Genomic DNA, 72,089 nt, shown 5'->3' with positions numbered 1-72,089 from the left:
GATATGTGTTCCAGAGGAGGAGCAAATGAGTATTCTTGATGCTTGCCGTTCCTCGCCCTACAATGGTCATCATGGTGGGGCAAGAACTGCTTCAAAGGTTCTTAGATGTGAATTTTATTAGCCTACTCTATATAAGGATGCCGGTGAGCTTGTTAACAGATATGATGAGTGTTAGAGAGCTGGTGTAATTTCCAAGAAGGATGAAATGCCTCTCACCACTAATCTTGAGGTTGACATTTTTGACGTGAGGAATAAACACATGGGGCCTTTTGTGAGTTCGTGTCGAAACACTTACATTCTGGTGGCCGTTGATTATGTTTCCAAGTGGGTTGAGGCCATGGATTTTCCCAAAAACAAAGCCCAGAGTGTGGTGGCATTTCTTAAGAAGAATATCTTCACACAGTTTGTCACTCCTCGGGCAATCATCAGTGATGGAGGTTCTCATTTCTGCAATAGGGCATTTGACACGTTGCTTGCAAAAGTATGGTATTAATCATAAGGTATCAAGCCCTTATCATCCTCAGGCTAGTGGACAAGTTGATGTCTCTAACAGGGAGATAAAAAGCATATTGTCAAAAACTGTCAATGCAAATAGGACTGATTGGTCAAGGAAACTGGATGATGCTATGTGGGCTTACAGGACTGCTTACAAGACTCCAATTGGTATGTCTTCGTTCCGGTTGGTTTTTGGGAAAGCATGCCATCTTCTGGTTGAGTTAGAGCATAAGGCCATGTGGGCTTTGAAGCGGTTAAATCTTGAGTCGGATATTGTAGCAAATCTCCGGGTAGAGAAACTCAATGAACTTGATGAGTTTAGGTTTCATGCCTATTCCTGCTCGTCCTTGTATAGGGACAAGATGAAGTACTTACATGACAAATATGCTCGGAGCAAGGAATTCAAAGAGGGTGACTTGGTTCACTTATTCAACTCTCGGTTACGACTGTTTTCGGTAAAGCTCAAGTCAAAATGGAGTGGCCCTTTTGAAGTGGTGCATGTAACTCCATTTGGTGCTCTTGATTTGAAAAATAAAAATGGTGAAATATTCCGAGTTAATGGGCACCAAGTCAAACACTATCTGGAAAATTTGATGACAGCCTCATGGTGGCCTTGATCAATTTCAAATGGTGATGGTAACATGCGTCTTGCCGCGACGTTAAATCAGGCGCTTTTTGGGAGGCAACCCATGTATTTTTTTCTTTTTTGATTTTCTTCTTACTGTAGGATTTGTTTTGGACTAACAGGTTGTGTAGTTTGTATAGGAATTGTTGTGCAGTGCAGGACTATTGCTGGAAAAGTTGCCCAAGTGTGAGAATTACGCTGACCGCACTCAAAATTTCGTGGTCAGCGGAAGCTTTTTCGCGGGGGTGTGATTATGTAGTGGACGCGGATTTGGAAAGTCCAAATTGTGACCTCTCTGAAGTTTCCACCGCATCCGCAGTGGCAATTTAGTGGTTAAAGAACCTTATTCCATGGCCGCGTCCACTTTTTCGCTATCAGCGGGGTTATGGAACATGCAGCTCTTCAAATCAGCTAAAAACGCGGACCGCGGTGCAATTTTGCGGCCGTTCTAGGTAGGTCGGTGTGGGCCCTCAGGGTTTCACTATAAATAGGAGGGCCCTCCTCCTTTTACCCTTTTTACACTTTTCACTCTCGCAAGAAGTAGCCTACTTTTTATCCTTCTCTAATCTGATCCCAACATCTAGCCCTAATCTGAAATTAGTTTCCAACACACATCAAACAACTGGTATGTTCAAATCATCATATTTCTTTTCTTTTCTCTTAGTTTTAACTTCTTCTTTTTAATTAGGATTTGATTAATCACCATAACATAGGCATTGATGTAAAAATTCATGAGGGTACTTGTTGTGCATGCCTAATAAGGGATAGGGTTATTCATTTTACCACCTAATTGCCTAAGTTGTATGCTAGTAGAAACCCTAGGTTGCTCGTTTCTCTTTTGAATTCCGCGGTCGTGTCTTTAATTTATATAATGTCCTGAGTTAAAAATGGTTTGTTTTTTGCGGTCAGCGCTGGAAATTTCGCGGTCAGTGGCCTGCTTTACGTGGTCGTGCTTCTTTTTTCACGGACCACAAATTTTAAGTTCAGAGATTTGCTCAATTGGGTCCGCGGCCGTGTTCGTTTTTCTATGGACAACATTGCAACTTTCGCGTCTGCGCCCAAAATTCCGCTCTCAGAGGTGGTCAAACTTCAGAGACTAGGTAGTTTGAACCCCAGTCTTTTGCGGCCACGTTCCTTTTTACGCGGACTGCGATGCCCATTCTGTGGGTGCACCCCTTTTTCTGCTGTCAGCGGACACTTGCTGTTAGAAACACTGTCAATTTTTCATCTGCTTTCCTTTGATGATTCTTTTAACAACAATACTAATGAGCTTTCACTGATTATTTATGCAACAATGGTTCGATCTAGTGGTACAAGTGATAAACAAAAAGGGAGGGCTGAATCCTCCCGAGGCAGGGGAAAATGAGGACAAGGACGGACCAAGTTACCACTAGCGATCCAGAAATCTATATGGAAGCTGCAAAAAACCATCAAAGCTGCAGACAAAGCCGCATCCCATTTTGAGGGTAGTGAATATATCCCTTCCCCAGAAGTTTTGGAAGGAGACTTGGTGCCAACCCATATTCCCGAAGACTTTCAAGGGAAATTCCAGTTGCAGGACGAGCCTACACCCTCTGCTTCTTTTGAGTCTTCTGATGGCTCAAAGGAAAGTAGTGAGGCTTCAGCATCAACTTCTCCACTTGCTACACCTTTGGCTTCACCAGCGGATCCTATTGATGTTGATGCTGAGATCTCTGACGATGGGAGGGGTGGTGACACCCAGATAGGGGAGTTGGAGAGATTAAGGAACCCCGTGTTATAGCAAGAATGGTTTGTGAGTGAAAAAGCCTACCACAAGTTAAGGAAGTGGTGGCCTCAAAGGTCACTTACACTTGAGAGGGTCTTAATTGAGCGAGATCTGCTACCTCACAACCCTAATGTCAAGAGGCACTTCAATGAGAGAGGGGTAGAAGTTCTTCACCAGCAACTTACCAGATTCCAGTGAACACTTGGTCAAGGAATTCTACGCTAATATCACCCACATAAAAAAGGGCACATTTTTGACCAAAGTCCGCAACAGGAAAATTAAGTTTGATGGCAAGAATCTAAATGATTATGTTGGGTTCAATGACGAGGATGAGTCCCTGTATTTGGAGAAGGTGGCTATGGATGAGTTAGCCCGCTTTTGGCTTGCATCGATGATCTCTCTTCCTGGGACTACTCTAGCTTGGCTGACACCTGAGGTCCCGATCTATAGTAACACTCTAAGCTTCGAAGCAAAGGAGTGGGAATCTTATGTATGCAACTGGTTAGACCCCACTACACATGACAGTGATATGCCGGTCTCCCAGGCTATTATTGTGGGGGCTATCAGGGAGGGGTACCCGATCAACTTCGGGAATATTATGGCCAAGGTATGGTTGGTAAGGATGAGAGCTCATATCCTTTCCCGAACTTCCTCACCATGTACCTAGAGGACCAGGAAGTAGAAGGAAGGGATTATGAAAGCAAAGTGAAACCAAAGAGGCCATTTTCCTGGTACAACCTTTAGGGTCCGGACAACCCCAAGTCCAAGGGAAAAGCCACCACTTCCTTTGTCCAGTCTGAAGAGCCGGGGGTGGTGTGAGCCTTCCACTACCATGCCACATCCTCCCTCTAGGCGATCTACTTCTATGACTTCTTTAGTGTCTTCTTTATCAGCATACCCTTTGACTGCACTGAGGGTTAATCAGTTTCTTTCCAGCATCAATAATTGGATACAAACAACTACATCTAAGTTGTCTGTCCTATCCAGTACTGTGGCAGCTCAGTCGGTTCCAGCACGGCCTCAGGTGCCTGTTTCAGTGGAGGAATCGCTAAATGAGCTTCCGGAAAACTAGAAGAAGCTCCTGGACAACTGGAAGCTTATCATGGCCACTTTGGATGCACATGAAAAAAAAATCAAGGACTTGGGCAAACAAACAAAGAAAATGAAGAAGACTCGGGCCTCAGAGGAGTCAGTCAAGCTGCTGAGAAAAGAGGTTGAGAAGATTAGATCAGCTGGAGACATCCCATTGGACTTACTCTTGGAGAAGCTAGTTCCAGCAGCTCAGGCAGCACAAGCACCAGAGTAGGAAGCTGACAGAGAGCCCATGAGAAGAGTGATGACCCCCAGACTAAGGATTTGGAGATTGTGCTGGAGGACCCCGAGGGAGGTTACTCGGGCCAGCCACAGGACCCAGCCAGTGACCCCATGCAGACAGAGGCACCATAAAGAGTTCTTCTTTACTCTCTATCCTTCCCCTATTCTACTTTTGCTGATAGCATTGAGGACAACACTACTTTTTATTTGTGTGTGTGGGGGGGGGGGCTGGCCTTATTTTGATGATGATTTGGATATTTGGTCTGTAATAACCTTGATACTATTTCTTTTCTTTATTTCCTACTTATCGTACTTTATTTTCTTTATTTACTTTTTGTATGTATATAAAGTTACCTTTCCATGTATATATTCATTCCCCTTTTATGTATATTCGTCTTAATCCCCTATTGTACATATTCTGTTTACTTTCCGTATTTTACTTTATAACTTTTTTTGCAATTTTTCTTAATAGCATCGCTTTTTATTTCATTTAGTAGTTTCTTTTTCAATTTGTAGCTTCTTGCTTTTACAAGTTTTCGTGATCAATAAGCCTTTGGTTTTCTTAATGCCACGGTTCTTCCAAAGGTGGAATTTGTATGAACCGGGTGGCTCTTCTCGATGATGGATGGCATGACAACCTTCTTAAGGGTTTGAGTCCATTTCTTTATATTTTTGTGTAAATAGTAGTAAAAAATAAAAGTGTCTCAGGCAAAGCTTTACTTGGGCCTAGCAAATTTACCTTTGACCTTATGGTTAGAAACAAGTTGATTTGCAAAGAATGTTGCTACTTGTGACCTTTAGACTCTTGTATTGACTAAACAATCATCGACTGATTTTTCGGAGCCATTTGTGTTGCTCAATCTTAACTAGGAATGTTGTGGACCCTCGACTCTATTCTCTTTAGCAATCCAACAACTTGTGAGGTGAGGTGTTGATTTGCAAGTCCAAGTCCCATGCCAATAGGTTTAGAACTTGCCCTGAATGTTTGACTAGGCAAAATTCTAAGTGTAGCTTGACTTGAGAAATGATTATAGGCTCTCCTTGATCCAAATTGAAACTTGAAAGCATCCATAGCCCACCAAATATGATATCCCTAGTCAACCCCGTTGAGCCGAATCCCTTGTTCTTTCAATAACCTTGATACAAGACTTTATCCGTTCTAAAATGACCCTCTCTTGGCACCTTATCTTTCCTTAGAACAATTGGCAAAACCATAAGTTTGGGGGGAGAGACGAGGAATGTAAAAGTGATAAAAGGTATAAAATGGAGAAAAAGGGAAGGCAAAAGAAAAAGAAAGAAAAGCCAAAAAGTGATCAGCTCCAACCCTACACCACTATATAATGGTAAGGAGTGGTCGATACAGCTTTTACCCGAAAGGCCGGGATCGATTTCCATAGGGAGTTAATATTGGATGGGAGTTGGGTTTCTATCTAATCTAGCTACGCGTGTTACTTTTAATTACACTTCTGACCATGCTTGGATTTGTTTCTATTCTACTTTTAATGCTATAGATTGCTGAAAATAATCTATGTACGCTGTTTTTGTAAGAGTTTTCTCAATTGATAAAAAGTACTAGGGAAGTGGCTTACACCCAGGCGAGTATCTAATGAGATCTAAAATTTAGGACAAGCTTGTTATATTTGAGGTCGTGATATAACCTTTGCACATAATTACTCACTCTATACCTCTCAGAAGTTTGAGTGACTTTTCCCTAATTGGTTTTCTCAAGCCTAATTGGGTGTTCAAACAATGCAACTAAAATTGTCTCAAGTCGGGTATTACTATCTCGAAGTTTAACCCTTTAATTGGGGCTATCAATCTCTTGAATGCACCCCAATTCCTTGTTAGCCTAAATTGCCTAGACATAGTCCCTCTTTATCAAGAAGAGTCTAAGTCATAAAGGCACGAATCAGTATTTGCAACCACCAATTCTACAATTAAAGCATCAAGCTAAATATCACTAACACATAAACAATTAAGCCCTAAAATTGAAGACCCATTAAATACCCACACTAGGGTTGGGTCACAACCCTAGCTAATGGGTTTAGCTACTCATAATCAAGGTAGAAATCAAAGATAAAGATGAAATATAAGCCATAAAAGTTGATTACAATAATAAAATATAAGAATATAAGCTAAAGCTGCTCTAAAATTACTCTAAATGGTAAAGTACGGCTGTTCACGAGCTCCCTGATATAAAAGATAACCTAAAAATATGAAAAAGATCTATTTATATGCAGCTAAAATTACTAGACAAAAATACCCCTACGGAGGTTTTGCTGTCAGCGAAATACTGGGTGCCTCAGCGCATGGACTTTCGCGGTCTCGCAAAAGTAGGCGCGAACCGCGCTTCTTCTCTTTTGTGCTTGTTTGGACTTGATTTCACGGGAAACGTAAAAGTTATCGCCTCCACGTTAGCATCAACCACGGTCGTGCAATTTGGATGCGGACCGTGCTCTTCAGTCAGGCTCACTTTGCAGGGTCTCTGAACTTTGATCGACGCTCTCAGTAGAAATACCACCACGGCTGCGTCAGGTATTCTACGGGCGCACTTTTTCATCGCGGTCAGCGATCTCTGTTTTACCCAAAACACCTTCTCTGAATCTCAATTCCGCGGACCCCGTAATTGTGGCCGCTTCAGTAGTGGACCTTCCGCGACCGCTCTTTTCCTTCACGGTCAGTGCTTTTATCTCAGTTTCAACTTGTGCAAATTTAACTCCTTCATGAGTTGATTATGGCTTTCTTGCCTCATTTTGACCAAACCCAGCAGGCAAGCACAATAAGTTAGTTTTTGAGAATACTTTTAAACATTTTTTATCCAAAACCTACGCAAAATAAAGCATCAGATAGGCTAGAATCCATAGTTATCAACTATATAAAGTTACCTTTCCATGTATATATTCATTCCTCTTTTATGTATATTCGTCTCAATCCCCTATTGTATATATTTAGTTTACTTTTCGTATTTTACTTTATAACTTCTTTTGCAATTTTCCTTAATAGCATAGGTTCTTATTTCATTTAGTAGTTTCTTTTTCAATTTGTAGCTTCTTGCTTTTACAAGTTTTCGTGATCAATAAGCCTATGATTTTCTTAATGCTACGGTTCTTTCCAAAGGTGGAATTTGTGTAAACCAGGTGGCTCTTCCCGATGATGAATGGCATGAAAAGCTTCTTAAGGGTTTGAGTTCGTTGTCTTTATGTTTTTGTGTAAATAGTAGTAAAGAATAAAAGTTTCTCAGGAAAAACTTCACTTGGGCCTAGCACATTTATCTTTGACCTTATGGTTAGTAACAAGTTGATTTGCAAAGAATGTTGCTAGTTGTGACCTTTAGACTCTTGTGTTGAAACAATCATCGAGTAGTTTTTTGGGGCCATTTGTTCGCTCAATCTTAGCTGGGGTTGTTGTGGGCCCTCGACTCTGTTCTCTTTAGCAATCCCAACAACTTGTGAGGTGAGGTATTGATTTGCAAGTCCAAGTCCCGTGCCAATAAGCCTAGAACTTGCCCTGAATATTTGTCTAGGCGAAATTCTAAGTGTAACTCGATTTGAGAAATGATTATAGGCTCTCCTTGATCAAAATTGAAACTTGAAATCATCCATAGCCCACCAAATATGATATCCCTAGTCAACCCCGTTGAGCCGAAGCCCTTGTTCTTTAAATAACCTTGATACAAGCCTTTATCCATTCTAAAATGATCATCTCTTGGCACCCGATCTTTCCTTAGCACAATTGGCAAAAGCATAAGTTTTGGTGGAGAGACGAGGAAGGCAACAGAAAAAAGAAGAAGCAAAAAAGTCGAAAAGAAAGTGAATAATATAGAAAAATAAAGGGATTCAATAAAAGCAATGATGAAGGCTTGGAATGATTAGAAAGGAGAAAAATGATTGTCATGAATAAGAAAGAGTGACAATGTGTCCCTCTAGTCCCCTAAGGAAGAAGAAAATGACTCAAAGAGTCCAGAAAGTGTGAGCCGAAATGAGAAAATGAAGTGCTTAAGGAAAGATAAAACCTTCATAGACCGATATATCCTACCTTGAGTCAAAAGCCTTCATTACATTTCCGCAAAAGCCCTATATGATTTCGAGTTGAGTGAGCTTACATTAGTGGTGATTCACATAAAGGGCAGACTTATGGTACTTAAAGCCGGACTTGTGACCTTCCTTTGAGAGAGATAAGTGTACTTTTCCACAATCTTTGTTTTGAGTACTTTAATCTAAAGTGAGATTTGCTTATAGAGAGTAGAGGAGAAAGAGTTTGGGTTCCACAATGACCTACATTGTAGAGCGAGCTTCCTTGATGAGTTAAGTCAACTCTTGATGCTCTTGTATTGCACTAGAGCCATGGTGCTAAAAAGGTTATGTGTTGTTGATAATATATTTATGTTGAGGGTAATTGTTAGTCCCAATTGATGCCTGATGAAGTCACCTTAGAACATCTGAAATTTTCCTTTCTTTTAACTTGTGGAGGTAATAATTACTTTGTTTGCTTGAGGACAAGCAAAAACTTAAGTTTGGGGGAGTTGATAACTATAGATTCTAGCCTATCTTATGATCCCTTTTGCTTAGGTTTTGGATCAGGCATGTGTAAAAGTATTCTCGAAAACTGACTTATTGTGCTTGTCTGCAGGGTTTGGTCAAAATGAGGCAAGAAAGTCATAATCAATTCATGAAGGAGTTAAATTTGCACAAGTTGAAGTTGAGATAAAAGCGCTGATTGCGAAGGAAAAAAGCGGCCGCGGAAGGTCCACCGCTGAAGCGGCCACAGTTACGCGGTCCGTGGAATTGAGATTCAGAGAAGGTGTTTTGGGTGCAATAGAGACCGCTGACCGCGATGAAAAAGTGCGGCCGCGGAATACCTGACACAGCGCAGTGGTATTTCCGCTGAGAGCGTCGATCAAAGTTACGAGACCCTGCAAAGTAAGCCTGACTGAGGAGTGAGGTCCGCGTCCAAATTGTGCAGTCATAGTTGATGCTAACATGGAGGCAGTAACTTTTACGCTTCCCGCGAAATCAAGTCCAAACCAAGCACAAAAGAGAAGAAACGCGGTCCGTGCCTGCTTTTGCGCAGCCGCAAAAGTCCATGCACTGACGCGCCCAGTATTTCTATCTAGTAATTTTAGCTGTGTATAAATAGATCTTTTTCACATTTTTAGGTTATCTTTTGTATCAGGGAGCTCGTGAACAATCGTACTTTACCGTTTAGAGTAATTTTAGAGCAGCTTTAGCTTATATTCTTAGATTTTATTCTTGTAATCAACTTTTATGGCTTATATTTTATCTTCATCTTTGATTTCTACCTTGATTATAAGTAGCTAAACCCATTAGCTAGGGTTGTGACCCAACCCTAGTGTGGGTATTTAATGGGTCTTCAATTTTAGGGCTTAATTGTTTATGTGTTAGTGATATTTAACTTGATTTATGCTTTAATTGTAGAATTTATGGTTGCAAACACTGATTCGTGCCTTTATGACTTAGACTCTTCTTGATAAAGAGGGACTAAGTCTAGGAAAATTAGGCTAACAAGGAATTGGGGTGCATTCAAGAGATTAATAGCCCCAATTAAAGGGTTAAACCTAGAGATAGTAATACCCGACTTGAGCCAATTTACTTGCATTGTTTGGATACCCAATTAGGCTTGAGAAAGCCAATTAGGGCAAAGTCACTCAAACTACCAAGAGGTATAGAGTGAGTAATTATGTGTAAAGGTTATATCACGACCCCAAATATAACAAGCTTGTCCTAAATTTAAGATCTCATTTGATACTCGCCTAGGTGTAAGTCACTTCCCTATTAGGTCCAAATTAATTCATAAATGGCCAGATTGACACTTTTTGGTTACAATTGCAATAACCAAAAATACTAATTTTATGCAAATGTATGCAATTGTAGCCCATGCATACATTATTGCATTATTTTACCAGAAATTGGTCAATTGCATTTTTAAAATAATAAATAATTATTTTAAAATATTTTTATGCATAAAAATCATTTTTATAATTAGTTAATTATTTCACAAATTAATTTTATTCAATTGTTTGGGTATTTAATAAATAACCCCTTTTTGTTTTCAATTTTAACCTAAAATACCAGCTCATGACCCCTTATAATTTGTCCCAAACCCTTTGAGCCCAAAACCTTAGCCTGCCTAACCCAATACCCTGGCCAATCCTGGCCGTTGATCGTTTTGATCAACGGTCCAGATTACCCCTACCATAATTAACCTAATACCCCCCCAAACCTTTCATTCTCACCCTTTCCCCCGATGTCACCCTTTCCTTTCTCTCTCAAATGCTCTCTATCTAAACCCTAATCCTCAAGCGCCGTCACCGGCTCACACTACCATTCGATGATGTTTCTTTGTTGTCTCAGGCCTCTACTGGCCTCCTACTTGCTATGGTCCATTAGTTTCCTAGATCCATGAGGAGATTTCAAGGGACCTAGGCGGTCTGGTTTGCACCTTTTGATTTCTTTGCTTGTTTCAGGCCGTTTACTCGACCATGAGTAAGAAACCTCTCTTATTTTTCTATGAATCCATGATTTCTAGGTCTATGTTCTCGTCTTTGTTATGCTTTCTAAAAAAACCCTAATTTATTATCCCAAATCTTCTCAAATCTGTATAGATCTGAGATAAATCGAGCAACTCTTACATGTTTTCCTTGAAAATTTTCCGGTTTCAACTGATTTTTCGATTTTTCCTAAACTAGGGTTCATGACAAGTCATTTTCTCAAAGGCCTTTCTGATTTTTAAATGTTTAATCGATATCCTTAGTGTTCTTGACTGATTTATGCAAAAGTTGCTTAAACCCTAGTGGATTTAGGTGAAAACTCTAACTTTTTGATTTTTGTGCTTCGATTCTGAGTTTTTCAATGTTACCAGTTGTGTTGATTCACTCTGTATTTTTGACTTACGCGATTTTCCTTAGTCAAATTTATTGCTTTGTGTTTTTTACCCTAATTAATCTCTATTAGGGTTTCTGAATCAATTTTCCGTCTAACTTTTTTGTGTTTATAAAGTTTTACTTAGTCTATTCTATTTATGGGAATCAATATATTCTTTTCAACATTGTTGTTAATCTGGTTGATTGATTTGCTGTTAAGAATCTGACGCATGAGTCCTGCCTGTTTCTATGATTACGACCCTAATTAGTTGTTCTTGCCTTATTTGATTGTTATATATTTACTGATTCTTTTACCTGATTCTTCCCTTAATTAAACCCCTGATTATTTTATTCTTATGTTCTTTATTTGGTTTGATTTGAACTCCTTTCTTAATTAAACCTCTGATTATTTACTCCTTTATTTAGTCTGATTTGAACCACTTGCCTTAATTAGTTCCTATCATTACCGTTGGCTAATTGCCCTTAATTAAGGGGAAGACAGTGCTGAACCTCTTTGTGTGATTGATTCTGTGATCCCTTAATTGCTGACTATTGATTCCTTTACCTTATTTGCTCTACTCTTGACTACTATATAAACTCCCCTGTTTCACTTCTTAACACACGAATACAAGTTCAAAGAACACACACTCACACTCAAACTCTCTTTTCTTTCTCTGCTACTCGTGATAACTCTTGATCTAGCTGGCTGAAATCCAAGGCTAGATATTGGAACTGTACCTGCTTTATATTCTGCACTCTTTCCTCAACTGGCATGTCTCTAGTTAAATTTTGAAACCCAAACTCTATGTGTTTCGTTCCTGCACTAGTTCATTGACTATGAATTCAACTCGTCTTCCTGTTTACTTCATTGCTTAGCATGTCTAAATTTTGTCCTGTTCAATGTATAACTAGTATGTCTACACTTTACCTGGTTATCTGATACTTGACCAACCTGTTTGTCGATTTCTATTTGATTCCTTAATTATGTTATCATATTGGTAAGTTAGTGCATGCGATTGACCCTACTTGTATGTCTGATTCTGTCCACTACATCCTTGCTCCATGTCTTAATTGCCTATTATCTTGGTTAACTTGTTAAGGCTATGAAGCTCCTAAGTGTTCTATGACTGATTGGTTGTTTACTGAATCTGTTCTCTTCAGAACTGATTTCAAAAACTGTTCTTAGTATTCTTCTAAAACTGGTTTTCACTCTTAGCATCTCCTTTAAACTGGTATATTTCAAAAAATCTTCTTTTCACTCCTAAAAGTCATCTCCACACTATTTTTCACTAAGTCTTTCAAAACTATGTGAAACACTCTCTCTTAGATCGTTAGGTTCTGCCCATCCAATGTGTGTACTGCCTTGGAATCCCTTGAGATTCCTTTGAACTCTGGCACACTGAGGTTGTCCTTTCCACACTGCATATAACCAGTCCGTGTTGTGAGAAGGCCTTGGTGTGAGCACTGCCCGAGATCCTTGAGGTCCTTAGGGATCCTTGACACACCTAGACATTCATTGGCTATGAAGTTCTTGGCATTTGAGACTACCATTGAAGGCCTGGTACTCCCAGGATTATTTGGGGCCTGCATCAGGCTCCCGATAGTCTAATTTATATTTTATTTATGTAATTTATGCAATCCTGGTCTGTAATAATTCTTTGCAAATAGATATTGGGGCAAATAGCGAAAAGAGAGGGTAGCTATATGATTCTGTGGGATAAAACTTGGTAGAAATCATATTTTCTAGGCTTTGTTATACGATGGCTTGCTGTAGAAATCATGTTTCTAAGATGTGCTACATGTTGACCTACTGTAGAAATCATGTTTAGATCTGTGTGATGCACTAGATGCCATGCTTAGGATTGATATGGCTGTTTGCATTAAATCATGCTAAATCTGTGCATTAGATATCCTGTTTTAGAGCACTCATGTTTACTGCTTTGCATACTATAAACATGAGGTAGATCATAACTCTATTTCTGATTTTGTATAATTCGTAATCACTTAGAAATCCTGTCACTAGATTATTAAAACTACTTAATAAACAACCTTCTACATGTGCATTAGAGATCCTATTTTTAGGACTATACATGCATTTGCTTCATTTCGCTCAAATAAAACAGGTTAAAATAGTTTCACACATAGGTATCATGTTCCAGCAACAATCTGTATAAAATCACCTGTTCACTTAGATCAGCATGCCTATAGGTTGAAACAACTTTAAATTGTTTAAACGTCCCCTATAACTATGATTGCACATATCCCCACGCCTAGGCAAACCTTAGGTGATTAATGTTATTATAAAAACTGAGAAACTATGCTCTAATTATTTATAAACTGCTCAGGTTTAACAAGTTTTTTAAAATCATTAGGCAAACTGATTAAGGTTCTGCCACTTCGTTTTAAGAACAATGTTGCATTTTCTGTGTTTTGATGCTCACCTAGATACCCTGTCCTAGGATTTCTCTAAATTTACCTAAAAATCTGTGTTTGAGACGTGCTGCTTATTTGCCTATGTATATGTGGAGGTAAACATGAGCCTTCTATCTGCTTCCTATTTGACAGTCCTACATGTTATTTGTTGTCACCCAGATTTTTGCCTTTTAAACACCTTAGGATTGTCTAGAACTACCTAAGTCTAGAGGTCCTAAACTCCTCCGGAACCACAAGGAAGGGACGGGTAACAACACGCTTAGAGTTCGTTAATCAAATTCACTTATATAACCACTAAGGAGAGGGTAATGGGTAGTAAAAGGATATGATGACCTGTGCACTAATGCAACGTGTAGCCCCTCTCACTGAGGAGTGATTACCGGGCATTGCGTGGATATGATCCTATAGGATAAACAACTTAGTACCTCCCTTATCCCTTTTACATATGTGTACTCAGACCTCCTAAACTTCCTTGGTTTATGTATGCTCGGACTGTTTAAACCGCCTTAATTTACGTTTATCTTTCTTGATTGTATACGTGTTTAGACTGTGTAAATTACCTTTTTTTGCAAATATGTGTTGAGACCGCTTACTTGTTAAATGACTAATTCACATAGTTTAAGTTCGGCCGGGACCCATCATTGTGGACCGCGAGGGGTGCCTAACACCTTCCCCTCAAGGTTATATTGAGTCCTTACCCTAATCTCTGGTAATGCAAAATGGTTAATTGAGTTATTTGCTCTTGGTGCCCTAACGCACCTTAATCTGTTAGGTGGCGACTCTTCAAATACCCAATTCCCAAAAGGAAATGAGTTGTTCCCCATGAATGTCGAAACCCGGACTCCGCAAAGGAAAAAGGGGGCCCGACAACATGGCGACTCTGGTGGGGACATTTTAGGCTCTTACCATAATAAACTTATTTTTTGTGAGTTAGTCTTAATCACGCTTTATCCCGTGCACCCTCCTCCTTATTTGGATTTAACTGCTTATTTTTAAGCATTTATGATTTCCTTTACTTTCTGAAACTGACTTGTCTCTTTGTTTTCTTTTTGTAACTGTCTTTCAATTATTGAAATACAACATTTATCATTTTTTTACGTGCAAATACTTGACAACATGCTATTTATTGTTGCATATATCATGCTCAACATCATATTCTACTCGTGCGTAATCAATACTATGAGCCCGTTTGGATGTACTTGTTTTAAGTTACTTTTAAGCCAAAATAGCTTTTAAGCCATAAGTTAGGAATTCTAACTTTTTGCTTTTGGCTTGTTTTTGTCATTTTAGCTTAAAAATAAGTGCTTAAAAGCACTTTTTACTTTATCCAAACACTACAAAATGACTTAAAAACTATTTTGGCTTAAAAGCACTTAAAACAAGCCAATCCAAACGGGCTTTATAGCAACACTTGATGAGTGTTTGCGCTTTTCCCATCTATCACCCTTTTAAATTCGGAAAGGCGTATTTGAGGTAAAAATTGTCACGACCCAAAATTCCCTAAGAGTCGTGATGGCGCCGGACACCACTGTCAGGCAAGCCAACAATAATTTCTTAGAAATTTCTCATTTTTAGTTATTTTGAAATCATTTCCTTTAAACAAATAAATAATGAATACTAAACTTCACTGAATAAATGAGGATGTCTTTACAAAATTTAACTACTGGAAATTCCCGTGACCATCCCAGAACCCGGTGTCATAAGTGCATGAGCATTTACTAGTGAATGAAACAAAATATAGTGACTGTCCGGAAAACAAGTGAACAGAAATGAAAATACAACACAATACTCTGAAGGAGACTCTGCTGACTGCGGGGCGTCTTGATAATGTAGCTCACCTAAGTCTCTGTACCAACAATGCCACTATCCACACATGAACCTGTGCAACAAAACTGCACAACAAGTGTAGTATGATTACAAAAACAACGTATACCCAGTGAGTATCCCGTCTAATCTCGAAGAAGTAGAGACGAGTGGTCGACTTCGACACTTACTAGTGGTCCAATAATAATATTTGTAAAAATGGGAGGAGATAATAGATTCTATAAAGCAATTATAAACTCATAAAGCCAGGTAGCAGGTAGACAACTTCCCAAATAATAATGGATTTCCAAAGATTTACTTTTCATCATCTTTATCAATTTATCTCCGGCCAGGAAAGGCAAATATCAACATTTATAAATCCCAGGTAACAATACAAGCATGCGCATATCATGCCGAGGTCGTATGGCCCAATCCAACATAAATGTAAAATGTGCACTGCCGAGGGTCGAACGGCGCGAACCATAGATGCATCTATTACCCCACTCGCGAATCATACATGCGACGCGGTCAACATAAATAAAAAAATACCTCACTCGTGAATCATACATGCGATGCGGGCATACATAGATACACATATTCAAACAGCCAATTATGAATTTATCGGGGAATGTTTATCCAAATAAAAGCGAATTCTCTTTTAATGATTTAAGAAAAATGAAGTTTAATCCTTTTAGAAATTTATTTACCAATTCGATAAGATTTAAGCAATTCAACTATCATTAAGATTACAATTTATTCCAAGTATAACATGCTTTTGGGTCCTAGACTACGGGGACTTAAACATGATATTAGCTACGCAAGGGCTCTCGTCACCTCGTGCGTATGCAGCCCCCACAAATAGGAGCACATAACCAATTATTTCGCCTATGGGGACAATTCCCTCTTACAAGGTTAGAAAGGAGACTTACCTCGCTCCGAAGACCCATAACCGGCATTCCACGCCCTTCCAAAGACTCGAATCGATGCTAAATGCTCCAAAACTAGCCAATAATTATGCAAATCCATTAGTATATGTTCAACTACCCATTACAATCCAATTTATAACAATTTCTAACCCCGATCGAAAAGTTAACAAAATTGCCCTCGGGCCCACTTACCCGGATTTCGAAATTTCTCGAAGATAAAGTTTACCCACAACCTCACGAACTCAAATATATAATCTACTCTCAATTTTATACCCAAAATCGTGGTCAAAATCCAAGAATATCAATTTTCTAGGTTTTCCTCAAACCCCCAAATTTCTACCAATTTACATGCTCATAAAAGAAAATATCTCTCATAAAAGCTCCAAAATCGTCCAAACCGAAGTGAAAATTGGTGGAAATGAACCAAACTCGATTTTTAAAGAGAGCTCACTGACTCCAATCCTTTCGCACCTTCGGTCTCTTGACCGCTTCTGCGGTCCCACAAGTGCGGACCAAATGCCATTTCTGTGGTCCGGGGCTCCCAGCCCATTTCCGCTTCTGCGCTCTTTCTTCCGCAGGTGCGGTCCCGCTCCTGCGATGACCTGACCGCATCTGCGGTCCCAGCCTTCACCCTTCACCACCGCATCTGCTCCCCTTTGTCCACTTCTGCGGCTCCGCACCTGCGAGACTTGGGCCGCAAGTGCGGTTACACCAGCAACCAGCAACTTTAGCTCTTCCTCCAAGTTCCAATTTGATCCGTTAACCACCCGGAATCCACCCGAGGCCTCCGGTACCCCAACCAATCATACCAACCAGTCCCAAAATACATTACGGACTTTCTCAAGGCCTCAAATCATATCAAACAACGCTAAAATCATGAATCGACCTCCGATCCAAGCTTAATGAACTTTAGAATTTCAAACTCATACATTCGATGCCGAAACATATCAAATCACATCCGATTGACTTCCAATTTTGCACATAGGTCACATTTGACATTACAAACCTACTCCAACTTCCGGAATTAGATTATGACCCCGATATCAAAAAGTCCACTTCCGGTCAAACTTCTCAAAAACCTTCAAATTTCTATCTTTAGCCAAACACGACTCAAAAATGAGTCACGAACCTCCGAATTCACTTCCGATCACGCTCCCAACACCAGACTCACTATACGGAGCTATTCCCAAAGTCGAAATCCCAAACGGACATTGATAACACTGAGATGCACTTCAACCCAAACCTATGAAATTCCTCCAAAATACTAACTTCCACAATAGGTGCCAAAACATTCCCAGGTCTTCCAAAACCTGATCCGGACATGTGCCCAAGTCCGAAATCATCACACGAACCTGTTGGAACCTTAAAATCCCGATTCTGAGGTCATTTTACTCAAAAATTCAATCTTAGTCAATTCTTCTAACTTAAAGCTTCCGAAATGAGAATTCTCTTTCCAATTCAACCCTGAACTTCTCGAAATTCAATTCCAACCATGCGCATAAGTCATAATACCTGAAGTGAAGCTGCTCATGGCCTCAAACCGCTAAACAACGCGCTAGAGCTCAAAACGACCGGTCGAGTCGTTACATTCTCTCCCACTTAAACATACGTTCGTCCTCGAACGTGCTAAGAACTGTGCTGGAGTTGTTCGAAATTACTGTTTAATACCTCGAGCACCTACCCGTGCTACCACAACTCAGCTGGGCACTCTAGCTCGATCAATCTGAAGATATCTTTTTTCATTTAAGAAAATAAGTCGTAGAGCCCAATTCCAACATCCGGAATCCTATGCCATGCCTGTTTCCAACATACGCTCACCGTATCAATCACTACACGCTGCACCAAGACATGACTGCATACTTTTGCTAAATTCACACCTTGCACCACTTTACTCACAGAACCACAATAACATTCACTGGTCAAATTAGATTCCACGAATCTGATGCTCCCATTGCACCTCATGACATACATAGGTCTTGCTCTAACTCTTATAATACCGCCACGACGGAAGAGATGTGTAGAAATTCATAACCAACTGCCGAATCAACAAATCATTAGGTCTATACTCCTGACAAGAACCATCACCTCATTCTGAACCCAAATAAGGGTCTTTACTCCTTAATATACTTCACATAATCAGATTGCACTGATCCTAAATCCAATGATCTCGTCTCACCTAGTACGAACTGCTCAGGCAATAAGCCACCCCAGACATGATCAAAAGTCTCATATGATGCCACAATGTGCCAATAGGCTACTAATTTGAACACGATACAACAGGAAAACGAAATTTGAAAAGGAAATCCAATTACCCCGCTCACGAATCATACATGCGACGCAGGCACATAGCTAATATGAGTTTTCCTCAGAATAATAGGAAACAAAACACATAAAACAGATATAGGGAACTGTACTCAACATCACTCTGTTGCGGCGCATGACCCGATCCAAACAACATATACATGGCGGTGTGCCACCCGATCCATACATAAAACTCACATAAGGAGATACACACCGAGCTAGATTGCTCATAACAACAAAATACCGAATACCGGTCACAAGTACGCTAAGTGCATAATACCATCCCTGGGGAGACATATAGCGTTATAAGCTACAACACTTGAGCACAACTAAGGTGCGATATACGATCTGAATCTCAAGAGCTATTCTGCACATATAACATCATCGCTACGCGGAACCGCAACACATAAGAAATTCACCAAGCAGTCTCACAACTCACACGACGAAATATATCATTACATGAAAATAGTTGACAATGAAATAACACACTGACTACTCTTCAATAAGGAGTGTATTGCTGAAATGAACACATCTGGCCTGATATAGAGCCCATATTCACATTTAAATCCATCCACATGCCTCAAGTTGATTCTAATCACACTGAACTAGGCTAATAACCTTTCAAAGGTCCATAATAACTCCCTCCTTTTTTTCTCATAACACACAAGAACAACCATCATAACCGGAGTAATCCTCCCTAGTCCACAACCCAATAAACCGAGTGCCCTTCAGGCATCAATTCTCAATTTAACGACATCACTACAATCTTCATACTTGGTTTAACTCTTCAATCAATCAAATGGCTACATGCCACACTTATACAACCTTCCCGTGGGGCACGCTCCCACAACCTTCCGTAACAGATAACAAGTCTGTACATCCAAACCACCGGCCGCTGAAAAGCGATCAAGAATCCTTAACCAGGATGCAAAGCCTTTTTTACAAAACACCGATCTCAGGTGACGCTGAGGACAATACCAACTCACTTTAAACATCCAAACTCCTTTCCTTCTCATCCGAACTCATGACATCCTTGTCAACACCGGATCGTAACCTTGATCCTCACTTCAGATTCCACACCACTCACTGTACCCAACATGCCAATATACGATAGAACACGATTTTCATCATAATTCCGGAACCACTAATAGATTAATACTTCATCATATAAAAACTTTTCACTTAACTCACATCAGGTTAATCATAGCAACACACAGGTGAATTCTCATAACCGTAGAATATGCAAATCTCTAAGTAGTGGTCTAAGCCACCATAGCCCTTCCAGGATCTGCCTACACATAACAGGCCATAATAGTAGAATATTTTTGAACAACATCAATTACAGCGGTCGACAAGCCTCACATGTACCGTCACAAATCATTTGGATAACTTGATCACGCCGAAGGAACTAATCACTACCACTAATATGCCAATTCAACTATGGCTAACCAATCTATCTTCTTCAAATTTATCCTTGATTATCTTAGAAATAATAATAACTCCATTCAACACATAACACACTCCATCAGCACTTATCCCCAGTGACCTTGAATCACGAGACCATGCCGTCTCAAATCCCACAAACCATTTCATACCTCCCTTGTGTGCACATTCGTATCCTTAACTGGTATGTTCCTTCTGAAAATCCCTCTATGAATCCAAAGTCTCTTCTCATTTTCCTCCCAAATGCTACACTGCAAGTCAAAATATCATAGGACATTCTGGGCATCTTCTCATAAGCTGCTACAAAAGCTTGATTCTTAACCGTACCTATAGGCTTGGAATCATTAGACACCACACTTTAACCTTTGCATCCACTAGGACCGTTGTTGAGAGTCACCCGCTCTGACTTGGACCCGAATATAATCAACTTCATGAATCTTCTAGCACATGAATACCCTCTCGACGAAGCACCCGACAGAATTATTTCCCTTGAAACCCGCATCTATACAAGGCACAAAGCCTGAATCCTTTCCCAAGTCTGAACATGAGCCGACAAGGCCAACCATAGCACACATTTAACAATCCCTTTGCTCAAATTACCACTTATGTTCTTTTACCGTAGCTGAAATAACTCATCAATATGCTAATAACCAGAAACCCCACAAGTAGTTAACCATGCAATCCAATCATAGGCGTTGGGACTTTCCCACTTAGCTTGAAGCCATTATTATACCACTCTGGAATTCACCAGGATTCTTTATCTCTTATTGATATAACCTTGCGCAATCAACTGCCAAAATTCTCAGAATCTTTCTGTAAAACCCCGTTTTATACTCTGAATCATCAACCACATTCGCACAACCGATCTCTTTGCTATATAACCAATAGAATTTTTCGCAGAAGCTTCGCCAACCATGGGACCGCCGATCTGCTCATTGGAGATAACCCTCTTGTGGAATTTACGTGCCGACATCTTCCAACGCTGTTGCACGGGGTACAATCACTACGACATCAATAACCCATCCTGAGTTCGAGCTCACTCTCTAGCTGCACAAGTCCATCCACCCCCTCGTGGATATCAATTAAATGTGCAGCAACATCCTTCCAATTCAAAGTTATGTTATATCCTTTTTCATTTCAAGTAGCTCCTTTCCGTTATATCAAATCTCCTGTCGCATAATAGCGCATACTTCAAATTAAATCCGTAGGCCCCAATCACCAATCACTAAAATTCCCAATCATTCCAAACTCTCCTTATGGTGCGTAGTCATCCTACCGCAAAGCCCATATGCAACTCCGCCACTCTCCTATATTGGCGGAACTTACCCCTTTAATCGACTACTCGACCTTTGCTTATTATACTTGGCCTTTTAGAAATTTTAACCACTGCCTGGCACACCCCACATGTACTTCCTCATCTTTTGCTGCTCAGTTGTTGCCTTAAATAAAATCTATCTTCGTAGCAATTGAACCCACAAATTGCTACTAACTTTAACCCTTCTGAAGATCATCTTTCTCGAGCTGTCAACATTAGAAACACCGATTCAATCCTGAACCACTACACCCCGCGATATCTAACAGTCATTTCTCTAATATTATTTCACAATATCTTACCCCAAAGGCAAATTGCAGAAGACCATAACACCTGCGAATTTACACATACAATCGAGGACGACGACACCACGTCGCAGATGAAAATCCCATCACACTTGAAATCACCAAGTCTTGTTATACTATCACTCCAAATATGGACATCCCTAGGCCAATTGCTTTTCCTCTGCCGGAAATAAAATATCAGATCTCTGAATCGTGCACTGAGTAGACTTTCTTTCGAATCGTTCACCGCCCCAACACACAAGCAAATATCCTACCATCAAGTCAATACTGTGCGATAACCAATCGTGAGCATCATAGTAACATATGCATAGCCTCCAAGCTCTTAGAAGAACAACTACCGAGCTGAAATGATAGAAAAATCCTTCCGCAAGGCGATGACAATAGCCCAACCAACTATACCAGGAGGAACATCTCGCACCACATCTGTAGTACCATTACCATTCTTCAATTCTCGATTTATAACAAGCGGTTCGCGTCGCGTAAGATTGAGTAGGAAGGAAACAAGGGCATAAGCCTCAAGGAATCAAATCGCACGATGAGGAATCAAGAAAGGAAGTGCTCCTAACAGTCATGTAGCCTCTCGAAGATAAGTACAGACATCTCTATACTGATCTGCAAGACTCTACTAGACTCGCTCATGACTCGTGAGACCTAAGGGAAACTAGTGCTCTGATACCATGTTGTCACGATCCAAAATCCACTAAGGGTCGTGATGGCGCCGGACACCACTGTCAGGCAAGCCAACAACAATTTACTATCAATTTCTCATTTTATTTATTTTGAAATTATTTCCTTTAAACAAATAAATAATGAATACTAAACTCCACTGAATAAATGAGGATGTCTTTACAAAATTTAACTACTAGAAATTCCTGTGACCATCCTAGAACCTGGTGTCACAAGTGCATGAGCATTTACTAGTGAATGAAACAAAATACAGTGACTGTCCGGAATACAAGTGAACAGAAATGAAAATATCTTCCCCTTGAAATAAATCGGATATTTGGCATGAGTAGCCTATGAGCCCTTACTTGATGTCTATGCTAACTGCCCTATAGCTGGTGAATCTTTTGAATAATAGGAATGGAAAAATCAGCAGATACCGGTCTTGGAACATCTCACCACATGCGTACTAAAAGCGCGATCTTGAAACTAGAAACTCTGGTTTGGAAGAAATAAGCGGATAGGCTTGACGAAGTTTAGGAAAAATGCAATATTATAATAATAAAGTTTTGCCGTTCTGTCTTTCGCACGGAAGTCTGTCTGTCTTCATTCCAATCATCGTAGTTTGATCGATCAACTACGCCCATCCAATCTAACCATCTCTCCGGAAGCCCTTTTCCTTATAGTAGCCTGTCAACGTTATTGAAACATAGGTCCTCGGCAGGTGGGAAAAAAAAGAGAAAGAAGAAGATAGAAAGGTTCGGTCCCAGTTGGTCTCGTCTATGGATTTTCTTTCCCTATCCTATTGTCTAGACGAATGTGGCCATACCCAGAGGACTATCGCATCAGCAAGACGAATTTCTAGTCAGATCCTTCCTGCGCTTCGGATATGAAGAATTTGATTGATCGATTTAGGAAAGGTGAAAAAACAAAGGTCCCCTCTTTCTCCAGAACTCGGATACAATACAATACTCTGAAGGAGACTCTGCTGACTGCGGGGCGTCTCGATAATGCAACTCACCTAAGTCTCCGTACCAACAATGCCACTATCCACACATGAACCTGTGCAACAAAAATGCACAACAAGTGTAGTATGAGTACGAAAATAACGTGTACCCAGTGAGTATCCCATCTAATCTTGAAGAAGTAGAGATGAGAGGTTGACTTCGACACTTACTAGTGGTCCAATAATAATATTTGTAAAAATGGGAGGAGATCATGAATTCTATAAAGCAATTATAAACTCATAAAGCCAGGTAGCAGGTAGACAACTTCCCAAATAATAATGGATTTCCAAAGATTACTTTTTATCATCTTTATCAAATTATCTCAAGCCAGGAAAGGCAAATATCAACATTTATAAATCTCAGGTAACAATACAAGCATGCACATATCATGCCGAGGTCGTACGGCCTGATCCAACATAAATGTAAAATGTGCACTGTCGAGGGTCGAATGGAGCGAACCATAGATGCATCTATTAACCCGCTCGTGAATCATACATGCGACGCGGTCAACATAAATAAACAAATACCCCGCTCGCGAATCATACATGCGACGCGGGCACATATAGATACACACATTCAAACAGACAATTAAGAATTTATCGGGGAATGTTTATCCAAATAAAAACCAATTCTCTTTAATGATTTAAGAAAAATGAAGTTTAGTCATTTTAGAAATTCATTTACCAATTCGATAGGATTTAACCAATTCAACTATCAATAAGATTACAATTTATTCCAAGTATAACATGCTTTTGGGTCCTAGACTACCCGGACTTAAACATGATAGTAGCTACGCACGGACTCTCATCACCACGTGCTTATGCGGCCCCCAAAAATAGGAGCACATAATCAATTATTTCACATATGGGAACAATTCCCTCTTAAAAGGTTAGAAAGGAGACTCACCTCGCTCCGAAGACCCATAACCAGCATTCCACGCCCTTCCGAAGACTCGAATCGATGCTAAATGCTCCAAAACTAGCCAATAATTACGAAAATCCATTAGTATATGTTCAACTACCCATTTCAATCCAATTTATAACAATTTCTAACCCCGATCGAAAAGTTAACAAAATTTCCCTCGGGCGCACATGCCCGGATTCCGAAATTTCTAGAATATAAAATTTACCCACAACCTCAGAAACTCAAATATATAATCTACTCACAATTTCATACCCAAAATCTTGGTCAAAATCCAAGAATATCAATTTTCTAGTTTTTCCTCAAACCCCCAAATTTCTACCAATTTACATGCTCAAATCCAAAACAAAACCATGTATTTAACGTCTAATGAGTGGGAACAACTTACCTTGACATAGATGAAGAAAATCTCTCTTCCAAAAGCTCCAAAATCGTCCAATCCGAAGTGAAAATGAACCAAACTCGATTTTTAAAGAGAGCTCACTGACTCTAGTCCTTTCGCACCTGCAGTCTCTTGACCACTTCTGTGGTCCCGCAGGTGAGGACCAAATGCCGCTTCTGCGGTCCGGGGCTCCCAGCCCATTTCTGCTTCTGCGCTCCTTCTTCCGCAGGTGCAGTACCGCTCCTGCGGTGACCTGACCGCATCTGTGGTCCCAGTCTTCACCCTTCACCACCGCATCTGCACCCCTTTGGCCGCTTCTGCGGCTCCGCACCTGCGAGACTTGAGCTGCAGGTGCATTTACACCAGCAACCATCAACTTCAGCTCTTCCTCCAAGTTCCAATTCGATCCGTTAACCACCCGAGGCCCCCGGTACCCCAACCTATCATACCAACCAATCCCAAAACACATTACAGACTTTCTCGAGGCCTCAAATCATATCAAACAACGCTAAAATCATGAATCGACCTCCAATCCAAGCTTAATGAACTTTAGAATTTCAAACTCCTACATTCGATGCCGAAACATATCAAATCACATCCGATTGACTTCCAATTTTGCACATAGGTCACATTTGACATTACAAACCTACTCCAACTTCCGGAATCGGATTCTGACCCCGATATCAAAAATTCCACTTCCGGTCAAACTTCTCAAAAACCTTCAAATTTCTATCTTTAGCCAAACACGACTCAAAAATGAGCCACAGACCTCCGAATTCACTTCCGATCACGCTCCCAACACCAGAATCACTATACGGAGCTATTCCCAGAGTCGAAATCCCAAATGGACATTGATAACACTGAGATGCACTTCAACCCAAACCTATGAAAATTCCTCCAAAATGCTAACTTCCACAATAGGTGCCAAAACATTCCCAGGTCTTCCAAAACCTGATCTGGACATGTGCCCAAGTCCGAAATCATCACACGAACCTGTTGGAACCTTCAAATTCCGATTCTAAGGTCGTTTTACTCAAAAATTCAATCTTAGTCAATTCTTCTAACTTAAAGCTTCCGAAATGAGAATTCTCTTTCCAATAAAACCCCAAACTTCCCGAAATTCAATTCTGACCATGCGCACAAGTCATAATACCTGAAGTGAAGCTGCTCATGGCCTCAAATCGCTAAACGATGCACTAGAGCTCAAAACGACCGGTCGGGTCATTACAAAACTAGTTAATCAGCGGTGCGTTCGACGGTTCCATGCCTTCTCCCCTCAAGTTGTCTGCTTGAGGGTCCCAGTCTAGACCTCTATAGCAACCTTACTCTGATTAGTTGTGCATGCATCATGGTCAAACCTAGCCGGGTTAATAAGTTGTCCGCATAATAACAATTTGAGACAAGCCTCGTCCAAAAGTCCATCGGATTTTCCATAATCCTAACGGACGCAACCACGATTTTGTGCATTAATTAAGGAGAAATAAATGCTAATGTACTAATCATTATTATATAAATAGATGAACCTAGAGGGGGAAATGGCTTAACCATCTTTTGTTTTGCAGAAAATGAGGCACGAAGTCCCCAGATTCGGTATGGTCGGTAGCATACCTCCACTTTTGCTAGATTGGTGGAGGGATCTTCCCTCAAGTGACCAAAATCATGTGAAAAGAGTCTTAGGGAATTTGCCTTCACTGTTGGATCTTCAAACAAACAAAATGTTGATCAAGGCCGCCACTCTATTTTGGGATAAGGAAAGGGCTGTGTTCCGCTTTGGGGATATAGAAATGACTCCCCTCCTAGAAGAAATAGGAGGATTTGCTTGGTTGCCTTGGGATAGCCTTGGTCCATTAGCACCTGAAAATTGCACCGCTAGAGGGTTCCTTAAGATGATGAGGCTGAAGAAAAATGATGATTTAGAGTGCCTGAAGAACTCCTACATACCTTTTGACTTTCTCTATGGAAGATATGGTCATAGTAGCTCTTACCGTATTTTTGATGATGAGTTCTCAATCACCTCTTTGGGATGGGTTCATCGTAGGGTCTTCGTGTTCATTGTGTATTTCTTAGGCATGCTGGTATTCCCAATACAAGGAGATAGAATCCATACCAGGCTGGCCATGGCGGCCAAAACTTTGATGGACGAGATCGAGAGACAGGCATATACTATTGTCCCTATGATCGTTGAGGATATGTATCGAGCCTTGGAACACTGTTAGAAGGGGTCCAGATTCTTTGAGGGTTGCAATTTTCTATTACAAGTTTGGCTGTTAGAACATCTCCAAAGGGGTCAATACCGCCAAGAGTTTCCACGAAGGTTGTGGAATGACCACATAGCCTTCCATCAACCTAAGAAAATGACTTACATTCTGGACATGTTTGTTCAACCTAAGGATGTTATAGGATGGGTGCAATTATTCAACAAGTTGACTGAGGACCAGGTTCAATGGATGTTCAAATGGTTCCCCACCGACGAGTTCATCATCAGATCCAGAGACGTCCTACATTTGGTGCTGATTGGGTTAAGGGGGATATATCCTTATGTTCCCCTCAGGGTTATGAGACAGGCAGGCAGGAGACAAGTAATACCACAAGTCACTAAAATAAGTCACTTCATAGCTGATTTCTAGGGTGACACCATCCCATGTAAGAATGAAGCACAACATATGTGAACTTTGAAGATTTTTATGGAGAAGGATACCATCGAGTCGGACCTATATCATGTGGGCCATTCATACTTTTACCCCTGGATAGACAAGTCATACCGCTGGCATCATCAACATATCACACCAGATCTAGAGGCCCTCCACCTCCTCCTCCTCCAAGTAAAACAAGAAGCAAAAGGAAAGCTAAAATGGACGACTTAAGTGGTATTCGGAAGGAAAACGCTGAGAATGCAGAAACTTCAGATGGTCGGAGTACTCCGACACCAAATGATTTGGTTTTACAGTTGGAACAAAATATACTAGAGCTACAGGGAGAACTAGAGCAAGTCTGTAACTTAGCAAACCCATCCCTCGCCCTGAATGTCCCCGATATTAATCAACAAAACACCAAAAACCTAGCACCTCCCCAAAACACACCAAACCATCATCCGCAAAACCCTCCAGCACCACATCAATACGCAACTCCACCTCAAAATCTCGATCCCTTACTGATACGAACTCCACCACAACACCATCACCAACCCATCCAGTACCCACAAACCACTACTTATCATACTCTTCAAAACATACCACAGCCTATTCCCGATCCTCAAAACTCTACCCAACTAAACTCCTATACACCAGAATCTACTGAGAAGGACCTGCTCATCAAAAATATGGCTGAGGAACTCAAGAAATTGACAAGTCGGGTTCAGGGTGTCAAAGGAGGCAAAGTAATAGAGGGTTTGAATTATGAAAACCTATGCATACAGCCGAATGTAGAACTGCCAGAGGGTTACAAACCTCCCAAGTTCGAGATGTTTGATGGTACAGGTGCTCCTAGGGTTTATATAAGGACCTATTGTGACAAACTCATCGGAGTCAGAAAGGATGAAAAGATCCGGATGAAGCTTTTCATGAGGAGTCTTACGAGAGATTCTTTGTCCTTGTACATCAGCCAGGATCCTAAGAAATGGTCCAACTGGGTGAATATGGCGTCTGATTTCATAGACCGATTCAGGTTCAACACAAAAAATACATCGGATGTTTTCTACATTCAGAACCTCAAGAAGAAGCCCACCAAGACTTTCCGTGAGTATGCTACTCGATAGAGGTTGGAAGCGGCCAAAGTCAGGCCAGCATTGGACAAAGAGTAAATGAATAAGTTTTTCGTTAGAGCACAAGATCCGCAATACTATGAAAGATTGATGGTTATTGAAAACCATAAATTCTCTGATATCATCAAAATTGGTGAAAGGATCGAAGAAGGCATCAAGAGTGGGATGGTAACAAACTTTGAGGCATTACAGGCCATAAACAAAGCACTACAATCAAGCGGCATATCGAAAAAGAAAGATGCCGGGGCAGTAATGGTGGCCCAGGGACCAAAATCTTCACTCACATACCAAACATCTCCACTCACATACCAAACACCCCTATCCACATACCAAACACCTCCACCTACATATCAACCCTCATATCCCAGATATCTCCAACCAGCCACTGTCTATCACACCTATAATTCCCAACCATCTCATTTCCAGTCACCTCCAACTTGTCAAAATTACCCAAGACGATGACCCAATTTCGACCGCAAACCATCCAGACAATACACCACTATTGCTAAACCCATCGACCAGCTGTATTTAAGGTTGAAGGCCGCTGGTTACGTCACTCCTATTCCCGCTGTGGCAGTGGAGAATCCCTCTTAATGGGTCAACCCAAACAAAACCTGTGCGTACCATTCGGTATGAAGGGGCACACCATTGACGAGTGTCGAACATTGAAAGATAAAATCCAGACACTTATTGAAAACAAGGTCATACATGCAAAAGAAGCTGCACCCAATGTCCGCAACAATCCTCTCCCGGATCATAGGGGCAGTGGAATACATGAAATAGAGATAGATGAAGAATGGGATCCTGAGGGGTCAATCGGGCTTACTCGAGAAGGAAATGGTTTTAAAACTGCAGTCACACTTACTCCTATTGTAGTACATGTCACGACCCAAACTGGAGGGCCATGACTAGCACCCGACCATACTTGCCGAGCACCAACGTACATTTTATCTAACCTTCTTTATTATCTTTTACGGCTGACGAGATCAATATAAATGGTAGACATGGATCATGGACAACCAACAATAAAAACTGATGGCATGAACATATATAATATGGGATGACCAGACAATCAAGAAACTATATATAAGGTATGAGCTACCACGCTACCATGAAAGACTATACAACAAAAACTAGCCGACAAGGCATACCAAACTATACATGAGTCGACACCTGTCTATGAGCCTCTAAAGGAACATAAGTGCTGCAACATAGCCGGAACAGGGCCCCGACATACCCATAATGTCTATAACAAAAATGCATACCAAGACCAAGGCAAGTCCGGAGAAGGGATCTCGCCAAACATCGCTGAACTGGATAGCCTACTGTAGTGGGGGAGCTGCACCTGCCTGTCTATCAGTACCTGCAGCATGACATGCAGCATCCACAAATAAAAGGACGTCAGTACGAATAAAGTACTGAGTATGTAAGGCAGGGAACCATAAATACGATCAGTAATGTAAGCAAGGATAGAGAATATACAACCTGTAACATCTTAGTACCTCTGAGGGCTACTGACATGAAATGCATGATACATATGTATAAATACATAAACCTTTAAAACATTCGCCTCTGTGGGCATCATCATCATCATATCGTACCCGGCCATAATAGGCTCGGTAAAAAACGTACCCGACCATCATAAGGCTCGGTAGAATCATACCCGGCCACGTGGAGCTTGGTAAAACCCAACTGATGAGTGGTTGCACAATAGGTGCTGTACCCAGCCAACTATAGCGTGGCTCGGTAGAGTAAAATAGATACATATATATAATGCATGCTCGACTCATGGAATCACATTCTAAACCTTTCGGAGTGACGTAAGGTCGGTATCCTCTGTACACGTTATTAGGACTAACTCTTCACTATGAACCTTATAAGAATCAGGAAGTACCAACAACATTGATAACATAAGAATAAGAGAAGCAACATTAACATCAATCGTTCCATAAGAGGGAAAACAATGTAAGTACTGCTAGCTTCTAAGAGTAGAGTATCTTGGAAGCTCGTTCATTACATTATGTACAATCGGAGTCGTGCAAAAGAAGGAAAGGGATAGCCTCACATACCTTGTATATACTGCCCCAATCTCAAGCTATGCAATTGTCAAAACTCCTTAGTCTACAATAAGAGAAACGATACTATCGTTATCATTTAAGCGTCATAACTATTATGTATCGACCACAACCTATTTTACGATGAAACGGACAGCACCTCCCCTATATATATGACTTCACACCATTCAAAACAGTCACCAAACAGCCCAAACAACATCAATAATAAACATATTGAGCCTCCCAAAATAGTCCACGCACAGCCTAATCACTCCATACATACGATGACCACAGTATTTGTGTCAAACAACCCGGAAATATTATGAATAACTATCATACCACAACCCTACATATATATGGTGTTTCTCCACACCCTTCCTCCTCCAAAACTCCACAAAACAGTAGTAAAATACGCAGCCCAACAGCAACGCAAAACAGTCCACAAAACAATAACATTACTACCAAGCCTTTCGATATATATTTCACAAGTTCTAGCTTCAATGGCTTAGCCGCAACTTGGATAATCTTAAATACATATAGAGTAAGAGGTTCCTTACCTTTATACAGAAAGAAAAACTCCAATTTGACCTTAAATTTCCATGAAATATCCCTCCAATGCTGCCACAACAACAAAAAAGCGAAACTAGCGATCAATTAGTGTTTTTCGGCACTAGAATCACTTTAGAAGGCTTGAAATCACCTAGGATTGATATTAAGAACATGAGGGAGTATTTAAAGAACATAAACCCTTTAAAACAACCTCCCACACGAGCTGGAACGACACAAAAATGAGCAACAACAAGAAGAACAAGAGACTTACTAGCGCCACGGAATTCCCGACACTTGATTTGTGTTGTTTGCCCTTTTTTGGGTCTTGAATCTTGAGAGAACCTTGAGAGGATGTTCCTAGGGTTCTAAGGTCTGAAAATAGTGAAAAGAAATGACTTAAAACGGGTTGGAGTCATCCTATATAGGTCCAAATATCTTAAACCGACTTAGTGGGCCCCATAGAGAGGTGCTTGGCGCAGTCTCGCGAAAATGAGAATATCTCTCTACTAAGAGATCGTATCGATGAACGGTTTAATGCGTTGGAAACTAGACTCATAGATCTTTAATTTGGTTGGTATATAACCTCATAATTCCCTGTAAATTAGGAAAAAAGATTAGAAATATTTGACCTAATGTTTAAGTAAAATTATGAACCTAAGTTGAGACAACTTTTGTCGACTTTTGTTTCATAACTCGTTTGACTTCAAGACTTATGATACGGATATTATATGATTAAAATACCTTAATACATGACCTCTTGAGTGTATTAAGCACCACTAGATTTACCTGAAAATACGAGTTACAACATCCTTGATTCATTTAACTTCTAATACTTGTTAATCACCCTTATACACTCTTGTATCACTTAAGACCAATAGGATTGACTTCTTATCATCTCAAAGATAATTCCTTCTTGGATTTATGTTAACTAATATATGGCATGAACTAACACATGTGGATATGGGTTGTAACACCCTCCCCCCTTAGGAACATTCGTCCTCGAATGTAAGGGTTCATGGGGAGTTTAAATCATCGTGGATTCCAATGGAAATTTCCAATCAATTTTCCCCTATAAAATGGTCACTAGCAAAATTTGCAAGCAATTAAGCCCAACATATGGCTTCACAAGGCTACACAAAGCATTATGCATATTTACATTATCTACATATCACCATTTTGTATTAAGGAGGAGTATTCTCAAATTATTGCTTACCTCATAGAGCCGTTTCACCTTCCAATGTATCCTGTCTTCCACCAGCATCCTTGTTATCTTCATTCTGGAATAGGTAAGGGTATTTAGACTTCATCTCCTCTTCTGCTTCCCATGTCATTTCTTCCATATTTTTGTTCCTCCACAATACTTTGACGGAAGCTACATCTTTTGTTCTCAGCTTGCGGACTTGTCGATCTAATATCGCCACTGGCACTTCTTCATATGATAGGTCCTCTGTAACTTGTACATCTTTGATAGGGATGACTCGAGAAGGGTCTCCAATACATTTCCTCAACATAGATACATGGAATACCGGGTGGACAAATTCCAATTCGGATGGCAATTCTAACTCATAAGCAACCTGTCCAATCCGTCGAAGAATTTTATATGGCCCGATATACCTTGGACTCAGCTTAACTTTCTTCCCAAAACACATAATACCCTTCATTGGTGAGATCCTCAGGAAAACTCAATCACCAACCTCAAACTCCAGATCACGACGTCGAACATCGGAATAAGATTTTTGCTTGCTTTGTGCCGTCCTCAATCGCTCCTGTATCACTTTCACCTTCTCAATAGCTTGGTGAATCAAATAGGCCCATATAATTCTGTTTCACTGACTTCGAACCATCCAACTGGTGATCTACATCTTCTCCCGTATAGTGCCTAATATGGGGCTATTTTAATACTGGAATGGTAGCTATTATTGTAGGCGAATTCTATGAGTGGAAGATGGTCATCCCAATTCCCTTTAAAATCTAGAACACATGCTCGTAGCATATCTTCCAGTGTCTGAATGGTACGTTCAGCCTGTCCGTCAGTCTGCGGATGAAATGCAGTGCTGAGATTCACTTGTGTGCCTAAACCCTTCTGAAAAGACCTCCAAAAGTTAGCTGTAAATTGAGCTCCTCGGTCTGATATAATAGATACCGGCACACCATGAAGCCTAACAATCTCCTTGATATACAACTTCGCATAATCTTCAGCCGTGTAAGTTGTCTTAACTGGCAGAAAATGGGCACATTTTGTAAGTCGATCAATTATCACCCAGATGGAGTCAAACTTATGATAAGAGCGAGGTAATCCAATAATGAAGTCCATATTAATCACCTCCCATTTCCAGGTCGGAATCTCTATATTCTGAAGCAATCCACCGGGTTTCTGATGTTCTATCTTTACTTGTTGACAATTGGGACACTGGGCTACAAATTCTGCAATAGACTTCTTCATGTTATCCCACCAATACTGCTCCTTGACATCATGATACATCTTTGTCGAGCCGGGATGGATGGAATATCGGGATTGATGAATCTCATTCATAATCTTCTCTCGCAACCCTGCCACATTAGGCACACATAATCGGCCCTGGTATCTCAGTGCCCCATCTCTTCCGATCTCAAAAGCCATACTTTTACACTGCTGAATGCTCTCTCTTAATCGTACTAAGATAGGATCTTCATATTGTCGTGCTTTTACCTCGGCTACCAAAGATGATTCTGATGTATTCTATACAGTAACACCTCCGTCATCAGAGTCTAACAATCTGATTCTCACATTGGCTAGCTGATGAAGCTCTTTAGTCAACCCCCATCTACCTGCCTCAATATGTACTAAGCTTCCCATTGATTTACGGCTGAGAGCATCTGCCACAATATTGGCTTTATCGGGATGATACAATATCTCGACGTCGTAGTCTTTCAGTAATTCAAGCCACCTACGCTGCCTCAAATTCAACTCTTTCTGCTTGAAGATGTATTGTAAACTCTTGTGATCTGTGTAGATGTCAACATGGACACCGTATAAGTAGTGCCGCCATATCTTCAAAGCATATATTACTGCAGCCAATTCCAAATCATGGGTTGGATAATTCTTTTCATGCTTCTTCAATTGTCTTGATGCATAAGCAATCACCTTCCCACGCTGCATCAATACGCACCCCAAACCTATACCTGAGGCATCACAATATACCACATAACCTTCTGTTCCTTCAGGAAGAGTGAGCACTGGTGCGGATGTCAATCGATTCTTCAGCTCCTGAAAACTACGTTCACAAGTGTCAGACCACTGGAACTTGGTAGCTTTCTGTGTTAACTTAGTCAATGGTGATGATATAGAGGAAAACCCTTCCACAAACCGCCTATAATATCCTGCTAGCCCTAGGAAGCTGCGGACTTCTGATGGTGTTGTAGGTCTCGGCCAATTCTTTACTGCATCGATCTTCTGAGTGTCGACACTAATACCCTCGTCAGATATCACATGGCCAAGGAACGCTACTGAGTTCAGCCAAAATTCACATTTGGAGAGCTTAGCATATAACTTACGATCCTGAAGCGTCTGTAATACTATCCGCAAGTGTCCCGCATGTTCCGCCTCCGAACGAGAATATACTAGAATGTCATCAATGAATACAATCACGAACACATCAAGATAGGGCCTAAATATAGTATTCATGAGATCCATAAAAGCTGCTGGGGCATTTGTTAGTCCGAACGACATCACCAAGAACTCAAAGTTCCCATATCTTGTCCGGAAGGCCGTCTTTGGAATATCCTTCTCTTAACCCTCACCTGATGATACACTGAACGTAAATCAATCTTGGAGAAATACTTGGCACCCTGGAGTTGGTCAAACAGGTCATCAATTCTTAGAAGTGGATACTTGTTCTTTATAGTAGACTTATTCAACTGTCGATAGTCGATACACATCCGTAACGACCCGTCTTTCTTCCGCACGAATAGGACTGGCGCACCCCAAGGTGAGGTGCTAGGCCTAATGAAGCCCTTATCCAGCAAGTCCTTCAACTGCACCTTCAACTCTCGCAACTCTGTCGGGGCCATTCTGTATGGAGGGATAGAGATCGGTTGAGTGTCAGGCAACACATCAATGCTAAACTCAATCTCCCTTTCAGGAGGAAGGCCTGGGAGTTCATCTGGGAAAACATCTGGAAATTTGTTGACCACGGGGATTGATTGTAGAGTAGGCGGCTTCGCCTCCGCATCCCTAACGTGAACGAGATGATAAATGTAACCTTTTGAGATCATTTTCCTTGCCTTAAGATAGGAAATAAACCTACCTTTCGGTGTAGCAATGTTCCCTTTCCATTCAATGACGGGTTCACCCGGAAATTGGAACCTAACCATCTTCGTACGACAGTCAACATTTGCATAGCATGAGGCCAACCAGTCCATTCCCATTATCACATCAAAATCAACCATTTCTAACTCAAATAAATTTGCCGAGGTTTGACGACTACAAATCATCACAGTGCAACCTCTATATACCCTTCTAGCAATCACAAAATCTCCTATCGGAGTAGATACCGCAAGGGGTTTACTTATCAATTCAGGTTCAATGCCAAACTTATTAGCCACAAAGGGTGTAACATATGATAATGTAGATCCCGGATCAATCAGCGCATATACATCATAAGAAAACACAGATATAATACCTGTAACAACATCTGGAGACGACTCGAGATCCTGTCGACCTACTAGAGCATAGGTTCGATTTTGAGCACCACTCGAACTCGGCACTGCACCTCTACCCCTACCACGACCTGTCGACTGCTGAAAACCCCGTGCTGGAGGTCGAACTGATGAGGAAGAACCAGACACAGATCCAGTCGGCTGAGCCATACCATCACCTCCTCTATTAGGACAATCCCGCATCATATGGCCAGGCTGCCCGCACAAATAGCACGCATCAGAACATCGATGGCATAGTCCAAAGTGGGCCTTGCCGCACTGATCACAATGTGGTGTTGGGGGTCTCATCTGACTAGTATCCCTGTGATGTTGCGAGCTAGATGCCCGCGAACTCTGACCTGGACCAGAATAGGATCGATCATATCGAGGCCTCTGAAACTGTGGAGGAGCACTAGCTACAGGTGGCGCCGAACTCCTCGAAAACTGTGGCCTGATGCGGCCTCTGAAGTCATCAGAATACCCTGCAAATCTCGCCCTCTTATGCTGGCCCCTATCCTGCTCCCTAACTGCCCTCTGCTGGCGCTTACGATCCTCTAGGGTCTGGGCATAAGCTTGAATACGGGAAATATCCATGCCCTCCACCAAGGAGGCTGTCGTACACTCATTTATCAGATGTGGTCCCAACCCATTCACGAACATATGCACCCTATCACTCATCTCGGCCACCATATGGGGAGCATACCTTGCCAAAGAATCAAACTACATACTGTACTCTCGCACACTCATATTACCTTGTCTAAGGTTCAAGAACTTATCAGCTCTAGCTCGTCGTATCTCAACTGGCAAGTAGTGACGAAGAAAGGCCTCAGAAAATTCCTTCCACACAGCTGGAGGAGCGTTCGGACCCCTGGATCTCTCCCAACTATCATACCAGAGAACCGCTAAATCTCGTAGCCGATAAGAAGCCAACTCTACTGCCTCTGTATCACTAACATGCATAACCCGAAGTGTACGATGAACCTGGTCAATAAAAGTCTGCGGGTCCTCCTTGGGGTCTGATCCGATAAACACTGGAGGGTCTAAATTAATAAAATCACGAACTCTCGTACTAACTGGTTTCTCAGCAGCACCTGTATTCTGCCTCTGAGCCTGAGCAGCTACCAAGCTAGTCAATAACTGCAAAGCACTCTGCATATCCTGGTCTGTAGTGCCAGATGGAGGAACTGGAGGTGTTGGGTGCCTCCTAATATCCTCTGGAGGAGACGGGGTAGATGAGGTATGAGACAGCATCTCACTCTGAGCCTCACTTTGGCCTGCTCTGGCTTGGGGAACCTGACTGGTACCCTCTCCCGCAGCTATATCAAGCCGTCTACTAATTGTTTGCTTCCTAGTCGAAGGCATCACTGAAAGAAAACAAGGTGAATATTAGAGACAAACACTTACGACTCAACTCTACGCACGATCTAGATTCAGGAAGAAGGTAACAACCCTAGATGTCATGTAGCCTCCTGATTATAAATGTGGCGCGCTACACATCCATAATCAAGACTCTACTAGACACGGCTCATAGACAACCCCTAGGACAGACTTGCTCTGATACCAAGTTTGTCACGACCCAAACTGAAGGGCCATGACTAGCACCCGACCACACTTGCCGAGCACCAACGTACATTTCATCTAACCTTCATTATTATCTTTTAAGGCTGACGAGATCAATATAAATGGTAGACCTAGATCATGGACAACCAGCAATAAAATATGACGGCATGAACATACATAGCAGGGGATGACCAGACAATCAAGAAACTACGTATAAGGTATGAGCTACCACGCTACTATGAAAGACTATACAACAAAAACTAGCCGACAAGGCATACCAAACTATACATGAGCCGACACCTGTCTATGAGCCTCTAAAAGAACATAAGTGTTGCAACATAGCCGGAACAGGGCCCCGACATACCCATAATGTCTATAACAAAAATTGCATACCAAGACCAAGGCAAGTCCGGAGAAGGGATCTCGCCAATCACCGCTGAACTGGACAGTCTACTGTGGTGGGGGAGCTGCACCTGCCTGTCTATCAGGACCTGCAGCACGACATGCAGCGTCCACAAATAAAAGGACGTCAGTACGAATAAAGTACTGAGTATGTAAGGCAAGGAACCATAAATACGATCAGTAATGTAAGCAAGGATAGAGAATATACAACCTGTAACATCTTAGTACCTCTGAGGGCTACTTACATGAAATGCATGATACATATGTATAAATACATAAACCTTTAAAGCATTCGCCTCTGTGGGCATCATCATCATCATATCGTACCCGGCCATAATAGGCTCGGTAGAATCGTACCCGGCCACGTGGAGCTCGGTAAAACCCAACTGATCAGTGGTTGCACAATAGGTGTCGTACCCGGCCAACTATAGCGTGGCTCGGTAGAGTAAAATAGATACATATATATAATGCATGCTCGACTCATGGAATCACATTCTAAACCTTTCGGAGTGACGTAAGGTCGGTATCCTCTGTACACGTTATTAGGACTAACTCTTCACTATGAACCTTATAAGAATCAGGAAGTACCAACAACATTGATAACATAAGAATAAGAGAAGCAACATTAACATCAATCGTTCCATAAGAGGGAAAACAATGTAAGTACTGCTAGCTTCTAAGAGTAGAGTATCTTTGGAAGCTCGTTCATTACATTATGTACAATCGGAGTCGTGCAAAAGAAGGAAAGGGATAGCCTAACATACCTTGTATATACTGCCCCAATCTCAAGCTATGCAATTGTCAAAACTCCTTAGTCTACAATAAGAGAAACGATACTATCGTTATCATTTAAGCGTCATAACTATTATGTATCGACCACAACCTATTTTACGATGAAACGGACAACACCTCCCCTATATATATGACTTCACACCATTCAAAACAGTCACCAAACAGCCCAAACAACATCAATAATAAACATATTGAGCCTCCCAAAATAGTCCACGCACAGCCTAATCACTCCATACATACGACGACCACCGTAGTCGTGTCAAACGACCCGGAAATGTTACGAATAACTATCGTCCCACAACCCTACATATATATGGTGTTTCTCCACACCCTTCCTCCTCCAAAACTCCACAAAACAGTAGTAAAATATGCAGCCCAACAGCAACGCAAAACAGTCCACAAAATAATAGCATTACTACAAAGCCTTTCGATATATATTTCACAAGTTCTAGCTTCAATGGCTTAGCCGCAACTTGGATAATCTTAAATACATATAGAGTAATAGGTTCCTTACCTTTATACAACTCCAATTTAACCTTAAATTTCCATGAAATATCCCTCCAATGCTGCCACAACAACAAAAAAGCGAAACTAGCGATCAATTAGTGTTTTTCGGCACTAGAATCACTTTAGAAGGCTTGAAATCACCTAGGATTGATATTAAGAACATGAGAGAGTATTTACAGAACCTAAACCCTTTAAAACAACCTCCCACATGAGTTGGAACAACACAAAAATGAGCAACAACAAGAAGAACAAGAGACTTACTAGCGCCACGGAATTCCCGACACTTGATTTGTGTTGTTTGCCCTTTTTTGGGTCTTAAATCTTGAGAGAACCTCTAGAGGATGTTCCTAGGGTTCTGAGGTCTGAAAATAGTGAGATGAAATGACTTAAAACGGGTTGGAGGCATCCTATATAGGTCCAAATATCTTAAACCGCCTTAGTGGGCCCCATAGAGAGGTGCTTGGCGCAGTCTCGCGAAAATGCGAATATCGCTCTACTCCGAGATCGTATCGATGAACGGTTTATTGCGTTGGAAACTAGACTCATAGATCTTTAATTTTGTTGGTAGATAATCCCGTAATTCCTTGTAAATTAGGAGAAAAGATTAGAAATATTTGACCTAATGTTTAAGTAATATTATGAACCTAAGTTGAGACAACTTTTGTCGACTTTTGTTTCATAACTCGTTTGACTTCAAGACTTATGATACAGATATTATATGATTAAAATACCTTAATACATGACCTATTGAGTGTATTAAGCACCGCTAGATTTACCTGAAAATACGAGTTACAACATCCTTGATTTATTTAACTTCTAATACTTGTTAATCACACTTATACACTCTTGTATCACGTAAGACCAATAGGATTGACTTCTTATCATCTCAAAGATAATTCCTTCTTGGATTTATGTTAACTAATATATGGCATGAACTAACACATGTGGATATGGGTTGTAACAGTACAGACGCAGTTGCCAGTTGAGGTAGCTGCATTGGTCCCATTTGAGGTAGAGGTAGCTCCACCTGCAGCCACCCCTATTCCATTTGAAGTAGAAGTGGCCACACCTTTCAGAGTGACAGTATAAACCACACCTCCTTTTTATTCAAAAGCAATACCCTAGGATTACATTGCCGAAGCTAGGTGAAAAGGAAAGGCAAAGATGGAAACATCCAATGCTGCACAAGGAATGACTAGGACCGGAAGAATCTATATACCGAAACACTTGGGAAGACCAAGTAAGAATACCACTACCAAGTAGCTTGTCATTAAAAGAGGACCAGATGACCTTTGGAGGAAGGTACAAGTAGGGAATACTCCATCATTGATCATTTGAACAAAACCCCAGCCTAGATATCCATCCTATCACTGTTGCGAAATTCGGAGGCGCACAAGAATGCTTTGATGAAGGTGTTAAGTGAATCTTACGTACTCAATAATAGCACATGTGGAGAGATGGCCAACATAGGAGGGCAGGTGCTGGAAAGTCATAAGATAATCTTCCATGAGGATGAACCACCACCTGAAGGATTGAATCATAACCTAGCATTACATATCATGGTACAATTTGAAGACAAATTCATCGCCATAGTTCTGATCGATGGAGGTTCAAGCCTCAACATTTGTCCGTTGGATACTCTGAAAAGATTGGGTAAAGGTTTCCATGAAATACGGGCAAGAAGCATAAATGTGAAAGCCTTCGATGGGTCCCAAAGGGCCACGATTGGAGAGATTAATCTTTGTTTGCAGATGGGGCCAACTTGGTTCGATGTTGAATTCCAAGTGCTTGACATATCAGCTTCATACAATCTTTTGTTGGGCCGACCATGGATATATGTCGCTGAGGCTGTGGCTTCCACACTACACCAAGCCATGAAGTTCGAATAGAACTATCAGGAGGTGATCATTCATGGGGATGAGAGTAACCCCATTTATACCAGTCAAACCATCCCGATTATCGGGAACAAAAGAAGGCTAGGAGGGGAAACCTATCATTACATCGAACGTGTCAATGTCGTTGAGAAAGACAAATGGTGGAGTAACAAGATAGAAAGCATACTAGCATGGTCTGGGTATGAACCCGACAAAGGGGTTGGGAAGAATCTCCAGGGTATTACCAAATCGATACAGCTGAAACGTGATGGTACTACCTTTGGGCTCGGATACCAATATACATGGTAAGAGTATGATGACTGGTCACCTCCATAGCGTGGACCTTATTACCCTCTCGAGCAACCAGTGCCACATCTGGGTCAGACTTTTCACCAAGCCGATACAATATGGGGAACTGTAGAAGAAGAAGCGTTAGCTGGGCTGAGGAATTTGTTCCTGGAAGACGAAGACATGGATTGCAGTGCAATAATTGAGGAGGGGGAGGAAGAAGGCCTTACTATTCAGACTATAGAGAAGGGAGTTGTTCTCAAGAACTGGACTGCCACACCATCTCGAGCCTGCCGAGTCCCTGGGTGGCTTGGCAATCAACTTAATTTTATTTCTATAGCCATGCTAGGCATCTAAGATTTTCAGTAGTTTTATTTTTAATGACTTACTTGCTTCAAATAAATGCTCAGTTCATCGAGCTATACTTGTTTTGGATGTTTTTAGTTCCAATCAATGCATTGCTATTTATTATTCATCATTACCTTTTACACTTTTCTTTCTACAACGTTATTGTTACTTTTCCTGATGACTGTGACATGTAATTAGGCAACGCAATATAAGGATAGTGACTTGGATGAAGAAGATGAAATACCTGAGGAAGTTGTCAGGGAGGTTCAGAACTTTGAGAATAAGCCTAAGTCCAACCTGGATGAAACCGAAGCAGTAAATTTGGGAGACGCCGAAACTGTCAAGGAGACTCGCATCAGCATTCACTTATCACCGACAGAGAAGGAGGAGTACATTCGTTTCTTGAAGGAGTATGAGGATATCTTTGCATGGTCATATGATGGCATGACTGGTTTAAGCACGTCCATAGTGGCTCACAAGCTGCCTACCAATCCCATGTGCCCGGCAGTGAAGTAGAAACTAAGGAAATTCAAACCAGATATAAGCCTGAAAATCAAGGAGGAAGTTACTAAGCAGATCAAAACCAAAGTCCTCGGAGTGGTTGAGTACCTAACCTGGTTAGCCAACATTGTACCAGTTCTGAAGAAAGGTGGAAAAGTCAAAGTATGTGTTAACTATCAAGACTTAAACAGAGTGAGTCCCAAGGATGACTTTCCACTGCCAAATATACACATCCTGATCGATAATTGCGCCAAGCATGAACTCCAACCCTTTGTAGATTGCTTCGCAGGTTATCACCAGATCTGGATGGATGAAGAAGACGTAGAGAAAACAACTTTTATTACACCATGGGGGGTATACTACTACAAGATGATGCCATTTGGTCAAAAGAATGTTGAGGCTACATGAGAGCCATGACAACCATCTTACATGATATGATACACAAAGAAATAGAGGTGTATGTGGACAACGTCATTATGAAATCCAAGAGGGCCGCAGATCACATAACGGAGTTGAGAAAGTTCTTTGACAGGTTAAGGAGGTAAAACTTAAAACTGAACCTCGCAAAGTGTGCATTCGGGGTTCCTGCAGGAAAGTTACTAGGATTCATTATCAGTCGTCGATGGATCGAGCTGGACCCTTCTAAATTTAAGGCTATTCAAGAGTTACCGCCGCCTAGGAGCAAAACGAACGTGATGAGCTTCCTATGATGTCTTAAGTATATCAGTCGCTTCATAGCACAATCCACAATTATATGTTAACCATATTCAAAATGCTGAGGAAAGATGCCGAAACAAGATGGACCGAGGATTGTCAGAAAGCTTTTGACAAAATCAAGGAGTACCTGTCCACACCACCGGTCTTGGTCCCGCCAGAGCCAGGTCGACCTTTGCTACTCTATCTATCTGTATTGGATAGAGCCTTCAGATGTTTTATGTGACAACATGATGAGACAGGGAGAAAGGAGCAAGCCATATACTACCTGAGTAAGAAATTCACACCTTATGAAGTGCGATACTCTATGCTAGAACACATTTGCTATGCTTTGACCTGGACGGCCCAGAAATTGAGGCATTACTTCTGTGCCTATTCCATGTACCTCATATCCAGGATGGACCCTCTGAAGTACATATTTCAGAAACCCATGCCGACTGGGAAGTTAGCCAAGTGGCAGATACTGTTAAGTGAGTTTGATATTATCTATGTAACTCAAAAGGCAGTCAAAGGACAAGCATTGACAGACCATCTTGCTGAAAATCTTGTGGGAGGAGAATATGAACCCTTGAAGACGTATTTTCCTGATGAAGAAGTGTCATTCGTAGTAGAGGAAATTACTAAAGCATATAACGGTTGGAGGATGTTCTTTGATGGAGCTGCAAATTTCAAAGGAGTGGGCATTGGAGCAGTTTTGGTATCAGAAATAGGTCAACATTATCCGGTATCTGCTAAACTCAAATTTCCCTGCACTAATAATGTGGCAGAGTATGAAGCCTGCATACCAGGACTCAACATGGCAATCGACATGAATATTCAGAAGCTGCTGGTAATCGGTGATTCAGATTTGCTTGTGCACCAGGTATAAGGAGAGTGGGCCCCCAAGAATTCTAAGATATTGCCATATCTGCACCATGTATAGGAATTGAGAAAAAGGTTCACAAAGATAGAGTTTCGACATGTTCCCAGAATTCAGAATGAGTTTGCCGATGCATTGGCCACTTTGTCATCCATGATACAACATCTAGATACGAATATCATTGATCCCGTCCCAGTGAGAATTCATAATCAGCCGACGTATTGTATCCATGTTGAAGAAGAAACAGATGGAAGACCTTGGTTCCATGACATCAAGGAATATTTGGCAAAAGGAGAATACCCGAAGCATGCAAACCATACTAAAAAATGCACACTCTGGAGATTGTCCAATCACTTCTTCCACAGCGGAGGAAACTTGTATAGAAGAACTCCTGATTTGGGATTGCTAAGGTGCATCAACGCAAAAGAAGCTTCTAAGCTACTTGAGGAGATACATGCGGGGACCTGTGGCCCGCATATGAATGGTTTTGTCCCGGCCAAGAAGATTCTTAGGGCCTGTTATTTTTGGATGATCATGGAGACAAATTGCGTCCAGTATGTCCGAAAATGCTACCAATGTCAAGTGCATGTCAATATGATAAAAGTGCCGCCAAATGAGCTCAATGCAACAAGCTCACCTTGGCCATTCGCTGCCTGGGGAATGGATGACATCAGTCCTATCGAGCCCACTACTTCAAACGGGCACAAGTTTATTCTAGTAGCCATTGACTACTTCACAAAATGGGTAGAGGCTGCATCCTACAAAGTTGTAACCAAGAAAGTCATCACAAAATTTGTCAAGGATCATATTGTTTGTTGATTCGGAGTTCCCGAGTCCATGTCATTGATAATGCTGCCAATCTCAACAGTAATCTGATGAAAGCCATGTGCTGAACATTCAAAATCAAGCACAAGAACTCCACAACGTACAGACCTCAGATGAATAGAGACGTAGAAGCTGCCAACAAAAACATCAAGAAGATACTAAGGAAAATGGTAGGAAACCACAAACAATGGCACGAGAAGTTACCCTTTGCCCTGTTGGGATACCGCACTACAGTCCGCATATTAACTGGGGCAAATCCTTACATACTAGTTTATAGTACCGAAGCCGTCATCCCAGTCGAGGTAGAGATTCCTTCTTTAAGAATTATACAGGAAGCCGAACTCAGCAATGCAGAATGGATAAGGAGCCGTTATGAGCAATTGGCCCTTATAGATAAAAAGAATGAATGTTGTATGTCACGGTCAGCTTTATCAGAACAGAATGTCCAGAGCTTTTAACAAAAGGGTTAAACCAAGACAGTTTGCACCAGGACAGCTGGTGCTAAAGAAGATCTTCCCACATCAAGATAAAGCCAAAGGAAAATTCTCTCCCAACTGGAAAGGTCCTTACATGGTTCACAGGGTGCTAACAGGAGGAGCGCTCATACTTGCAGAAATAGAAGGAGAAGTCTAGCCAAAACCAATCAATTCAGACGCAGTCAAAAGATACTATGTTTAGACTATCTATATTTCCTCATCAGTTGTAATTGAACTACGCTTGACTTGATTCCCATTTAAGAGGGGATACGTGGGTAGCTCTGTGGGTTCAGTCATATCATAATAAATTTCCATTTCCCCTAGAAACAGAAACTGGGGCAGAATTTTGAGGAGGACCCTCAAAATTCTGGAGCAAGTCCAGCCAACACCATTGCATGCCAAAAAGTCAGAAATTGGTTAAGAAACTGGGGCAGAATTTTGAGAATGGTTCTCAAAATTCTAAAGAAGGTCCAACAAGTTCATTGCTCGCAAACGGCTGAAGGATCATCTACCAAACTGGGGCAAAATTTTGAGAAGGACCCTCAAAATTCTAACACGAGAAAGTTGTGATGTCTCTGAAATGTGTTACAGTCACTAGTTCATCTAAAATTATTTGATATTTCACCATGTTTCTAAAATAACTCTATTTCTTTTATCAATGATTGAATATTTTTGAAAACTCTATTTCCCTAACAGCCAGGTGTTACCCAGGGAAACTCAAACAAGGCATCCAGAATGGAGAAGCAAGGCCGACAGACAAAGGCACGAACCAACCTCTCCTTACGAAACTTACGATTTTTCTTTGAGCATAGGCACATCTGATGTCGCAGTAGCATTCGAAAATATATATACACGAAGCAAAATCATTATAAAATGGGCCACCAGACACTTAACGTATCTCTAGCTAAGAAACATTCTACTCTTATTTGCTATTCGTTCTTTGCATGGGACTATGCCCTGTCCCGAACCTTGCATGAAGCTAAGTCATGCCTCCATATCTCCATAAGTCTAAGCTCTGCCTTCTCTTTGCATGGGACTAAGCCATGTCCCGCATCCTGCATGAGGCTAAGCTCTGTCTCCATCTTGCATGTGGCTAAGCCCTGCCTCCATAGTTGCATAAGGCTAAGCTCTACCTTCCATTTGCATGGGACTAAGCCCTGTCCCGCATCCTGCATAAGGCTAAGCTCTACCTTTCATTTGCATGGGACTAAGCCCTGTCCTGCATCGGCATGAGGCTAAGCCCTGCCTCCATATTTGCATAAGGCTAAGTTCTGCCCTTCATTTGCATGGGACTAAGCCCTGTCCCGTATCCTGCATGAGAATAAGCTCTATCTCCATCTGCATGAGGCTAAGCCCTACCTTCACGATTGCATAAGGATAAGACTGCCTTTCATTTGCATGGGACTAAGCCATGTCCCGCATCGGCATGAGGCTAAGCCCTGCCTCTATATTTGCATAAGGCTAAGCTCTGCCTTTCATTTGCATGGGACTAAGCCTTGTCCCATATCCTACATGAGACTAAGCTCTATCTCCATCTACATGAGGCTAAGCCTTGCCTCCATGATTGCATAAGGCTAAGCTCTGTCTTTCATTTGCATAGGACTAAGCCCTATCCCGCATCGGCATGAGGCTAAGCCATGCCTCCATATTTGCATAAGGCTAAGCTCTGCCTTCTATTTGCATGGGACTAAGCCTTGTACCTCATCTTGCATGAGACTAAGCTCTATCTCCATTCTGCATAAGGCTAAGCACTGCCTTCTCATGGTACTAAGCAGTGTCCCTCCTTACATAAATGTTGCTCTATTCCAACACTATCTATTTGCTCCTCTTTCGGGCTAAGCTCTACCCTCAATCTCACAAGACTAAGCCTTGTATTGTTAATTTTAGCATCATATTATTACATCTCATGGGCTGAAATATCACCAATTTGTCCAAAGGCGTAATTGTCTAAAAGCATCATCCTCATAGTTGGAAGACACCATGCCATAGCCTGAGGATCTCTCAAATTTGCATATCATTATTCAAAGGCGTCATGGTTCGGAGGCACCATTTTCATGGCCCGAGAACATCATTTTATGGCATGCGAATCTCCTATCTCCCAATTCATGGCCCAGGATGTCATAGTCTAAGGACATCATCCTCATCATCCGAAGACAACTTTCATGGTCCAAAGGGAATTTGCATCACGTTTAAATTTTGCAGTAATCTACGTACTTGCATGCATCGTATTTTGAGTTTGTAGGTGGTCTCGGAGGTAACCGTTTTCAAACAGGAGTAACCTTCGCTCCGGTTTCCGCTCATACCTTTTTTACTTTGCCATTCATAACCGATTCTCATCAGTTACCCATCCTACTCTGTGATGTCTAGCTATCTGCCCTATAATACATCTGATACACTCCAAACCCAAAATCATAACTCCGTCCAACTTTACCATTCACAAAAGGACCTTTTCCATTGGCTTCATTCACTGGTGGATCCAGAACTACACATGGCCTGATCTCTATAAAATCAGGGGTATATAGGCAGCTCAAAGACCATAGTCCGACCTCTATCTTTCAAAACATCTCATTCGGTCAAAATTGACCATCATTTCTTTACCCGAAAACTCTTTCATCCTTCTCGGGTAAAGAGAGGCAGTTGTTGATACCCAATTTTTTCTTTCAATATTTTGAAATGCATATATCCCTTTAAAACTATGTATTAGCATCAATTGGTATTTTTCCTTAATTTCTACATTTTTAAATTAATTTATCTCAATATTTTATTCATATAAATAATTACAAATTGCATCACAGATGATTTTAAAACATTTATTGATTTAATATTATCATTTATGGTCCTATTAAGTCTAAATTATTTCATAAATGGCCAGATTGGCACTTTTTGGTTATAATTGCAATAACTTTGCAATTGTAGCCCATGCATACATTATTGCATTATTTTACCAGAAATTGGTCCATTGTATTTTTAAAATACTAAATAATTATTTTAAAATATTTCTACGCATAAAAATAATATTTATAATTAGTTAATTATTTCACAAATTAATTTTATTCAATTATTTGGGTATTTAATAAATAGCCCCTATTTGTTTTCAATTTTAACCTAAAATACCAGCCCAAGACCCCTTATAATTTAGCCCAAACCCTTTGAGCCCAAAACCTTAGCCTGCCCGACCCAATACCCTGGCCAATCCTGGCCGTTGATCGTTTTGATCAACGGTCCAAATTACCCCTACCATAATTAACCTAATAACCCCCCCAAACCTTTCATTCTCGCCCTTTCCCCCGCCGTCACCTTTTCCTTTCTCTCTCAAATGCTCTCTATCTGAACCCTAATCCTCAGGTGCCGTCACCGGCTCACACTACCATTCGATGATGTTTCTTCGTCGTCTCAAGACTTTACTGGCCTCCTACTTCCTATGGTCCATTAGTTTCCTAGATCCTTGAGGAGATTTCAAGGGACCTAGGCGGTCTGGTTTGCACCTTTTGATTTTTTTGCATGTTTCAGGTCGTTTGCTCGACCGTGAGTAAGAAGCCTCTCTTATTTTGCTATGAATCCATGATTTCTAGGTCTATGTTCTCATATTTGTTATGCTTTATAAAAAAACCTAATTTATTATCCCCGATCTTCTCATATCTATATAGATCTGAGACGAATCGAGCAACTCTTACATGTTTTCCTTAAAATATTTTCGGTTTCAACTGATTTCTCGATTTTTCCTAAACTAGGGTTCATGACAAGTCATTTTCTCAAAGGCCTTTCTGATTTTTAAACGTTTAGTCGATTATCCTTAGTGTTCTTGACTGATTTATGCAAAGGTTTCTTAGACCCTAGTCGATTTATGTGAAAACTCTAACTTTCTAATTTTTTTGCTTCAATTCTGAGTTTTTTAATGTTACCAGTTGTGTTGATTCACTCTGTATTTTGACTTATGTGATTTTCCTTAGTCAAATTCATTGCTTTATGATTTTTACCCTAATTAATCTCTATTAGGGTTTCTGAATCAATTTTTCGTCTAAGTTTTTTGTGTTTATAAAGTTTTAACTTAGTCTATTCTATTTATGGGAATCGATATATTCTTTCCAGCATTGTTGTTAATCTGGTTGATTGATTTGCTGTTAAGAATCTGTATGCATGAGTCCTTCATGTTTCTATGATTATGACCCTAATTAGTTGTTATTTCCTTATTTGATTGCTGTATATTTACTGATTCCTTTACATGATTCTTCCCTTAATTAAAACCCTGATTATTTTATTCTGAAGTTCTTTATTTGGTTTGATTTGAACTCTTTTCCTTAATTAGACCTCTGATTCTTTACTCTTTTATTTAGTCTAACTTAAACCTCTTGCCTTAATTAGTTCCTATCATTACCGTTGGCTAATTGCCCTTAATTAAGGGGAAGATTGTGCTGAACCTCTTTGTGTGATTGATTCTGTGATCCCTTAATTGTTGACTATTGATTCATTTACCTTATTTTCTCTACTCTTGAACTACTGTATAAGCTCCCCTATTTCACTTCTTAATGCACGAACACAAGTTCAAAGAACACACACTTACACTCAAACTCTCTTTTCTTTCTCTGCTACTTGTGATAACTCTTAATCTAGCTGGTTGAAAGCCAAGGCTAGATATTGGAACTAAATCTGCTTTATATTCTGCACTCTTTTCTTCAATTGGTATGTCTCTAGTTAAATTTTGAAACCTAAACTCTATGTGTTTCATTCCTACACTAGTTCATTGACTATGAATTCAACTTGTCTTCCTGTTTACTTCATTTCTTAGCATGTCTAAATTCTATCCTGTTCAATGTATAACTAGCATGCCTACACTTCACCTGGTTATCTGATGCTTGACCAGCTTGTTTGTCTATTTTTGTTTGATCCCTTAATTATGTTATCATGTTGCTTACTTAGTGCATATGATTGCCCCTACTTGTATGTTATTCTGTCCACTACATCCTTGCTACATGTTTTAATTGCCTATTATCTTGGTTAACTTGTTAAGGCTATGAAGCTCCTAAGTGTTCTATGCATTTGTTGTTCCCATGTACCATGTTCATGTACCCTTAATGTGATTCCTATATATTCCCAATCTCTTTCACCCTTGTGTGCAAACCTGCTTGCTAAGTGCATGTGAATCTGAGTATTCTATGACTGATTGGTTGTTTACTGAATATGTTCTCTTCAGAACTGATTTCAAAAATTGTTCCTAGTATTCTTCTAAAACTAGTTTTCACTCTTAGCATCTCCTTAGAATTGGTATATTTCAAAAAATCTTCTTTTTCACTCCTAAAAGTCATCTCCAAACTATTTTTCACTAAGTCTTTCAAAACTATGTTAAGCACTCTCTCTTAGATCATTAGGTTCTGCTCTTCCAGTGTGTGTACTGCCTTGGAATCCCCTAAGATTCCTTTGAACTCTAGCACACTGGGGCTTGCCTTTTCACACTACATATAACCAGTCCCTTTTGTGAGAAGGTCTTGGTGTGAGCACTGCCCGGGATCCTTGAGGTCCTTAGGGAACTCTGACACACCTGGACATTCATTGGATATGAGGTTCTTGGCATTTGAGACTATCATTGAAGGCCTGGTACTCCCAGGATTATTTTGGGCCTGCATCAGGCTCCTGATAGTCTAATTTATATTTCATTTATGTAACTTATGCAATCATGGTCTGTAATAATTCTTTGTAAACAGATACTGGGACAAATAGCGAAAAGAGAGGGTAGCTATATGATTCTGTAGGATAAAACTGGGTAGATATCATGTTTTCTAGGCTTTGCCATATGATGACTTGCTGTAGAAAGCATGTTTCTAGGTTGTGCTACATGTTGATCTGTTGTAGAAATCATGTTTAGATCTGTGTGATGCACTAAATACCATGCTTAGGATTGATATGGCTATTTTTATTAAATCATGCTTAATATGTGCCTTAGGTATCCTATTTTAGAGCACTCACGTTTACTGCTTTGCATACTAGAAACATGAGGTAGATCATAACTCTATTTCTGATTCTGTATAATTCGTGATCACTTAGAAATCCTGTCACTAGATTATTAAAACTCCTTAATAAACAACCTTCTCCATATGAATTAGAGATCCTATTTTTAGGACTATACGTGCATTTGCTTCATGTCGTTTAAATAAAACGGGTTAAAATAGTTTCACACATAGGTATCATATTCCAGCAGCAATCTGTATAAAATCACCTGTTCACTTAGATCAGTATGCCTATAGGTTGAAACAATTTCAAATTGTTTAAACGTCCCCTATAACTATGATTGCACATAGCCCCACGCCTAGGAAAACCTTAGGTGATTAATGTCCTTGTAAAAACCAAGAAACTATGCTCTGATTATTTATAAATTGCTCAGGTTTAACAGGTTTTTTAAAATCAGTAGGCAAACTGATTAAGGTTCTGCCACTTCGTTTTAATAACAATGTTGCATGTTTTGTATTTTGATGCTCACCTAGAAACCCTGTTCTAGGATTTCTCTAAAATTACCTAAAAATCTATGTTTAAAACGTGTTGCTTATTTGCTTATGTATATGTGGAGGTAAACATGAGCCTTCTATCTGCTTCCTATTTGATAGTCCTACATATTATTTGTTATCGCCTAGATTTTTGCCTTTTAAACACCTTAGGATTGTCTAGAACTGCCTAAGTCTAGAGGTCCTAAACTCATCCGGGACTAGAAGGAAGGGACGGGTAACAACACACTTAGAGTTCGTTAATCAAATTCGCTTATATAACCACTAAAGGGAGGGTAATGGGTAGTAAAAAGATATGATGACCTGTGCGCTAATACAATGTATAGCCCCTCTCATTAAGGAGTGATTACCGGGCGTTGCATGGATATGATACTATAGGATAAACAACTTAGGACCTCCCTTATCCCTTTTACATATGTATATTCAGACCTCCTAAACTTCCTTGGTTTATGTATGCTCGGACTGTTTAAACCTCCTTAATTTACGTTTATCTTTCTTGATTGTATACGTGTTTAGACTGTGTAAACTACCTTTATTTGCAAATATGTGCTGAGACCGCTTACTTGTTAAATGACTAATTTACATAGTTTAAGTTTGGTTGGGACCAACCGTTGTGGACCACGAGGGGTGCTTAACACCTTCCCCCTCAAGGTTATTTAGAGCCATTACCCTAATCTCCGATAATGCAAACTAGTTAATTGAGTTAACTGCTCTTGGTGCCCTAACGCACCTTAATCTATTAGGTGGTGACTCTTCAAATACCCAGTTCCCAAAAGAAAATGAGTTGTTCCCCATGAATATCGAAACCCAAACTCAGCAAAGGGAAAATGGGGCGCGACAAAAAGTAAAATAGAAACAAATCCAAGTATGGTTAGAAGGGCAATTAAAAGCAACACGCGTAGCTAGATTAGATAGAAACCCAACTCCCAACCAATATTAACTCCCTGTGGAAATCGATCTCGACCTTTCAGGTAAAAGATGCATAGACCACTCCTTGTCATTATATAGTGGTGTAGGGTTGGAGTCGATCATATGGCCGGTGGTATGGAGGTACAGACTTGTTAACCGGTGCATAAGGTCGTGGGAGCGTATCTCACGGGAAGATTGTATCAGTGTAACATGTAGTCACTTGATTGAGTGAAGGATTGAAACCAAATATGGAGATTGTGGTGCTATCGTTCATGTGAGAATTTGTGCTTGAAGGGCACTCGATTCATTTGGTTGTGGATTGTAGAAATTTGTTCCGAATCGACGGTTGTTCTTGTGTGTCATGGGAAAAAGGGTTATTATGGATCCTCGAAAGGTTATTGGCCCAGTGAGGTATGATCAGAATCGACTTGAGGTCTGTGGATGGATCTGAAATATGAATGTAGGCTCTATATGAGGTCGGATGTGTTCACTTCAGCATAGCGCTCCTTATAGAGGGGTATTCAGACATTAGATGTTATTTTGTCGTTGGCTATTTCATGTAATACTCTATTGTGTCATGTGGGTTGTGAGACAGCTTGATTAATTGCACATATGTTGAGGTTCTATGTAGCGATGGTATTATGTGAGCAGGATGACTCTCGAGATGCAGATCATATATCGCACCTTAGTCGTGTTTGAGTTTTGTGGCATACGACGCTATCTGTTTCCCCAGGATTTGTATTATGCACTTAGCGTGCTTGTGGCCGATATTCAGGTATTTTGTAGTCATAAGCATTTTAGCTCGGTAAAGCCTTTCCTTATATGGTATTATATGTGGATTGAGTTGCATGCCGCAACAGTGTGATGTTGAGTATAGTCCCCTATATCTACTCTTGTGTGCTTTGTTTCCCATTTTCTGAGGGAGGTTCATGACATCCTTTTGGTTGTTCAATTAGTTATGTGGGTCGAGTGTTTCTTTCTAGAGTTCATTATCCTTATGTATCACGTTTGAGTTTGTATCTTGTTGGCACATTGTGGCATCATATGAGATTTTTGGCAATGTCTAAGGTGGCTTATTGCCTAAGTAGCTTGTACTGGGTGAGATGAGATTATTGGACCTGGGATCAGTGCGATTGAATTTATATGAAGTATATTAAAGAACAGATATAGTTATTTATTTCATAGTGAGGCAATGGTTCTTGTCAAGAGAATGAACTCAATGAATTATTGACTCAACAGTTGGTCATGAATTTCTACACATCTCTTCCATCGTGGCAGTATTGCAAGAGTTGGAACATGACTTATTAGAGTCATGAGGTGTGTGTGAGCATCAGATTCATGGAATGTCGGCTATTATTATCAGAGGATATTATTATAGACATGTGAATTATGCGGTGCATGGTGTTAATTCAGCAAAGTCATGCAATCATCTTTTGGTACATCGTGTGGTGATTGATACGGTGTTCGTATGTTGGAAACAGGTCTGGTAGATAATTGTGGGTGTTGGAATTTGGCTCTAAGGCTTATTTGGCTAAGTAAAAAGGGAGAATCTTTATATTTGTTTGAGCAAATGTGCTCAACTGAGTTGTGGTAGCACGGGTAGGTGCACGAGGTGCTAAATAGTGATTTCAGACAACTCCAACGCAGTTCTTAGCATGTTCGAGGACGAACGTATATTTAATTGGGAGAGAATATAACGATCCGATCGGTCATTTTGAGCTCTAGTGCGTCGTTCGATGGTTTGAGGCATTGAGAAACTTCACTTCAGGTATTATGACTTGTACACGTGGTCGAAACTAGAATTTCAGAAGTTCAGAGTTGATTTGGAAAGAGAATTCTCATTTCAGAAGCTTTAAGTTGGAAGAATTGACTAAGATTGGATTTTTGAATAAACGACCTCGGAATCTGAATTTGAAGGTTCCAACAGGTTCGTATGATAATTTTGTACTTGGGCGTATGTTCAGATCGGGTTTTGGATAATTCGGGAGAATTTCAGCGTCTATTGTGGAAGTTGGCATTTTGGAAGAAATTCATAAATTTAGGTTGAAGTGAATTTTAATGTTATCGATGTCCGTTTGGGATTCCGAGTCTAGGAATAGCTACGTATGGTGATTCCGGTATTGGGAGCACGTTCGGATGTGGATTTACAGGTTCGTAGGTCATTTCGGAGTCGTTTGTCAAAAGTTAGAAATTTGAAGGTTTTTGAGAAGTTTGATCGGGAAAGGACTTTTTGATATTGGGATCGAATTCCGATTCCGGAATTTAGAGCAGGTCGTAATGTCGAATGTGACTTGCGTGCAAAATTTAAGGTCAATCGGACGTGATTTGATAGGTTTTGGCATCGAATGCAGAAGTTTGAAGTTCTAAAGTTCATTAAGCTTGAATTGGGGTGCGATTCATGATTGCGATGTTGTTTGATGTGATTTGAGGCCTCAAGCAAGTTTGTGTCATGTTTTGGGACAGGTTGGTGTGATTGGACGGGGTCCCGGGGTCCTCAGGTGTGTTTCAGATCATTTTGGGTTACTTTGGATGCTGATTAACTGATATCTGGTGTTGTTCTTTGTGTTCGTGAGGATCCTCTTGCGTTTGCGAAGAAGGATTTGGCTCTAGGATTTTGTTCTTCGAGTTCGCGAAGAAGGAATCTCTATTGCACATGTCTGACTTCAAAGGCTCATATCTTGACATCTGTAAGGAATTTGGAGATGATCCAAATATGAAAGCTGTATCCCTTTGTATCTAGTTTAGAGAAAAGTAAACCATTTAGCATTTGAATTTGTGTACAAAAAGTTATGGCTAGTACACTACCGGCTGTCCGGGAATATAAAGAAGAAATTTTGGTTGTACAGGGGTGACTTTGGTAGCTTATATCTTGTAATCTATAAAGAATTGGGAGATCACCAAAACATGAAAGTTGTAGACTTGGTGTATAGTTTTCATAAAGTTAAACTAATTGTAATTTTGAGTTTGGTATAAAAAATTATGACCATTATATTAGAGGCTGTTTGAGAAGAGTTTGGAAATGGCTTTCGAGAATTATGTTCATCGCGAACGCGATGGGAGGCCCGCGAACGTGAAGAAGTGTTGCCTGGCATTGTATAAGTTTCCCAAAATGGGTTTGTCTCATTTCATATCATTTCCTCCATGGGAGACGACCTAGGAGCGATTTTGGAGCTCCATCTTCATCATCTATGTCAAGGTAAGTGATTCCCACCCATTGTAAGTTAAATACTTGGATTATATATAGATTTTAACATGGAAATTTATGGAAAATTAGTGAAAATTTGGGATTTTGGTAGAAAACCTAAATTTTTTGTATTTTTGGATTTTGACCACGAATTTGGGCATGGAATTGAGAATAAATTATATATTTGAGTTCATGATGTTATGGGTAATGTTTATCTTCGAAAATTTTTGGAATCTGGGCACGTGGGCTCGAGGATGAGTTTTATTGACTTTCAGATCGGAGTTAGAAATTATTACAAATTTGATTATAGTGAGTATTTGAGTATATATTTATGAGTTTGCACAATTATTGACTAGTCTTCGAGCGTTGGGCATTGATTTGAGTCGTCGAAAGGGCTTGGGAGCCGAATATGGAACTTCGGAGCAAGGTAAGTCTCCTTTCTAACCTTGTAAGAGGAAATTTACCCCATATGTGAAATAATTCAATATGTGCTTCTATTTGTGGGGGCTACATGCGTATGAGGTGACGAGAGTCCGTGCGTAGCTACTATTATGCTTATGTCCGGGTAGTCTAGGACCCAAATCACGTTACATTTGTGATGTTTGCATCCTACTTGTTAATTTAACCATTTAAAACATATTGGAACTTGATAAAAGAATTTCAAAAGGTTAAACTTCACCTACTTAGGTTTTGGACGGGTCACTTGATCGTTAATGAGAATTAATATTTCTTTGAACATCAAACCTAAATAAATCCTTGATTTGGTTATTTGAATGTGTTTATCTTTTGTGGAAGGGGACGAACGCCTCGACAGATTAAATAGATGCATCTATGATCCGCGCCGTTCGACCCTCCAGAAGTGCACAGTTTAATATTATGTTGGATCGGGCCGTACGACCTCGGCATAATTTGTGCATGACTTAAAATTGATAATTGATTTGGCCTCATTGGCCGGAGATATAAATTGTTAAAAGATGAAGATAAATTTTGAAATCTCCTATTAACAAAAGAATTATTTACCTGCTTCATGTTATTGAGTTTACAGTTGCCTTATAAAATCTATAATTTATCATATTATCGGTATATTATTGTTGGCCATAGTAAGTGTCGGAGTCGACCTCCCGTTACTACTTCTTCGAGATTAGACTGGATACTTACTGGGTACGTGTTGTTTTCGTACTCATACTACACTTGCTGTACATTTTGTTGTATAGGCACATGTATGTCTAGTGGCCTTGTGGGCGCAGTGGCGTGGTTGATACGTGGACTTAGGTGAGTTGCATCTTATGAGACGATTCGCAGCCAACACAGTCTCCTTTAGAGTACTTGTATTTTTCTTTTCTGTCCAAATTTATATTTCGGACAGTTATTGTATTTTATTTTATCCTAGTAAATGCTCATGTACTTGTGACACCGGGTTCTGGGAGGATTATGAGATACTCTGTATTGAAATTGGAAAACATTATTATTATTCTGTAAAGTTCGCCTTTTTACTAGTTAAGTGGAAGGAAATTTATGATTTCAAAAAATATTAAAATGAGAATTTAATTAACTATTTAGTGTTGGCTTGCCTGACAGTGATGTCCGGCGCCATCACGACCTTTAACGGATTATGGATCGTGACAGTATCCTTGTTAATTTTTAAAGGATGAGATTTGTTTTTATAAATTCTCTATTATTATTATTATTATTATTATTATTATTATTATTATTATTATTATTATTATTATTATGGTTATTATGTTATTATGGTTAAGTCTCGATTGATAATATTGAAAAAAAAAAAAACAATCTGTGTGAATGACATGTCAACATCATGTTCTCCCCCAGAAAGCAAAAAGCACTCCATTGATCTTTTCATTCTCTTCTAATTATTTTTATCAATCTTTTTTTACTTAATAAAACATGAATATTTTCTATTTTTTGACAATGAAATTCTTTTATGGCGTAGAAATTACTTGAGATATCTCATATATGTCAATAAGAAAGAAATGATTAACACTTCATACTTTATAGTACCAATATAATAAGATTATATATATATATATATATATATATATATATATATATATATATATATATATATATATATATATCAAAACTCAAAAATAAGTAATCATAATATTCACTTGCTAAATAAATAAATAAATATATTCCCCCGATCATAAGGGGAAAAAAAGAAGCAATTTCATATATACATAGTAGCTTGTGGGTATCATTTTGCACATATTTTAGTCTTCTCTATTTAAGAAATTAATCTTACCATTACTGAAATCTATTTATTACTAAAAGGAGAGGAAAAAGCCATTTTCTTAAGTCAAGTGGTAGCCTAGAAAAAAGCCACATGGCATAAGTAGTTAATAATTAGTTATTTAAATAATAATTAGTTATTGGTTATTATTTTTGAATTTACATATCTATAAAATAATATTTTATAAAAAAACGAAATTTAAAAAATTGTCCATTCAAATTTAAGAGTAGGTTCAAGTTGGAGTTTTTAAATAATTTTAAAACAAAAAACTAAAATTCAAAAAAATAAAAAATTGCCAATTTAAATTTGGGGAGTAATTTCTTCCTAATATGGTAATAAGGAGAAGTAAATAATTATATGATACCAAGTTGCATAACCATAATAAGACAAATGTAGATTTTTAGGACATAGCTCTAAAAAAGTTGGAGTTTTAAAATTATTTTAAAATAAAAAATGAAATTGAAAAAAAAAACTGCCAATTTAAAATTTCCAATTGGAGTTTTAAAATATATATGTATATCTATATATTATTAAAAGTTAAAGAAAAAGGCACAACATTAATCCAAGTGGTAGCCTAGAAAAAAGCCATATGGTATAATTAGTTATTTCGTTAATAATTAATTATTGAAAATTAACAAAGAAATTAAATATATAAAATTAACTACTCAAACATGGGTGAGGATTGGTTTAAATTAGTTAATTTCTTTATTTTATTTTTTTAAAATTATTTTCGTTTTTCTTTTTTGAAATAAAAAGTGTATTTATTCATTAAAATTCAGACAATATTATTGAGAACAATATAATAATTTTTTTAAAAAAATATTTTTAATAGTAATAAAATATATGTCTTCTATTATATTATAAAAAAATGAGCAGACAAAAACTATTAAACAAGTAATATGTTAATAATTTCTATCAACAATGTAATTATACTAAACATTAGATAATCTCCAACAAATTCAGATCAAACATTATTTTAAAAAAAGAAAAACGAAAATGACAAAAAAAAAAATCAAGACACAAAGAAATAAACTACCTAAAAGTAACTACTCAAACATGGGTGAGGGTTGGTTTATGTTAGTTAATTTCTTTGTTTCTTTTTTTATAGAAGTATTTTCGTTCTTCTTTTAAAAATAAAAAGTGTATTTATTCTTTAAAATCCAAAAAATATTATTGAGAACAACAGAATATAATATAAAATAAAATAATATTTTAATATTAATAAAATATATATCTTATTATATTACAAAAAGAAAACACTAGACAAAACTATTAAACAAAGTAATATGCTAATAATTTTTGTTATTAACAATGCAATTATACTAAATATTGGATAATATAATAAAGAAAAATACATAACAAAAATGTTATTCGATGACTATACAAGTCCCTTTTATTTAATAGAGATTTTATTTATTAAAATTCAGATAATATTATTGAGAATAATAGAATAAAATTTAAAATAAAAAAATATTTCAAGAGTAATAAAATATATATTTTCTATTATATTACAAAATAAAGTAACAGATAAAAATATAAACAAAAAAATATGCTAATAAATTATTTTACTAATAATAAAATAATATTAAATATTGAATAATATAATAAAGAAAAATACAGAAGAAAAACGTTATTTGATGCCTATATAAGTCCTTTTAATAGATTTTATTCATTAAAACTCAAATAATATTATAGAGAACAATAAAATAAAATTTAAAATAAAATAATATTCAAAGAGTATTAAAATATATATCTTCTCTTATATTACAAAAAGAAAGATAAAATTTCTATTAACAATGTATGTAACGATCTGACGGTCGTTTTGAGCCCTAGCGCGTCGTTCAGTAGTTTGGGGCCATGAGCAGCTTCACTTCAGGTATTATGACTTGTACGCATGGTCGGAATTGAATTCCGGGGAATTCGGAGTTGATTTGGAAAGGGAATTCTCATTTCGGAAGCTTTAAGTTGAAAGAATTGACTAAAATTGGATTCAGAGTAAACGACCTCGGAATCGGAATCTGAAGGTTCCAGTAGGTTCGTATGATGATTTCGGACTTGGGCGTATGCCCGGATTGGGTTTTGGATGACTCGGGAGCGTTTTAGCGCCTATTGTGGAAGTTAGCATTTTGGAAGAAATTTTATAAGTTTGGGTTGAAGTACATTTCAGTGTTATCGATGTCCGTTTGGGATTCCGAGTCTGGGAGTAGCTCCGTATGGTGATTCTGGAGTTGCGAGCGCGATCAGAAGTGAATTCGGAGGTCTGTAGGTCATTTTGAAGCCATTTGGCTAAAGATAGAAATTTGAAGGTTTTTGAGAAATTTGACCGAGAGTTTCACTTTTTGATATCGGGGTCGGATTCCAATTTCGAAAGTTGGAGCAGGTCCGTAATGTCGAATATGACTTGTGTGCAAAATTTGAGGTCAATCGGACGTGATTTGACGGGTTTCAGCATCGAATGTAGAAGTTTAAAATTTCAAAGTTCATAAAGTTTGGATTGGAGTACGATTCATGATTTCGATGTTGTTTGATGTTATTTGAGGCCTCGAGCAGGTCTGTGTTACGTTATGGGACTGGTTTGTGTGATTGGACGGGGTTCCGGGGGTCTCGGGTGTGTTTCGAGGTGGCTTCGGATCGAATTTGGATAAAAAACTGTTGCTGATTGCTGGTATCTGGTTTCCTTCTTCGCGAACACGAAGGGAGTCCCGCGTTCACGAAGAGGAAAGTGGGAGGCTGCTGGATTTGGCCTTCGCGAACGCAAAGTGGAAATCGCAAACGCGAAGGGGTGGGCTGAGTTGACTACGTGAACGCGTGTGGGAGATTGTGAACGCGTAGAAGGAAAGAGGGGAACGGGGCCTGAGGCCATTGTCCTACGCGAACGCGAGGCCTGGAGCGCGAATGCGTAGGGTCCGGGGAGCTGGCCTTCGCGAACGCGAGCGTCGGGTCACGAACGCGATGAAGAAATTTTAGGGCTGAAGCAGGTTATGCTTCACGAACGCGAAGGCATTTCCGCGTTCGCGAAGAAGGGCAGTGCTGGGCAGTGACTTGTTTTAAGACGGGATTTGGCCCATTTCTTTCATTTTTCTCTTGGCTTGGGCGATTCTTGGAGGATTTCAAGAGGGGGTTTCATCATTCAATGGCAAGGTAAGTTATCCTTACTTATTAGGAGTTAAATACATGGATTATGGGTAGATTAATATGTGGAAATTAGGGAAAATCAAGGGTTGTAGACGAAAAACCTAGAATTTTGTAAAAACAAGATTTAACCACGAAATTTGTTAGGGAATAAAGTAAAAATTATATATTCTTGATCCTTAGGATAGGATAACAACTTTCTTCAAAATTTTCGGAAACCGGGCACGTGGACCCAGGGATGCATTTTAGGAGCCTTGAATTTAGGGTTGGGAAATTGGTCAAATAATTAGAATATGAACTTTTAAGCATGTATTGACTAGTTCTTACCCTATTTGAATAGTTTTGAATCGTTCGGCTCCGAATTGGAGGTTTGAGAGCGTTCTTGAGTCGGAATATGGGCTTCAGAGCGAGGTGAGTCTCCTTTCTAACCTTCTAAGAGGGAATTCTCCCCATAGGTGAGTTAATTGGTTATGTACTCCTATTTGTGGGGGCTACGTACACGCGAGGTGACGAGAGTCCGTGCGTAGCTATTATTATGTTTATGTCCGGGTAGTTTAGGACCCAAAAGCATGCTGTACTTGGAATAATTGTAATCTTATTGACAATTGAATTGCTTAAATCCTACCGAATTGGTAAATAAATTTCTAAAAGGATTAAACTTCATTTTATAAAATTGTTAAAAGAGAATTGGCTTTTCTTTGGATAATTGTTCCCTGTTGACTTCTTGACTGACTATCTGTATGTGTTTAATTTCGGAATGGGCCGAACGCTTCGGTAGATTAAATAGGTGTATCTATGGTTCGCGCCATTCGACCCTCTGGCAGTGCACAGCTTAAATATTATTGGATCGGGCCGTACGTCCTCGGCATGATTTTCACATGCTTGTATTGCTTGCCTTGGAATTTATAGATGTTGATATTTGCTCTCCCTGACTTAGAGAATAAATGTATAAATGATGAAAAGGAATTTGGGAATTTCCTATAAAAGAAAGAATTGTTTACTTGCTTCATTCTATTGAACTACAATCCTGTTATGGAAATCCTTGATTTATTATATTATGGATTATTGGACCATTAGTAAGTGTCGAAGTCGATCTCTCGTCTCTACTTCTTTTTAGATTAGACGGGATACTCATTGGATACACGTTGTTTTCATACTCATACTACACTAGCTGTGCATTTTTGTTGCACAGGTTTAAGTGTGGCTAGTGGCTTAGTAGCATAACAGCATGGTTGATATAGAGACTTAGGTGAGCTGCATTTATCGAGACGACCCGCAGCCAACAGAGTCCCCTTCAGAGTATTTTACTGTGTTTTTCATTTCTGTCTACTTGTATTTCGGACAGTTACTATATTTTATTGCATTCTCTAGTAAATGCGCATGCACTTATGACATCGGGTTCTGGGATGTCTATGGGAGTAGTCAGTATTTTGAAATTGTTAAAGATATTATTATTTATTCAGTGGAATTTATACTTTATTGTTTAAATGTATAAAAGAAGTGAATTCAGAAATATCTAAAACGAGAAATTACTAGTTATTTAGTGTTGGCTTTCCTGACAATGGTGTCCGGCACCATCATGACCCTTAGTAGATTTTTGGGTCGTGACAACATGGTATCAGAGCACTAGGTTCCCTTAGGTCTCAGGAGTCATGAACAAGTCTAGTAGAGTCTCGCGGATCGGTACGAAGAAGTCTGTACTTATCTTCGGGAGGCTACAGGGCTATTAGGAGCACTTCCCTTCTTGTTTTCCTCATCGTGCGACTTGATCCTTTGAGGCTTATGCCTTTGTTTCTTTCCTACTCAATCTTATGCAACGTGAAGCATTCATTATAAATCGGGAATTAAGAAATGTAATGGTACTACAGATGTGGTGCGGGATGTTCCTCCCTGCGTATTTGATCGGGCTATTGTCGTCGCCTTGCGGAAGGCCATTCTGTCATTTCAGCTCAGTTTCAGTATTACCAAAGGTTTTGAGATTTGGCATTAATTGTTATGACGATTCGTGCATTGTTATCGCACAATATTGGTGTAATGGTAGAGTATTTGTCTATGCGTTGAAGTAATGAATGACTTGGAAGGATGTTTACTTAATGCAAGATTCAGAGATTCAGAATTTTATTTCTCGGCGGAAGAGAGGCAATCAGGCTATAAATGTTCAAGTTTTGTTTGATAGAGTAACGAGACTTGGTATTTTCGAGCATGGTGGAATTTTTATCTATGACGTGGTATCGTCATCCTCGATTGAATATGTTGAGTCCTTCGGTGTTATGGTTTTCTTCAATTCGCCTTTGGGGCAGGATATTGTGAAATAATAATTGAGAGGTGACTGCTAGAGATCGCGATGTGCGGTGGTTCAGGATTGAATCGGTACATCCAGTGTTGATGGCCCAAGAAAGATGACCTCGGGGAGATTTAAAGTTAGTAGCGGTTCGTGGGTTCAAGAGCTATGAAGATGGATTTTATTTAAGGTAACAGCTGAGCAACAAAGGATGAGGAAGGACATATGGGGAGTGTCAGGCGGTGGTTAAAACTTTTAGAAGGCCAAGTATAAGAAGCAAAGGTCTAGTAGTCGATTAAAGGGGTGAGTTCCGCCAAAGTGGGAGAGTGGAAGAGTTGCATATGAGCTTTGCGGTAGGATGACTATGCACCTTAAGGAGAGTTTGGAATGATTTGGGAATTTTAGTGATTGGTGATCGGGGTCTACGGATTTAAATTGAAGTATGGGCTATTATACGGTAGGAGATTTGATATAAAGAAAAGGAGCTGCTTGAAATGAAGAAGGATACAACATAACTTCAAATTGGATGGATGTTGCTGCACATTTAATTGATGACCACGAGGGGTGAATGGACTTGTGCAACTAGAGAGTGAGCTCGGACTCAGGATGGGTTATTGATGTCGTAGTGATTGTATCCCGTGCAGCAGCGTTGGAAGATACCGGCACGTAAATTCCACAGGTGGGTTATCTCCATTGAGCAGATTGGCGGTCACATGGTTGGCAAAGCTTCTGCGAAGAATTCTATTGGATATACAGCAAAAAACATCGGCCGTGCGAATATGGTTGATGATTCAGAGTATAAAAAGGGGTTTTACAGAAAGATTCCGAGAATTTTGGCGGTTGATTGCGCAAGGTTATGTCAATAAGAGATAAAGAATCCTGGAGAATTCCAGAGTTGTGTAATAGTGGCTTCAAGATAAGTGGGAGAGTCCCACCGCCTATGATTGGGTTGCACGGTTAACTACTTGCGAGGTTTGTGGTTATTAGCATATTGATGGGTTATTTAAGCTACAGGGAAAGAACAAAAGTGGTAATTTGAGCAAAAGAATTGTTAAAGGTGTGTTATGGTTTGACTTATTGGCTTATGCTCAAACTTGGGGAAGGATTCAGGATTTTCACATGCTTGTATTGCTTGCCTTGGAATTTATAGATGTTGATATTTGCTCTCCCTGACTTGAGAATAAATGTATAAATGATGAAAAGGAATTTGGGAATTTCCTATAAAATAAAGAATTGTTTACTAGCTTCATTCTATTGAACTACAATCCTGTTATGGAAATCCTTGATTTATTATATTATGAACTATTGGACCATTAGTAAGTGTCGAAGTCGATCTCTCGTCTCTACTTATTTTTAGATTAGACGGGATACTCATTGGATACACGTTGTTTTCATACTCATACTACACTTGCTGTGCATTTTTGTTGCACAGGTTTAAGTGTGGCTAGTGGCTTAGTAGCATAGCAGCATGGTTGATACAGAGACTTAGGTGAGCTGCATTTATCGAGACGACCCGCAGCCAACAGAGTCCCCTTCAGAGTATTTTACTGTATTTTTCATTTCTGTCTACTTGTATTCCGGACAGTTACTATATTTTATTGCATTCTCTAGTAAATGCGCATGCACTTATGACACCGGGTTCTGGGATGTCTATGGGAGTAGTCAGTATTTTGAAATTGTTAAAGATATCATTATTTACTTAGTGGAATTTATACTTTATTGTTTAAATGTATAAAAGAAGTGAATTCAGAAATATCTAAAACGAGAAATTACTAGTTATTTAGTGTTGGCTTTCCTGACAATGGTGTCCAGCACCATCATGACCCTTAGTAGATTTTTGGGTCGTGACAACATGGTATCAGAGCACTAGGTTCCCTTAGGTCTCAGGAGTCATGAACAAGTCTAGTAGAGTCTCGCGGATCGGTACGAAGAAGTCTGTACTTATCTTCGGGAGGCTACAGGGCTATTAGGAGCACTTCCCTTCTTGTTTTCCTCATCGTGCGACTTGATCCTTTGAGGCTTATGCCTTTGTTTCTTTCCTACTCAATCTTATGCAACGTGAAGCATTCATTATAAATCGGGAATTAAGAAATGTAATGGTACTACAGATGTGGTGCGGGATGTTCCTCCCTGCGTATTTGATCGGGCTATTGTCGTCGCCTTGCGGAAGGCCATTCTGTCATTTCAGCTCAGTTTCAGTATTACCAAAGGTTTTGAGATTTGGCATTAATTGTTATGACGATTCGTGCATTGTTATCGCACAATATTGGTGTAATGGTAGAGTATTTGTCTATGCGTTGAAGTAGTGAATGACTTGGAAGGATGTTTACTTAATGCAAGATTCAGAGATTCAGAATTTTATTTCCCGGCGGAAGAGAGGCAATCAGGCTATAAATGTTCAAGTTTTGTTTGATAGAGTAACGAGACTTGGTATTTTCGAGCATGGTGGAATTTTTATCTATGACGTGGTATCGTCGTCCTCGATTGAATATGTTGAGTCCGTCGGTGTTATGGTTTTCTTCAATGTGCCTTTGGGGCAGGATATTGTGAAATAATAATTGAGAGGTGACTGCTAGAGATCGCGATGTGCGGTGGTTCAGGATTGAATCGGTACATCCAGTGTTGATGGCCCAAGAAAGATGACCTCGGGGAGATTTAAAGTTAGTAGCGGTTCATGGGTTCAAGAGCTATGAAGATGGATTTTATTTAAGGTAACAGCTGAGCAACAAAGGATGAGGAAGGACATATGGGGAGTGTCAGGCGGTGGTTAAAACTTTTAGAAGGCCAAGTATAAGAAGCAAAGGTCGAGTAGTCGATTAAAGGGGTGAGTTCCGCCAAAGTGGGAGAGTGGAAGAGTTGCATATGAGCTTTGCGGTAGGATGACTATGCACCTTAAGGAGAGTTTGGAATGATTTGGGAATTTTAGTGATTGGTGATCGGGGTCTACGGATTTAAACTGAAGTATGAGCTATTATACGGTAGGAGATTTGATATAAAGAAAAGGAGCTGCTTGAAATGAAGAAGGATACAACATAACTTCAAATTGGATGGATGTTGCTGCACATTTAATTGATGACCACGAGGGGTGAATGGACTTGTGCAGCTAGAGAGTGAGCTCGGACTCAGGATGGGTTATTGATGTCGTAGTGATTGTATCCCGTGCAGCAGCGTTGGAAGATACCGGCACGTAAATTCCACAGGTGGGTTATCTCCATTGAGCAGATTGGCGGTCACATGGTTGGCGAAGCTTCTGCGAAGAATTCTATTGGATATACAACAAAAAACATCGGCCGTGCGAATGTGGTTGATGATTCAGAGTATAAAAAGGGGTTTTACAGAAAGATTCCGAGAATTTTGGCGGTTGATTGCGCAAGGTTATGTCAATAAGAGATAAAGAATCCTGGAGAATTCCAGAGTTGTGTAATAGTGGCTTCAAGATAAGTGGGAGAGTCCCACCGCCTATGATTGGGTTGCACGGTTAACTACTTGCGAGGTTTGTGGTTATTAGCATATTGATGGGTTATTTAAGCTACAGGGAAAGAACAAAAGTGGTAATTTGAGCAAAAGAATTGTTAAAGGTGTGTTATGGTTTGACTTATTGGCTTATGCTCAAACTTGGGGAAGGATTCAGGATTTATACCTTGTATAGATGCGGGTTTCAAGGGAAGTGATTTTACCGGGTGCTTCGTCGAGAGGGTACTCATGTTCTAGAAGATTCATGGAGTTGATTATATTCGGGGCCAAGTCAGAGCGGGTGGCTCTCAACAACGGTCCTAGTGGATTCAAAGGGGCAAAGTGTGGTGCCTAATGATTACGAGCCTATAGGTATGGTTAAGAATCAAGCTTTGTAGCAGCTTATGAGAAGAGATCCAGAATGTTCTATGATGTTTTGACTTGAATTGTAGCATTTAAGAGGAATGAAATGGTTTGTGGGATTTGAGACAGCATGGTCTCGTGATTCAAGGTCACCGGGGATGAGTGCGGATGGAGTGTGTATGTGTTGAATGGAGTTATTATCATTTCTAAGGAAATCAAGGATAAATTGGAAAGAAGATAGGTTGGTTAGCCATAGTTGAATTGGCATATTACTGGTAGTGATCAGTTCCTCCAGCATGATCAAGTTACGCAAGTGATTTGTGACGATGCGTGTGAGGCTTGTTGGCCGCCGTAATTGATATTATTCAAAAATATTCTTCTGTTATGGCCTGTCATGTGTAGGCGGATCCTATAAGGGCTATGGTGGCTTAGACCACTACTTAGAGGTTTGTATATTCTATAGTTATGAGAATTCACTTGTGTGTTGCTATGGTTCTCCTGAAGAGAGTTAAGTGAAATGTTTTTATATGATGAAGTGTTAATCTATTAGTGGTTCCGGAGTTATGACAAAAATCGTGTTCTATCATATATTGGCATGTTGGGGGCAGTGAGTGGTATGGAATCTGAAGTGAAGATCAAGGTTGCAGTTCGGTGTTGACAAGGATGTCACGAGTTCGGATGAGCAGGAAAGGAGTTTCGATGTTTAAGGAAAGTTGGTATTGTCTTCGGTGTCACCTGAGATCGGCGTTTTTGGAAAAGGCTTTGCATCCTGGTTAAGGATTCTTGATCACTTTTCAGCATTAGTGCGGCCGGTGGTTTGAATGTACAGACTTGCTATTTGTTACGAAAGGTTGTGGGAGCGTGTCCCACGGGAAGGTTGTTTAAGTGTGGCATGTAGTCACTTGATTGATTGAAGAAGTTAAACCAAGTATGAAGATTGTAGTGATGTCGTTAAATTGAGAATTGATGCCTTGAGGGCACTCGGGGTTGTGGACTATGGAGGATCACTCCGGTTATGATGGTTGTTCTTGTGTGTTATGAGAAAAAGGGGGGTGATTATGGACCCATGAAAGGTTATTGGCCTAGTCCGGTGTGATCAGAATCAGCTTGAGGTCTATTGATGGATTTAAATGTAAATATAGGCTCTATATCAGGCCAGATGTGTTCATTTCAGCAATGCGCTCCTTATGGAAGGGTAGTCGGGGTGTTAATTCGTCGTCAGCTATTTGATGTAATGATGTATTGAGCCATGTGAGTTGTGAGATGGCTTGGTGAATTTCTTATGTGTTGAGGTTCCACGTAGAGATGATGTTATATGAGCAGGATGTCTCTTGAGATTCAGATCGTATACCGCACCTCAGTCATGCTTGAGTTTTGTAGCTTGTGGTGCTATATGTCTCCCTTGAGATGATATTATGCACATAGCGTGCTTGTGACTGATATTCGGTATTTTCTTGTGATAAGAGATTTAGCTCGATGTATATCTCCTTATGTGAATTCTATGTGTGGATTGGGTGGCACGCCGCTATGGGTATGTTATTTGGATCGGGTTGCACGCCGCAACAATGTGATGTTGAGTACAGTTCCCTATATCTATTTTTATGTGTTTTGTTTCCTATTTTATGAGGAAAACTCATATTAGCTGTGTGCCCGCGTCGCATGTATGATTCGCGAGCGGGGTGTCTGTTCAATTATGTTAACTGCGTCGCATGTATGATTCGCGAGTGGGGTAATTGGATTTCCTTTTTAGAGTTCATTTCCTTTATGTATCATGTTCGAATTGGTAGCCTATTGGCACATTGTGATAGCATATGAGACTTTTTGATCATGTCCAGGGTGGCTTATTGCCTGAGCAGTTCGTATGGGGTGAGACGAGATCATTGGATTTAAGATCATTGCAATCTCATTATATGAAGTATATTAAGGAGCAAATACCATTATTTGGTTCAGAATGAGGTAATGGTTCCTGTCATGAGTATAAACCCAATGAATTGATGATTCGACAGTTAGTTATGAATTTCTACACATCTCTTCCGTCGTGGCGGTATTGTAAGAGTTAGAGGAGGACCTATGTATGTCATGAGGTGCAATGGGAGCATCAGATTCATGGAATTTCGAATAAATTGATCAGAGAATGTTATTGTGGTCCTGTGAGTAAAGTGGTGCAATGTGTAAATTCAGCCAAGGTATGCAGTCATGTTTTGGTGCTGCATGTAGTTATTGATTCGGTCAGCGTATGTTGGAACAGGCCTGGCAGAGAATTTCGGATATTGAAATTGGGCTCTAAGGCTTATTTGCCTAAGTGAAAAAGGGTATCTTCAGATTGATCGAGCTAGGGTGCCCAGCTAAGTTGTGGTAGCACAAGTAGGCGCTTGAGGTGTTAAAGAGTGATTTCGGGCAACTCCATCGCAATTCTTAGCACGTTCGAGGACGAACGTATGTTTAAGTGGGATAGAATGTAACGACCCAACCGGTCGTTTTGAGCTCTAGTGCATCGTTCAGCAGTTTGGGGCCATGAGCAGCTTCACTTTAGGTATTATGACTTGTACGCATGGTTGGAATTGAATTCCGGGGAATTCAGAGTTGATTTGGAAAGGGAATTCTCATTTCAGAAGCTTTAAGTTGAAAGAATTGACTAAGATTGGATTCAGAGTAAACGACCTTGGAATCGAGATATGAAGGTTCCAGTAGGTCCGTATGATGATTCGGACTTGGGTGTATGCCAGGATCGGGTTTTGGATGACTCGGGAGCATTTTGGCGCCTATTGTGGAAGTTAGCATTTTGGAAGAAATTTCATAAGTTTGGGTTGAAGTACATTTCAGTGTTATCGATGTCCGTTTGGGATTTCGAGTCTGGGAGTAGATCCGTAAGGTGATTCTGGAGTTAGGAGCGCGATCGGAAGTGAATTCGGAGATCCGTAGATCATTTTGAAGTCATTTGGATAAAGATAGAAATTTGAAGGTTTTTGAGAAGTTTGATCGAGAGTTTGACTTTTTGATATCGGGATCGGATTCCAATTCCGAAAGTTGGAGAAGGTTTGTAATATCGAATATGACTTGTGTGCAAACAATCAGACGTGATTTTATGGGTTTCGGCATCAAATGTAGTAGTTTGAAATTTCAAAGTTCATAAAGTTTGGATTGGAGTACGATTCATGATTTCGATGTTGTTTGATGTGATTTAAGGCCTCGAGCAAGTCCGTGTTAAGTTATGGGACTGGTTTGTGTGATTGGACGGGGTCCCGAGGGCCCTGGGTATGTTTCGGGGTGGTTTCGGATCGAATTTGGATAAAAAGCTGTTGTTGATTGCTGGTATCTGGTTTCCTTCTTCGCGAACGCAAAGGGAGTCCCGCGTTCGCGAAGAGGAAAGTGGGAGGCTGCTGCATCTGGCCTTCGCGAATGCGAAGTAGAAATCGCGAATGTGAAGGGGTAGGCTGAGTTGACTATGCGAACGCGTATGGGAGATTGTGAACGCGTAGAAGGAAAGAGGGGAGCGGGGCCTGAGGCCGTTAGCCTACGCGAACTCGAGGCCTGGAGCGCGAACGCGTAGGGGCCGGGAAGCTGGCCTTCGCGAATGCGAGGCCTGGAGCGCGAACGCATAGGGTCCGAGGAGCTGGCCTTCGTGAACACGAGCATGGGGTCGCGAACGCGATGCAGAAATTTTAGGGCTGAAGCAGGTTGTGCTTCGCGAACGCGAGGGCATTTCTGCGTTCGCGAAGAAGGGCAGTGCTGGGCAGTGACTTGTTTTAAGACGGGATTTGGCCCATTTCTTTCATTTTTCTCTTGGCTTGGGCGATTCTTGGAGGATTTCAAGAGGGGGTTTCATCATTCAATGGAAAGGTAAGTTATCCTCACTTATTAGGAGTTAAATACATGTATTATGGGTAGATTAACATGTGGAAATTAGGGAAAATCAAGGGTTGTAGACGAAAAACCTAGAATTTTGTAAAAACAAGATTTAACCACGAAATTTGTTAGGGAATAAAGTAAAAATTATATATTCTTGATCCTTAGGATAGGATAACAACTTTCTTCAAAAATTTCCGGAATCCGGGTACGTGGGCCTGGGGATGAATTTTAGGAACCTTGTATTTAGGGTTGGGAAATTGGTTTAATAATTAGAATATGAACTTTTGAGCATGTATTGACTAGTTCTTACCATATTTGAACAGTTTTGGATCGTTCGGCTCCGAATTGGAGGTTTGAGCACGTTCTAGAATCGGAATATAGGCTTCGGAGCGAGGTGAGTCTCCTTTCTAACCTTGTAAGAGGGAATTGTCCCCATATGTGAGTTAATTGGTTATGTGCTCCTATTTGTAGGGGCTACGTACGCGCGAGGTGACGAGAGCCCGTACGTAGCTACTATTATGTTTATGTCTGGGTAGTCTAGGACCCAAAAGCATGCTATACTTGGAATAATTGTAATCTTATTGACAGTTGAATTGCTTAAATTCTACCGAATAGGTAAATGAATTTCTAAAAGGATTAAACTTCATTTTATAAAATTATTAAAAGAGAATTGGCTTTTCTTTGGATAATTGTTCCCTGTTGACTTCTTGACTGACTGACTGTATGTGTTTAATTTCGGAACGGGCCGAACGCCTCGGTAGATTAAATAGATGCATCTATGGTTCGCGTCATTCGACCCTCTAGCAGTGCACAGTTTAAATATTATTGGATCGGGCCGTACGTCCTCGGCATGATTTGCGCATGCTTGTATTGCTTGCCTTGGAATTTATATATGTTGATATTTGCTCTCCCTGATTTGAGAATAAATGTATAAATGATGAAAAGGAATTTGGGAATTTTCTATAAAAGAAAGAATTATTTACTTGCTTCATTCTATTGAATTACAATCCTGTTATGGAAATCTTCAATTTACTATATTATTGACGTATCATTGTTGGACCATTAGTAAGTGTCGAAGTCGACCTCTCGTCTCTACTTCTTCAAGAATAGACGAGATACTCATTGGGTACACGTTGTTTTCGTACTCATACTACACTTGTTGTGCATTTTTGTTGCATAGGTTCAAGTGTGGCTAGTGGCTTAGTGGCATAACGGCATGGTTGATACGGGGACTTAGGTGAGCTGCATTTATCGAGATGACCCGCAGCCAACAGAGTCCCGTTCAGAGTAAATACTCATGCACTTGTGTTCCGGACAGTTACTATATTTATTGCATTCTCTAGTAAATACTCATGCACTTGTGACACCGGGTTCTGGGATGTCTATGGGAGTAGTCAGTATTTTGAAATTGTTAAAGATATTATTATTTA

General features: G+C 40.0%; 1 protein-coding gene across 1 annotated transcript; it reads left to right on the top strand.

The window, feature by feature from the left end:
• Positions 1–40,315: 40,315 nt before the first annotated feature.
• LOC138885454 (uncharacterized) lies at positions 40,316–40,747 on the top strand. The gene has a single exon (XM_070166405.1). It carries the CDS (start codon positions 40,316–40,318, stop codon positions 40,745–40,747), a length of 432 nt encoding a protein of 143 aa, XP_070022506.1.
• Positions 40,748–72,089: the final 31,342 nt, after the last annotated feature.

This window comes from Nicotiana sylvestris, chromosome 2 (assembly GCF_000393655.2).
Source record: "Nicotiana sylvestris chromosome 2, ASM39365v2, whole genome shotgun sequence".
In the NCBI taxonomy this organism is placed as follows: Eukaryota; Viridiplantae; Streptophyta; class Magnoliopsida; order Solanales; family Solanaceae; genus Nicotiana; species Nicotiana sylvestris.
The sequence above is the reverse complement of the archived record's forward strand: the minus strand, read 5'-3'. Positions and strand labels throughout refer to the sequence as shown.

Excerpts from the sequence above, each read along its gene's own strand:
- LOC138885454 (XM_070166405.1), top strand. The coding sequence starts at position 40,316 with ATGGCCAACATAGGAGGGCAGGTGCTGGAAAGTCATAAGATAATCTTC.